The sequence below is a fragment of the Amblyraja radiata genome, chromosome 2, assembly GCF_010909765.2.
Source record: "Amblyraja radiata isolate CabotCenter1 chromosome 2, sAmbRad1.1.pri, whole genome shotgun sequence".
Lineage (NCBI taxonomy): Eukaryota > Metazoa > Chordata > Chondrichthyes > Rajiformes > Rajidae > Amblyraja > Amblyraja radiata.
The window spans coordinates 140,683,429-140,755,517 of NC_045957.1; the positions used below are offsets into that span (position 1 = coordinate 140,683,429).

The 72,089-nt window shown below is 45.2% G+C and overlaps 1 long non-coding RNA gene and 1 pseudogene across 1 annotated transcript; both read right to left on the reverse strand.

Annotated features, from left to right (window-relative positions):
- Nucleotides 1-20,756: 20,756 nt before the first annotated feature.
- LOC116984746 lies at nt 20,757-29,443 on the reverse strand. The gene is made up of 3 exons (XR_004415115.1): nt 29,433-29,443; nt 25,563-25,571; nt 20,757-20,850 (listed from the first exon to the last, which is right to left on the reverse strand). It is a non-coding gene; the product is annotated as an uncharacterized LOC116984746 (long non-coding RNA).
- A 21,636-nt stretch (nt 29,444-51,079) lies between these two features.
- Nucleotides 51,080-51,242, reverse strand: LOC116970548 (annotated as a pseudogene).
- Between the last annotated feature and the right edge of the window lie 20,847 nt (nt 51,243-72,089).

The window sequence follows — 72,089 nt, forward strand, 5'->3', positions numbered from 1 at the left end:
GTAGGTAGGCCGCTGGTGGGGGGGGGGGGGGGCGAGGACGCGACTCAAATAATAGTCGCGTCTTCACCAGGAAGCGGCTGAAGGACGGTATCCCCCGCACCGTACCCTCTTCCCCCACATCAAAACACAAAAAAACACCAAAAAACACACTTTTACATAACTAAATGAACAAAAAAACAAAAAGATACCGGGCTGTAGGTGGAGGCTGCTGGCAACGTTGCTCCGAACTGACCACAATACCCTAAATGTCCTCCCGACCTCTATACTCAATTGATTCCAATTCGGCCCACTGACCCCAGACCAAACCTGCTGTCTGCAAACGCTGACTAAATAAAAATCTGAAATGGAGGATTATTCATTGTACTATAGGTTATGGATGGCACAGTAGCGCAGCGATAGAGTTGCTGCCTTACAGCCCTTGCAGCGCCGGAGACTCGGGTTCGATCCCGACAGCCGGTGCTGTCTGTACGGAGTTTGTACATTCTCCTCGTGACCTGCGTGGGTTTTGTCCGAGATCTTCGGTTTCCTCCCACACTCCAAAGACGTATAAGTTTGTAAGTTAATTGGCATGGTATAAGTGTAAATTGTCCCGAGATGTGTGTAGGATAGCGTTAATGTACGGGGATCACTGGTTGATGCGGTCCCGATGGGAAGAATGGCCTGTTCTCGCGCTGTATCTATAAACTAAACTAAATTAGAATCGGCAAGGTTGGAACATTAGAGGAGCTGCTCTAAAGGCAAGATGAGGTTTCATCAATGATGAGCAAGGCACATCAATCTTCCATTTATATTAGCTGTACGCTAGCTCACCTTTTGTGTCCATTCGCAACCATACCTGAGGCAATATATAAAAGTCAATTAACCTACAAACCCATTGAATCACCATTGTCCCATAAACCCAAGATTTGTACTTTATGCAATGAAATAAAAAATTGGAGCGAAATTCACAGATAGACAAAATAATTGAACATGTTACGTCTTCTGAAATGACAGCACCATTTGTGCCAGCATAAAAGCATAATAAATCCATCAGGATCTGTGTAGATTACAAGATGACTGTTAATTTTACTTCGGAGTCACGTGAGTGACTACGTGAAGACCCCGCCAGCACGCGTGCGCGACATAGCGTCTCACGCAGTGCAACAGCAACGGGTGGGGATGGAGCGTTCCCGCGGGAAAAATTTAAACGGTCCTACACAGATAAGAAAAAATTGAAGTTGTATTTCTTCCACTTGCTGTGCCTTATATTACAGCACGTTGGACAAGGGGAAGAAAAAACGAACCTGGATCGCAGGCTGCCACGGGGAACCAGACAGGTCCTGGCAGCCGGCAGCCAGGGGCTATCAGCGGTTCCAGGACCGCAGGCTGCGGGGAACCAGGCAGGTCCCGGCAGCCAACAAATACGGACGTCCAGCGGCTCCAGGACCGCAGGCTGCGGGGAACAAGGTAGGCCCTGATAGCCGACACCACGGACATCCAGCGGCTCACGGACGCCCAGCGGTTCCAGGACTGCAGTCTGCGGGTAACCAGGCAGGTCCCGGCAGCCAACAACCACGAACGCCCAGCGGTTCCAGGACCGCAAGCTGCGGGGAACCAGGCAGGTCCCGGCAGCCAACAAATACGGACGTCCAGCGGCTCCAGGACCGCAGACTGCGGGGAACAAGGTAGGCCCTGATAGCCGACACCACGGACGTCCAGCGGCTCACAGACGCCCAGCGGTTCCAGGACCGCAGGCTGCGGGGAACCAGGAAGGTTCCGGCAGGCAACAAGCCATGGCCAACCAGCGGTTCCAGGACCGCAGGCTGTGACGAACTAGGAAGGTTCCGACAGCCGACAAGCCATGGCCAACCAGCGGTTCCAGGACCGCTGGCTGTGAGGAACTAGGAAGGTTCCGGCAGCCGACAGCCGGGTACGACCGGCGCAGGCTGAGCCCAGCACCGCAAGCTGGAAACAACACAGCGGGCTGCAGGCAGGCAGGAGTCGGTACGGCCGATAGACTCAGGGAGTCCGGCCAGGAGGGCACACTGCCCAAGGGCAGTGAAAGTGACCGTTGGCGTGGTTCCGGCAGGCAACAAGCCATGGCCAACCAGCGGTTCCAGGACCGCAGGCTGTGACGAACTAGGAAGGTTCCGACAGCCGACAAGCCATGGCCAACCAGCGGTTCCAGGAAAGGTCCACTTACCGATTCCAAGCTGAATCCAGCGCCATGAGTCGTACAGCTCAAAGCAGCGCAGCAGGCTGGAGGCAAAGCCCAGCAGGATTCAGCCTGGCCGATCAAACTCATCTGAGTCCGGCCGAAGGGACGCGCTGCCCGAGTGCAGCAGACGTCCGCCCGTAACTTGCTCCGGGAGATGGAGCAAGCTCACCATGGGAGTCTTCGCACTACCACAACAACACCTTATCGAGGGCTGTAAAACAATGCATCTCCCTTGATAGAGGAATGCATTGTGGACCAGGGCTGGGCTGGTCCAAAAGAAGGGGACGTGGCTGAAGAAAACGGCAGTGTGCATGCGGTGCAGAATCCTAAGGAGCTACTGGGAGTGATCAGCCAAATTACGGATCAACAAAAAGTACCATTACAGACCAATCTGGCGGCCAGCATCGACTACCTGTACTTCCATCTTCTGCAGAAACAGGCAACGAAATTACGCAGAAGCATAGGCCTCCTGTGAACTTTACTTCGTTAAAAATGCCTGCAGCAAACAATGCGATCTGGGGGTACAGTGGGACTGGCAAAAAACCCAGGAGGTCAAACTACAGAAGTTTTCAAAACTTCCGACAGCGGGCATATCATTGGTTGCTCGCCCAGACGATGGTACAGAGATGACAAGCGTCATCAGCAACGACAGCACCCCTATGCATCCACCAGCAGGTCAATACCAGGATGCTGGTGAAAGCTCGAGGGTCGGGCAGCACCACGAAGGTCCTTTTTAGGCAAAGACCCAGAGCGATCGTCATGAAAAACGTGCCAACCCCGCACTCCGGCGCCTCTTTCGCAGAAGAGGCAGAAATTGAAGAAAGGGACGTACCACTGGCAACCAGGTAAGTAGGTGGATCTGGTTCCTTCCAGAACACAAAAGTGTACGACCTGTACTAACAGGGGGAATATTACACTTGTTTTGGGAGACATGGAGGGATCATTGTCGATACCTAAAAATTAACTGGATGGGGCAAGAATGGCAGGGTATAGCGTTGCCTAATGCGATAACTTCAGCCCCAAGACTTTTCACCAAGATATTGAAACGGGCCTTGGCAATATTAGAAACATAAACATATCGTCATGGCATATCTTGATGATATATCAATTGTGGGGAAAAAACCCTGGATATAGCTAAATTTGCAGTTTTAGCTACCAAACATGGGGTGAAACTCTGGGGTCATCTCCATCCAGATAAATCTAAGTCTATGGCATCCACAACTGGACTTTCTGGGATTTACAATTAACGTTATCCATATGTCTGTAACATTGCCTAAGAGTAAAGCAGACTTGGTGGAAGGCTACAACAAAATTAATTACTAAAAACACTGGTGTTAGGTGCGTTTTATGGGCTAAAAGCCTACTGCTAACAATGCACCATCTGCATGTCTGCCTACGAATTGATAATATCACAGTGGTGGTATATGTTAATCATATGGGAGAAAAGATCGATATCATGTGTCAATCTGGCCAATATATTTGGCTATGGTGAGTTAACATACATATTTGGCTATCAACAAACTTACCTACCAGGTAAGCTCAATACTGAGGCACACACCAGGTCATGAAAATTCAATGACTGTTGGACCACAAAAAAGTTGCTGATATTACCAAAAGAGGGATACCAGATATCGATCCATTTGCATCTAGACCCAATCACCAGTTACCAACATATGCCGCTTGTGAACCACACTTGGGGCAGCAGCAATGGGCGTTACTAACTGAATGGGGAATAAATGGTTTACAATGTTTTTCCCTCCTGCCTCATCAGTTGGATCATAAGCGAAAACACATATGGACTCAACATCAAGTGTCTTGAAAGTTCCTGATTGGCCATGAATCCATACACAGCCATGGATCCCTGTGGTCTTTGACATAGTCTCTGAACCATAGTCCACCATGCTAGATCCGGGCTGGCGGACAGGACCATGAGCATGATCACGGCGGCCTATCAAAAATCAAAAAGGACTGGTGTAGCGTATAATACAGCTACAACCACCAACGTCCTGACTATTCATATCCAGCCTTCATGTAGATGAAGGACTGAGCTGCAGTACTGTAATTATGCAGGAGTGCCCTGTCAGCTTGCTGGTGGCAGGCGCCATGACAACTCTCCATGGGATCTCACCCTCTGGAGGACGGATCTGACTGGTTGGCATTTTTAATTTTGTTGTACGTTTACATGTTATAATGACAATAAAGAACCTATCTATCTAAGATCAAACTTCAAACTGGTAAGTTCTCGTTTAATCTTACTATTATGTCATCCTTGTAAAATAGTTTTAGAGTTTTAGATATACAGCATGGAAGCAGACCCTTCATCCCACCTAGTCCATGCCAACCATCAATCACCCATTCATGCTAGTTCTGTGGTATCCCACTTTCTCATCCACTCCCTGCACACCAGGAGCAATTTACAGAGGCCAGTTAACCAACAAATCCACATGGCTTTGGGATGCGGGAGGAACAGGAGTACTTGGAGGAAACCTATGCTGTCCCAGTGAGAACGTGCCAATTCCACGCAGACAGCACCCGAGGTCAGGATCAAACCTAGGTCTCTAACGCTGTGAGGCTGTGGCTCTATAAGCTTCTCCACTATGCCCTACATACTGCAGGTTAGTGAGTAACGTGTATCTGAGTAGCTGGTATTGTGAGAGTGTTTCCACCCTGTGAGATGTGGATGTGAGGCCTGAATTGTATTTTTCATACTTCACATTTGTTTCTTATAATGTAGATGGAGGTGACGGCACATTGCGTCTAGGCTGGTCCTCTGAGCTTTACCATCAATCCTATTTCCCCACTTAGCTCTTTGTAACTTATTTCTTCTCAGGTGCCCATTAACCACCCCTACCCCCAAATTCACCTGCCAGTCTCTTGCACTAAAGGTGACATCCAGTGGCGAAGTCACGAAGGGAGTTTGTAGTGAAGTATTTGGATATTTGGTGATCGCCTTACTTGACAGGTATTGTTGGTGGGTGAGTGGTAGTGATGTATCATGTTGAGTAATGTGTGAGTCTGGTGGAGCAGATTTGGGGAGATTTGGTTTGATGATCTTCACAGATGTTGACCAGGATCATGATGCCATTAAACGTCACGCTGAACTGGACCAGTAACCTTTGGTTTGACTCCGCTGTTCAGCTCAATTACTGTCTATCCCTACTGTTGCATCAATACATCTCGGAAAGACTTCCTATTCCCCTGTGGGTAAAGAACTTCTCCTTTACCTTTACGCGGCCTTTCCCGGAGACGCGCCCGGGGCTTCAGCGGCGGGCGCAGTGTGGACTCTCGGCGTGGAGCGGGTGAGCCCTCGCTGGAGGGGAGCGCTCCATTTCGCTGGCCCGGGGCAGCCGGCAGCCTGAAGTCGCAGCCTGAAGCCGCGGTCTGCAGAGCTCCAGCTGGTGCGGCGTCTACAGCCTGGGACCCCTCGTGGGGGACCCGGGGGAAGAAGAAGCCATCACTGCCGGCCCGCGGCCAACTTCTACCGCGGGCCTGGCGTGGACTTACCATCACCCCTGGAGGGGAGCTTCGACCGCCGGCCCTGCAGTCTACGGTGCTTCTGGCTGCGGCGGAGACTTTAAATCTCGACCGCCGGCCTGCGGCCTACAACAACTTAAAGCCGCGGTCTCCGGTGAGGAAGAGCCGATCCTGGACTGACTCTGGACTCTGGTCCTGTCCACGGGGGGGAAATGGAGGAGGACTGGCCAAATTTTTGTGCCTTCCACCACAGTGATGAATGCTGTGGTGGATGTTTGTGTTACATTTTTATTGTGTGTTCTTTATTATTGTATCGCTGCCGACAACCCAAATTTCCACCGACCGTAGTTGTGTGGCAATAAATTATATCTATCTATCTATCTATCTATCTATCTACCGACCAGCTTGTCAACCTGGCCTCAAGTATCATGTTGGAAGATCTGCGTTCCTGCTTTTTTAGTTGAGTTTAGTTGAGAGATAGTGCGGCATGGTGGCACAGCAGTAGAGTTGCTGCCTTACAGTGCCAGAGACCTGGGTTTGATCCTGACTGCAGTTTTTGTTTGTACGGAGTTCGTACGTTCTCCCTGAGAGACCGTGTGGATTTTCTCCGGGTGCTCCAGTATCCTCCCCTATTCCAAATGGTTGTAGGTTAATTGGCTTTGGCAACATTGTAAATTGTCCCTAATGTGTAGGCAGTGTGATCGATGGTTGGCGTGGACTCTGTGGGCCAAAGGGCAGGTTTCCACACTGTATCTCGAAAGCAAAGTAAGTCTAAAGATCCAGCATGGAAACAGGCCCTTCAGCCCACTGGCTCCTGGCTGACCATTGCTCACCCATTCACACTAGTTATCCCATTTTCTCATCCACATCTTACACACTAGGAGCAATATACAGTGGCCAATTCACCCACAAATCTGCATGTCGTTGGGATGTGGGAGGGAACCGGAGCACCCGGAGACGACCCACGCAGCCACACAGGGAAATCGTGCAAACTCCACACAAACAGCACCTGAGGTCAGGATTGAACCTGAGTCTTTGACACTGTGAAGCAGCAGGTCTACCAGCTACATCACTGCCCCGTCTTCTAGCAATCTGCTGCCACATTTCGGACCATTTACGCACCAGCTGCAGCCATGAGGAGCTCCCACTTTATAAGGTTCAGACTGGCTTTATCACTGTCTAGCCTCATCTAGTGCTCACTAGTCCTGAAATTAGGACCAGAGCATATGGTTCATGACAATAATCAGAACGTTTAACAGTGGTGAGGCCCTGAGTCATGATAATTAAGTCACAGTGCAAATTTTCTATGTGTCCTGCCTCAGGTTAAATGCATGGGTCAGGGGCTTATCATATTATAAAGGCCTGTTTTCTTGTGCGGTCCACATTAGTCTCCAGAGTCCTTTCAAGAAAAAAATATTCACCGTTTTACAATAAAAAAAGAGTTGATGACATTGAGTAAGGTAAAAAATGGATTAGGTTTCATTCGTGACAGCACCACTGCTGTATTAGGATAAATTCAGCACAGTTTCTTTATTTTATTATATAGGATTTTGCCAATTTCACTTGTCATCTGAGGATCTGTTTCCACGGATCTTTCTGTGTTTTTAATTGGGGCCACTGATTTATGTGACAATGGCATAATTCCATTTTTATTACACTAGAATTTTAATGGTATTTGGGGGATCAAATCTGAGAATGTGCAAATCACATAAATATTCCTGTGAGCATCAAAAGCCAGCAGTCTTACCTATTGGCCATTTGCTGAGGTTATGATGAAAAATTGTTATAAATAAAATGAATCGAGTTTTGGGATACCTTCTGATATTATTACCATCCTCCAATTCTGCAAGTCTTCTTTGTAAACAGTCAGGCATCTGCATTTGAAGAAGATTCCTAATTCCTTTGTAAGGCTTGGAATTTTCTTCTTTTCATGCACACTGAAACCAGCATGGAATGTAATTTTGGCTGGAGAATAGAATTTGTTTATGCAATTTATAACCATTTTCTTTCTCAGACGTTCAGTGTTCTGTGGAATTCTCTGCCACAATTCACTGGATATTATCAAGAGAGAGTTAGATTTAGCTCTTAGGCCTGATGGAATCAAGGGATATGGGGAAAAAGCAGGAACGGGTTACTGATTTTGGATGATCAGCCATGATCATATTGAATGCGGTGCTGGCTCAAAGGGCCGAATATCCTACTCCAGCACCTATTTTTATGTTTCTATATTTCTATGTTCATTGCATTCCAGGTGTTCTCGGCTGGACGATTTTAATATTTTGCCTGAGACAAACTCACTCGGCAACTGAATGGCACAGTGGCGAGGCTGGTAGATCTGCTGCCTCGCATAGAAACATAGAAACATAGAAAATAGGTGCAGGAGTAGGCCATTCGGCCCTTCGAGCCTGCACCGCCATTCAATATGATCATGGCTGATCATCCAACTCAGTATCCTGTACCTGCCTTCTCTCCATACCCCCTGATCCCTTTAGCCACAAGGGCCACATCTAACTCCCTCTTAAATATAGCCAATGAACTGGCCTCAACTACCTTCTGCGGGAGAGAATTCGAGAGATTCACCACTCTCTGTGTGAAAAAAGTTTTCCTCATCTCGGTCCTAAATGATTTCCCCTTTATCCTTAAACTGTGACCCCTTGTTCTGGACTTCCCCAACATCGGGAACAATCTTCCTGCATCTAGCCTGTCCAACCCCTTAAGAATTTTATAAGTTTCTATAAGATCCCCCCTCAATCTTCTAAATTCTAGCGAGTACAAACCGAGTCTATCCAGTCTTTCTTCATATGAAAGTCCTGACATCCCAGGAATCAGTCTGGTGAACCTTCTCTGTACTCCCTCTATGGCAAGAATGTATTTCCTCAGATTAGGAGACCAAAACTGTACGCAATACTCCAGGTGTGGTCTCACCAAGACCCTGTACAACTGCAGTAGAATCTCCCTGCTCCTATACTCAAATCCTTTTGCTATGAATGCTAACATACCACTTGCCTTCTTCACTGCCTGCTGCACCTGCATGCCTACTTTTAATGACTGGTGTACCATGTCACCCAGATCTCGTTGCATCTCCCCCTTTCCTAATCGGCCACCATTCAGATAATAATCTACTTTCCTGTTTTTGCCACCAAAGTGGATAACCTCACATTTATCCACATTATACTGCATCTGCCATGCATTTGCCCACTCACCCAGCCTATCCAAGTCACCTTGCAGCCTCCTAGCATCCTCCTCACAGCTAACACTGCCCCCCAGCTTCGTGTCATCCGCAAATTTGGAGATGTTGCATTCAATTCCCAAATACCGTGTGCTTTAAGTTTGTATACTAATCTCTTATGTGGGACCTTGTCGAAAGCGTTCTGAAAGTCCAGATATAACACATCCACTGGTTCTCACTTATCCACTCTACTAGTTACATCCTCGAAAAATTCTATAAGATTCGTCAGACATGATTTACCCTTCATAAATCCATGCTGACTGTCCAATGATTTCACCACTTTCTAAATGTGCTGCTATCCCATCTTTAATAACTGATTCTAGCAGTTTCCCCACTACCGACGTTAGACTAACTGGTCTGTAATTCCCCGTTTTCTCTCTCCCTCCCTTTTTAAAAAGTGGTGTTACATTAGCTACCCTCCAATCCTCAGGAACTACTCCAGAATCTAAAGAGTTTTGAAAAATTATCACTAACGCATCCACTATTTCTGGCGCTACTTCCTTAAGTACTCTGGGATGCAGCCTATCTGGCCCTGGGGATTTATCGGCCTTTAATCCATTCAATTTACATAACACCACTTCCCGGCTAACCTGGATTTCACTCAGTTCCTCCATCTCATTTGACCCCCGGTCCCCTGCTATTTCCGGCTGATTGTTTATGTCTTCCTTAGTGAAGACAGAACCAAAGTAGTTATTCAATTGGTCTGCCATGTCCTTGTTCCCCATGATCAATTCACCCGTTTCTGACTGCAAAGGACCTACATTTGTTTTAACTGATCTTTTTCTCTTTACATATCTATAAAAGCTTTTGCAGTCAGTTTTTATGTTCCCTGCCAGTTTTCTTTTATAATCTATTTTCCCTTTCCTAATTAAGCCCTTTGTCCTCCTCTGCTGAATTTCTCCCAGTCCTCTGGTAGGCTGCTTTTTCTGGCTAATTTGTACGCTTCATGTTTTGTTTTGATACTCTCCCTGATGTCCCTTGTTATCCACGGATGCACTACCTTCCCTGATTTATTTTTTTGCCAAACTGGGATGAACAATTGTTGAAGTTCATCCATGCAGTCTTTAAATGCCTTCCATTGCATATCCACCGTCAACCCATTAAGAATCAATCGCCAGTCTATCTTGGCCAATTCACGTCTCATACCCTCAAAGTTACCTTTCTTTAAGTTCAGGACCTTTGTTTCTGAATTAACGATGTCACTCTCCATCCTAATGAAGAACTCAACCATATTATGGTCACTCTTGCCCAAGGGGCCACACACAACAAGACTGCTAAATAACCCTTCCTCTTTACTCAATATCCAGTCTAGAATTGCCTGCTCTCGCGTTGGTTCCTCTACATGTTAGTTTAGAAAACTATCCCGCATACATTCCAAGAAATCCTCTTCCTCAGCACCCTTGCCAATTTGATTCACCCAATCTATATGTAGATTGAAGTCACCCATTATAACTGTTTTACCTTTGTTGCACGCATTTCTAATTTCCTGTTTGATGCCATCCCCAACTCCACTACTACTGTTAGGTGGTCTGTACACAACTCCTACTAGCGTTTTCTGCCCCTTAGTGTTTTGCAGCTCTACCCATATCGATTCCACATCCTCAAAGCTAATGTCCTTCCTTTCTATTGCGTTAATCTGCTCTCTAACCAGCAACGCTACCGCACCTCCTTTCCCTTTCTGTCTATCCCTCCTGAATATTGAATATCCCTGGATGTTCAGCTCCCAGCCTTGGTCACCCTGGAGCCATGTCTCCGTGATCCCAACTATATCATAGTCATTAATAGCTATCTGCACATTCAACTCATCCACCTTATTACGAATGCTCCTTGCATTGAGACACAAAGCCTTCAGGCTTGTTTTTACAACACTCTTACCCCTTATACTATTATGCTGAAAAGTGGCCCTTTTTGATTTTTGCCCTGGATTTGCCGGCCTGCCACTTTTACTTTTCACCTTGCTACCTATTGCTTCTACCCTCATTTTACACCCCTCTGTCTCTACGCTCACACATTTAAGAAACCCTTTCCCTTTAACTCCATTCTCCACTATCCCATTCGACACCCCACCAGAGACCCTGGTTCGATCCTTACCTTGGGTGCTATCTGTGTGGAGTTCACACGCGCTCCCTGTGACCACGTGGGTTTCTTCCGGGAGTTCAGGTTTCCTTCCACATCACAAAGATGTGCAGGTATGTAGGTTAATTGGCCTCTGTAAATTATGCCTTGTGTGTAAGGAGAGGATAAGAAAGTGTGATAACATAGAAATGGTGAAAAGTGGTCAGCGTGGATTTGGTGGGTTGAAGGACCCATTTCCATGCTGCATCTTTCAATGAATCAATCAATGAATCAATCAATCAATCAATCAATCAATCAATCAATCTAAAGTATGGTAACCTTGTTACTAAATGATTAAAAGCTCAATTTAAAATGTTATTTAAAATAATATAGCTAAAATTAATAATTCAATGTATTACACATCTACCAAGCTTCCTTTTTGCATTTCACTCCTGTTGCCTCTGTTCTCTTACATTTAATTTCAATTCCAATTAATCTAATTTAAATGTCTGGCATACTGACGACACATGGCTGATACGTTAATTCTGCCTCTATCTTCACAGCTCTTGCCTGACAGTCTGAGAACTTTTTACATTTTCTATTTCATTGCCAATTTCCTGCATCCACAGTACTTTGCCTTTGCAAAAAGTTTCTGATATTATTAGATTTTTTTCATTTTATTTTAACTTAACATTTATTTTATTTAACATTTCAGAGGTAGGACCAACCAACACCTCAAATTCCTCTGGAGAATTAGGCCATTTGGAAGGTCTACAATGACTCTTACAATTTCTCTACATGCACCACAGAAAGTCAACTATCAAGTTACAATGGGTTTATATAACAGCTCTGCCCAAGACCGCAATAAATTGCAGATTAGTAGATGTAGCTCAGTCCATCACAAAGACCAGGCTTCCTAACATTGCTTCCATCTACACTTCACTGTGCCTCGGAAAAGCAGCCAATATAATCAAAGACTTGTCCCACATAGAAACATAGAAACATAAAAAATAGGTGCAGTTGGAGGCCATTCGGCTCTTTGGGCCAGCACCGCCATTCATTGTGATCATGGCTCATCGTCCCCAATCAATAACCCATACCTTTATTCTCCCCATATCCCTTGACTCCACTAGCCCCTAGAGCTCTATCTAACTCTCTCTTAAATCCATCCATTGACTTGGCCTCCATTGCCCTCTGTGGCAGGGAATTCCACAAATTCACAACTCTCTGGGTGAAAATGTTTTTTCTCACCTCAGTCTAAAAAAGGCTTCCCCTTTATTCTAATACTGTGGCCCCGGGTTCTGGACTCGCCCAACATTGCGAACATTTTTCCTACATCTAGCTTGTCCAGTCCTTTTATAATTTTATATGTTTCTATAAGATCCCCCCTTCTAAACTGGACATTCCTTCTTTTCCCTGCTCCTGTCAGGCAGAAGGTACATAGCTTGAAAATACATAGCGCGTACCACCAGACCCAGGAACAGCTTCTTTCCTCTGAGTTCTGGAGGATGAGGGGTGATCTTATAGAGGTGTATAAAATCATGATAGGAATAGATCGGGTAGGTGCAGAGTGCTTTACCTAGAGTAAGATAATCGAGAACCAAAGGATATAGGTTTAATGTGAGGGAGGATAGATTTAATAGGAACCTGAGAGGCAACATTTTTATGCAAAGGGTGATAGGTATATTGAATGAGCTGCCGGAGGAGGTAGTTGAGGCAGGTACTATCACAATGCTTAAGAAACATTGACAGGTACATGGATAGGATAGGTTTGGATTGATATGGACCAAACCCAGACAACAGAGACTAGTTTAGATGGGGTATATTGGTCGGCTTGAGCAAATTGGGGCGAAGGATCTGTTTAGAAACATAGAAACATAGAAATTAGGTGCAGGAGTAGGCCATTCGGCCCTTCAAGCCTGCACCGCCATTCAATATGATCATGGCTGATCATCCAACTCAGCATCCCGTACCTGCCTTCTCTCCATACCCTCTGATCCCCTTAGCCACAAGGGCCACATCTAACTCCCTCTTAAATATAGCCAATGAACTGGCCTCGACTACCCTCTGTGGCTGAGAGTTCCAGAGATTCACCACTCTCTGTGTGAAAAAAGTTCTTCTCATCTCGGTTTTAAAGTATTTCCCCCTTATCCTTAAGCTGTGACCCCTTGTCCTGGTCTTCCCCAACATCGGGAGCAATCTTCCTGCATCTAGCCTGTCCAACCCCTTAAGAATTTTATAAGTTTCTATAAGATCCCTTCTCAATCTCCTAAATTCTAGAGAGTATAAACCAAGTCTATCCAGTCTTTCTTCATAAGACAGTCCTGACATCCCAGGAATCAGTCTGGTGAACCTTCTCTGTACTCCCTCTATGGCAATATTGTCCTTCCTCAGATTTGGAGACCAAAACTGTACGCAATACTCCAGGTGTGGTCTCACCAAGACCCTGTACAACTGCAGTAGAACCTCCCTGCTCCTATACTCAAATCCTTTTGCTATGAATGCTAACATACCATTCGCCTTCTTCACTGCCTGCTGCACCTGCATGCCTACTTTTAATGACTGGTGTACCATGACACCCAGGTCTCGCTGCATCTCCCCTTTTCCTAGTCGGCCACCATTTAGATAATATGTTTCCACACTCTATGACTATAACTCTATGACTCTGTTATCAAGCTATTGATCAGTCGTTCCAAATGCTACGGTGTTGTCCAATTCACTGCTACAACTACTGCAGACATTGGACTTTGTCCGTGGAAATGATGCACCACAATGCTGAGAACGACGTTCTGCACTTTGTATCTTTCCCTTTGTGCTACCTATTGTACTTGAGTTTAATTTGGTTGTATTTGTATACAGTATCTGATCTGATTAGATAGCATGCAAAAGAAATGTGGCCACCCATACCTGAATTTCACTGTATTGTTTCAAGTCATACAGAAACATAGAAAACATAGAAAAGTAGGTGCAGTTGGCCATTTGGCCCTTCGGGCCAGAACCGCCATTTAATATGATCATGGCTGATCATCTAGATTCAGTATCCCGTTCCTGCTCTTTCCCCATATCCCTTGGTTCCTTTAACCCTAAGAGCTAAATCTAACTCTCTCTTGAAAACAACCAATTAATTGGCCTCCACTGCCTTCTGTGGCAGAGAATTGCACAGATTCACATTTCTCTGGGTGAAAAAAATCAGTCCTAAATGGCCTACCCCTTTTTCTTAAACTGTGACCCCTGGTTCTGGACTCCTCCAACATCGGGAACATTTTTCCTGCATCTAGCCTGTCTAATCCTTTAAGAATTTTATATGTTTCCATAAGATAGCCTCTCATCCTAAATTCCAGTAAATACAAGCCCAGTCAACCCATTCTTTCATCATATGTCAGTTCCGACATCCCGAGAATTAACCTGGCAACCCTATGCTGCATTCCCTCAATAGCAATAATGTCCTTCCTCAAATTACGAGACCAAAATGGCACACAGTACTCCAGGTGTGGTCTCACCAGGGCCCTGTACAACTGCAGTAAGACCTCCTTGCTCCAAAATCCTCTCGCAATGAAGGCCAACATGCCATTAACTTTCTTCACTGCCTGCTGTACCAGCATGCTTACTTTTAGTGACGTCATTGGGTGGCGCCGCGTGCGGCAGCTTCGCCAGCAGTCTGTCCGTCCTTTCATCATTTTTGTTATTTTTAGACTGTCTAAAAGTATGTCCCTGGAGGTTTCTTAGTCTTTTTATGTGGGGGTGGAGGAGGGGAAGAGGGGAAACAGTTTCTCAGTCACTACCCTGTCGAGGATGCGTCTTTTCTCCGAGTCGCAACTTCGGCCCCCCCTCCCCCCCCCCCCTACATGGCCTACCCACTGGAATGGTGCGGCCTTTCCTGCCGGAGACCGGCCAGAGCTTCAGAGCTTCATTCGGCCCTTCGAGCCAGCACCACCATTCAATATGATCATAGCTGATCATCCACAAACAATACCCCGTTCTTGCCTTCTCACAATAATAATAATAATAATAATAATAATAATAATAATAATAATAATAATAATAATAATAATAATAATAATAATAATAATAATAATAATAATAATAATAATATCTTTTATTGTCTTTGCACATCAGTGCAATGAGATTTGGTATGCAGCTTCTAACCAATGTCAAAAAAATAAAAAATAAATAAACTGTGTGACGTGACCATCTGAGGGAGACAGTCCAGGTGGGATGGAGGGCACTCAGCAGGGCCTGACAGTTTTAAAACTGAAAGGCCAAGATTATATGTCCTTACAACATTTTTTTATATTGAAAGCGTTTCTACTTCTTTCAGAAACTATGAGTCATCCTTTCTCGTACTCTTTAAATGTCTTCCGACATACCCGAGTCTCTGACTACACAAATGAACTTGACAGACAGTAATACGCTACCTAAATCTTTATTAGTGAATAAGTCTTGAAACTTTCAGTTTATTTTTTTCCACGCTAATAACTGGAATAAGCACCATTGAATCAGGATTTGCGAATCTTAGTGTCAATCATCTAGTCCTCAAATGCATGACAATTAAAACACAAAGGTCATTATGTAATTATGAAAACATGAAAGGTGCCTGTCATTTTGAAAACATGTGGATGAGATGCACAAAATTGCATCTGTGATATATCATAAATCACATGTTACACTTCATTTTTTCTTGAATAATAGGGTCCCATCTTTGCACCCGTGAGAGCTATTTATGGAGAGGAGACATTAGATAGATTTGTCTGTGTAGCATGGAGACAACAAAAAAAAAAATTTAGAAATCACACAAAATAATTCCTATGAAAGGATCAGCCGCCACCGAAAGTGAACAGAACAGAGTTTGATAAAATCAAGGATTCATGATTCGTCTCCAAGAAAAAGATCCAATTCAAGTCTCTCCAGGGTTTCCGATTTCTCTCCTAGCGAAAGATGGAATGAACGATCCACATTGCCAACCACTTCTTTTTATACACAACACATTACAGAGATAATTTACTTCAATTTATTTTTATTTTTAGACATATCTTCTCAGAAATCGACTGAATGCCATGGCTCTTCATGCCATCAGTCACATAAATGTTGCAATATGCTTTTCATTCCCCATTTGAAAACAGCGGGTATCTCAGAGGCCAAGGCATGCAGTGCAAGATATGGTTTCCTTGGTTTCTGGGATCCCCATTGTGTTCAATGGGGAAGGCACAGTTGGATATGGCACAAAATGGATGGGTTTCCACTGCACTGTCTGGTGCATCTGAGAATACCTCAAGTGCAGAGTGTCAAGTTTAAGAAGCATTGGAGGTCACCGCCTGTTCGTTGGAAACAGCTGGCAAAAAATAGATACTTTGGAACTAAAACGCATTCCTATCATCTGACCATGATGATTCCTTAACAAATAGAAAACAAACCTGTGGGGCGCATCTGAATCTTCTGCTGATTGAGACCATGCAGATTCAAAGATCTGAAGCAAAATAGTAGAAACATAGAAACATAGAAAATAGGTGCAGGAGTAGGCCATTCGGCACTTCGAGCCTGCACCGCCATTCAATATGATCATGGCTGATCATCCAACAGTATCCTGTACCTGCCTTCTCTCCATACCCCCTGATCCCTTTAGCCACAAGGGTTACATCTAAGTCCCTCTTAATTATAGCCAATGTACTGGCCTCAACTACCTTCTGTGGCAGAGAGTTCCAGAGATTCACCACTCTCTGTGTGAAAAATGTTTTTCTCATCTCGGTCCTAAAGGATTTCCCCTTTATCCTTAAACTGTGACCCCTTGTTCTGGACTTCCCCAACATCGTGTTGGAATGGATCTCATAGACTCACTCTATACTCATGACTGTGTAGCCGGACACAGTGCGAAGTCCATCCTCAAGTTCGCCGACAACACCGCCGTTGTTGGACGAATTACAGATGGTGATGAGTCAGCGTATAGTAGTGAGATCGACCGATTGACCAAATGGTGCCAACACAACAACCTAGCTCTCAATATCAGTAAAACCAATGAACTGATTGTGGACTTTGGAGGAGGAAGGATGAGGACCCACAATCCTGTTTATATCAATGGGACGATGGTGAAGAGAGTCAATAACTTCAAATTCCAGGGCGTGCAAATTTTACAAAGATCCTTCCTGGACCCAGCACACTGATGCAATTATAAAGAAAGCGCATCAACGCCTCTACTTCCTGAGGAGATTACAGAAATTCGGTATGTCAGAGAGGATTCTGTTGAACTGAAAGCTGTAACATCCAAGTTAAGGAACAGCTTCTTCCCTACAGCCCTCACGCTATTAAAAAGCACAACCTCAAATAAGCTCTGAACTACAATAGACTATTATTATTATTGCACTACAATTGTTTGTTTTTTGTGTGTACTTATGTGTACGTGTATGCCTCTGCATATATATATATATATATATATATATATATGTGTGTGTGTGTGTGTGTGTGTGTATTTGTGAGTATGTGTATATGTACACACTGGACTTTATTTTCTCTCATTCAATATCAATTCAAGTCAGGTTTATTTGTCACATACACATACGAGATGTGCAGTGAAATGAAAGTGGCAATGCTCGCGGACTTTTGTGCAAAAAGACAAACAACCAAACAAACTATAAACACAATCATAACACACATATACCTTTACATAATAAATAATGGAAGGAAAAACGTTCAGTAGAGTTAGTCCCTGGTGAGATAGGCGTTTACAGTCCGAATGGCCTCTGGGAAGAAACTCCTTCTCAACCTCTCTGTTCTCACCGTATGGCAACGGAGGCGTTTGCCTGACCGTAGCAGCTGGAACAGTCCGTTGCAGGGGTGGAAGGGGTCTCTCATGCTATTGTTGGCTCTGGAGTTGCACCTCCTGATGTATAGTTCCTGCAAGGGGGCAAGTGAAGTTCCCATAGTGCGTTCGGCCGAACGCACTACTCTCTGCAGAGCCTTCTTGTCCTTGGCAGAGCAATTCCCAAACCAGATGGTAATGTTCCCGGACAAGATGCTTTCCACCGCCGCTGCGTAGAAGCACTGGAGGATCCTCGGAGACACTCTGAATTTCCTCAATTGCCTGAGGTGGTAAAGGCGCTGCCTTGCCTTACTCACGAGTGCTGAGGCGTGTGATGCCCATGTCATATCCTCGGAGATGTGGACTCCCAGATATTTGAAACAGTTCACCTTATCCACAGGATCCCCATTTATCCTCAATGGAGTGTACGTGTACGTCCTCGGATGATGTGCCCTCCTAAAGTCCATGATCAGCTCCTTCGTTTTTTTGCTGTTATCCTGGCACCAGAGTGCTAGATCAGCCACCTCCTCCCGGTAGGCCTTCTCATCGTTGTCTGAGATCAGGCCCACCACCACAGTGTCATCAGCAAACTTAATTATTGAGTTGGAGCTACACCTAGCCACACAGTCATGTGTGTACAGGGAGTACAATAGGCGGCTGAGGACGCAACCCTGGGGCGATCCTGTGCTCAGGGTGAGGGACTTTGATGTATTCCCTCCCATCTTGATTACCTGGTGCCTGGTGGTGAGAATGTCCAGGACCCAGGCACACAGGGAGGTGTTGAGCCCCAATTCCATTAGCTTCCCGGCCAGTCTGGTGGGGACTATCGTGTTGAAGGCTGAACTGTAGTCTATGAACAGCATCCTCACATAGCCCCCCTTCTGGCTGTCCAGATGGGAGAGAGCGGTGTGCAAAGCAGCGTAATATATTGTTTACAATGTACTATGTTTACATATTCTGTTGTGCTGCAGCAAGTAAGAATTTCATTGTTCTATCTGGGACATATGACAACAAAACACTCTTGACTCTTGACATAAAAATACACCCTACATCCCAATTAAAGAAAGGAAGAGGGATCTAGCTTTAGGGGTAGAGAGTTCATTAATCTGAACATTTGAAAATAAAATCAAACCTTCTCAGCAGCTGCATTCTATGTGATGGCGTAGGGCGATGACATCTGGCCCACCAGACACAAGGGTGCCTCTTCCTAGGGTCACTGTTTCAGAAGTTAAATCGGCCTTCCTGAGCGTGAACCCACGGAGAGCAAATGGCCCGGACGGAGTCTCTGGCCACATCCTTAGGAACTAGCAGGAGTGTTCACGTCCATCTTTAATCTCTCCCTTCTCCTTTTTGAAGTACCCACAGGCTTCAAGAAGACCACTATCATCCCGGTGCCGAAGAAAAGCAAGATCTCATGCCTAGGTGATTACCTACCGGTGGCCTTGACATCTGGTTATGGAACGCAATAAATCCAGCCTACCAAACAGCCTTGACCCACAAAGGTTCTCCTACCGCATCAACAGGTCCATTGCTGTTGTCCTCTCCTTGGCCCTACACTCATCCCTGGAACACCTGGATAAGAGAGACACCTACCTCAGACTCCTATCAATAGACTACTGCTCTGCTTTTAACACAAGAATCCCATCCAAGCACATCTCCAAAATCGTGGAACTTCAAGTCAGTGCCCATCGCTACAACTAGATCCTCAACTTCCTGACCAACAGACCACAAACAGTGAGGATAGGTGACAAATCATCCTCTACCGTAATCCTCAATGTTAGTGCACAGCAAGGATGTGTTTTCAGTCCCCTTCTTTACTCCTATACACCCACGACTGTGCAGCCAAATACAAATCCAATTCAATTTACAAGTTGATAGACACAAAATGCTGGAGTAACTCAGCATGATAGGCAGGATCTCTGGATAAAAGGAATGGGTGACGTTTCGGGTCGAGACCCATCTACAGACTGAGTGTCAGGGGAAAGGGAGTTACAGAGATAAGGAAGTGTAAGAGGTCAAGAGAGATGCAGATCAAGGAAAATGTAGAATAGACATTGTTAGCTTGGAACAAAGCAGAAATATGATGTAATCATAGGGACACTCAGACTGATAGGAGAACTGGGATGGGGGAGGGATGGAGAGAGAGGGAAAGCCAGGGTTACTTGAAATCAGAGAAGTCAATGTTCATACCATTGGGATCTAAGCTGCCCAAGTGAAATGTGAGGTGTTGTTCCTCCAATTTGCACTGGGCCCCACTCTGACAATGGAGGAGGCCCAGAACAGAAAGGTCAATGTGGGAATGGGACGGGGAGATCAGGTAGGTATACGCGGACTGAGTGGAGGTGTTTAGTGAAACGATCGCCGACCCTGCGCTTGGTCTTGCCGACATATCTAGGATTCCACACCTGGAACAGCGGATACAGTAGATGAGGTTGGAAGAGGTGCAATAAAACCACTGCTTCACCTGAAACGACTGTCTGGGTCCTAGGACTGAGTCAAGGAAGGAGGTATAGGGATAGCTGTTGCATCACCTGCAGTTTCAGGGGAAAGTACCTGAGGAGGGGGTTGTTTGGGTGGGAAGGGACAAGTTAACTAAGGAGTTGAGGAGGGAACGGTCTCTGCGGAAAGCGGAAGTTTACAAGTTTGCAGATGACACCACCCTAATGGGCCGGATATCAAGCAATTATGAAGTTGGAGTACAGGATGGAGATTGTGAACCTTGTAACCTGGTGATAAGACAACAACCATTCCTTCAGTCAGCAAGAAAAAGGAGATTGTGATCGACTTCTGGAAGCAAAGCAGTACACTTGCTAGAAATGCAGTTAGAAATTTGAAATATAAATGCAAAAATGCTTGATAACACTCAGCAGTGATGATGCCTGACACATTGAGTTTCTTAGTGAAGACAGAACCAACGTACTCATTTAACTGTTCTGCCATTTCCTTGTTTCTCATTACAAATTCACATTTTCCTGATTGTAAGGAACCTACACTTGTCTTCATTAATCTTTTCCTTTTTATTTATCTAAAGAAGCTTTTAGAGTCAGTTTATATATTCCCCGCAAGCATTCTTTCATGCTCTTTTTCCCCCTTCTTAATTAACCCCTCTGTTAAGTTCTAAACTTCTCCGAGTTTTTGGGTTTGCTGCTTCCTCTGGCCAATTTATATGCCTCTTCCTTGGATTTAATACTATACTTGATTTCCCTCGTTAGCCACGGTTGAACTGCCTTCCCGGTTTTATTTTTCCGCCACACAGGGATGAACAATTTCAGGAGTTAGAGTCATAGAGTAATAGAGTAAAATAAGTAAGTAAGTAAGTAAGTAAGTAAGTAAGTAAGTAAGTAAGTAAGTAAGTAAGTAAGTAAGTAAGTTTATTGGCCAGGTATTCACATACAAGGAATTTGCCTTGGTGCTCCACCCACAAGTAACAACATGACATACAGTGACAGTTATGAATGACTCAGAAAACACTTAACATTAATAATAATAAAACACCATTGATCAAGCATGTGAACCAACAAAAAAACAGATCAAAGGGAGGCTACAGATTTTTGGTTGTTGAGTAGAGCAACTACTCGTGGATAAAAACTGTTTTTATGTCTGGCTGTGGTAGCTTTGACAATCTGGAGTCACCTTCCAAAGGGAAGTGATTCAAAGAGTTTATGGCCAGGGTGAGAGTGGTCAGAGATTATCTTGCCTGCTCGCTTCCTGACCCTTGCAGTGTACAGTTCATCAATGGAGGGAAGGTTGCAGCCAATACCCTTCTCTGCTGATCGAACGATTCGCTGCAGCCTCCAGGTGTCGTGCTTGGTGGCTGAGCCAAACCAGACCATGATAGAGAAGGTGAGAACAGACTCTACGATAGCCTTGTAGAATTGGACCATCATTGCCTGTGGCAGATTGTGCTTCCTCAGCTGCCGTAGGAAGTAATACAGTGGAAACGGGCCTTTTGGCCCAACTCACCCACATCGGCTAACAATGTCCCAGCTACCCTAGTCACATTTGCGTGCGCTTGGTCCATATCCCTCCAAACCTGTCCTATCCCGTGTGCGGACAGGACGCCGAAGGACGAGAAGCCGAAGCCAAGAAGCCTAAGCTAAGATGCTGAACGTACATCATCCCGAAAGCCAAGATACCGGTTGGACACGACGCCGAAAGATTCCAAGCCGAATGCACACCATGCCCAAAGGATAAGAACCCGAATGGACACCACCCTGAAAGGACAAGGCGCAGAATGGACATGATGTCGAAAAGCTGCCGAACGGACATGACGTCTCCGGGGACGGGATTTGTCCGAGACCTTATCAGCCATTGGTCTAGAGCCCTGCGTCCATCACATTACTGTCTGGGGGAAGACGGGAGGGTGGGGGGGAGCTTGAGCTTGCGCTTGTAAAATAGTGGCAGTGACTCCAAGCTGCTGCGATTGCCACAGAGGCTTTTCGACGAAACGTTCGTTCCCCGTCAGATTTTAAACCGAAAAATAATCTGACGCCGAACGGGCATGTTCGGATTCATGTGCATTTGGCGTCAGATTGTTTTTCGGCTTAAAATCTAGCGGGGAACGAACATGATGTCGAAAAGCCTCTGTGGCAATCCCAGCTGCTTGGAGTCATTGCCACCATTTTACAAACACAAGCTCAAGCTCCCCCCTCACCCTCCCGTCTCCCCCCAGTCAGTGATTCACATCACTGGCTCTGTGGCATTTGCAGCAGCTTGGAGTCACTGCCACCATTTTACAAACGCAAGCTCAAACTCCCCACCCTCCCATCTCTCCCCCCCCCCCCCCCCCCCCCCCTCCCGTCTGCCCCCGGCTAGTGATGTGATGGATGTGGAGGTCTGAACCAATTGCTGACAAGGTCTCGGACAAGTCCCGTCCCCAGAGACATCATGTCCATTCGGCGGCTTTTCTGCGTCGTGTTCATTCTGTATCTTGGCTTTTCGGCGTCGTGTCCGTTCTGTTTCTTGGCTTCCACTTCTTGGCTTCGGCTTCTTGTCCTTCGAAGTCCTGTCCAGGTACTGTCTAACTGTACCTGTCTAACTGTATCTTAAACAATGTTATAGCCCCAGCCTCAACTACCTCCTCTGGCAGTTTGTCCCATTCACCCACCACCCTTTGTGTGAAAATGTTATCCCTCAGATTCCTATTAAATCTTTTCCCCTCACCTTGAATCTATGTCCTCTGGTCTTCGATGCAAAGAAACTCTGTGCATCTACCCGATCTATTCCTCTCATAATTCTGTGTACCTTTATAAGATCTCTCCTCATCCTCCTGTGCTCCATGGAATAGAGACCCAGCCTACTCAACCTCTCCCAATAGCTCACACCCTATCGTTCATCCATTTAAATCTTTGCCATTGCATCTCCACCATCAACCCTTTAAGTATAAACTGATAGTCTATCCCACCCAATTCCCTTCTCATACCTTCAAAGTCCATTTTCTTTAAGTTCAGGACCCTAGTCTCTGTATTAACCATGTCACTCTCCATCCTAATGTAGAATTCCACCATATTACGGTCACTGTTGCCCAAGGAGCCCTGCACACAAGATCGCTAACTAATCCTTCCCCATTACACAATACCCATTCTAGGGTGGCCTGTCTCTAGTCGGTTCTTCCACATATTGGTTTAAAAAACCATCCTGTATACATTCCAGTAACATAGAAACATAGAAACATAGAAAATAGGTGCAGGAGTAGGCCATTCGGCCCTTCGAGCCTGCACCGCCATTCAATATGATCATGGCTGATCATCCAACTCAGTATCCTGTACCTGCCTTCTCTCCATACCCCCTGATCCCTTTAGAAACAAGGGCCACATCTAACTCCCTCTTAAATATAGCCAATGCACTGGCCTCAACTACCTTCTGCGGGAGAGAATTCCAGAGATTCACCACTCTCGGTGTGAAAAAAGTTTTCCTAGTCTCGGTCCTAAAAGATTTCCCCTTTATCCTTAAACTGTGACCCCTTGTTCTGGACTTCCCCAACATCGGGAACAATCTTCCTGCATCTAGCCTGTCCAACCCCTTAAGAATTTTATAAGTTTCTATAAGATCCCCCCTCAATCTTCTAAATTCTAGCGAGTACAAGCCTAGTCTATCCAGTCTTTCTTCATATGAAAGTCCTGACATTGCAGGAATCAGTCTGTTGAACATTCTCTGTACTCCATCTATGGCAAGAATGTCTTTCCTCAGATTAGGAGACCAAAACTGTACGCAATACTCCAGGTGTGGTCTCACCAAGACCCTGTACAACTGCAGTAGAACCTCCCTGTTCCTATACTCAAATCCTTTTGCTATGAATGCTAACATACCATTCGCCTTCTTCACTGCCTGCTGCACCTGCATGCCTACTTTTAATGACTGGTGTACCATGACACCCAGGTCTCGTTGCATCTCCCCCTTTCCTAATCGGCCACCATTCAGATAATAGTCTACTTTCCTGTTTTTGCCACCAAAGTGGATAACCTCACATTTATCCACATTATACTGCATTTGCCATGCATTTGCCCACTCACTCAGCCTATCCAAGTGAAAAGGACCCGTTTACTCAATGGCAGGCAGTGACTAGTGGGGTACCGCAAGGCTCAGTACTGGGACCCCAGCTATTTACGATATATATTAATGATTTGGATGAGGGATTGAATGCAACATCTCCAAGTTTGTGGATCTTCCTCCTCAGCACTGCTACCAATTTGTCACTCCATCATTTTGTGTCTACCTTTGAGAGAAAATACTGTTAAGTTTGTGGAGTTTATTTGCCTGCAACAGCCACTTCAGAGCAGATGCTCATCATCGGTGAAAACTGTTTGACAAGACCAGCCAAAGCAGCAGATGCATATATTATCTTGTGTACAGCAGAAGTTGCCAACATCCCTTCAGTGTGAGAGCAAGCAACCTGTCCCTCAAGAAACAAATGCCCACAATGATATAAATCAACTACCTATCATGACATTACCAGTCACAGGACACAGTGTGTTTTAATTCAATGGGGCAATCTGTCTTTGCCCTTCTGCCTGCCGGGTCAAGGTGCAAGCCATTGGTGATTGTAAAAATAAATGACACATGGAACTGCAGGAGAATTTTCAGCAAAGCAAATCGGACATTGTTCAAAGGTTGGTTCAAAGGTTGTATTTATTGTCACATACACCTAGGTGTAGTGAAATTCTTTTTGCCAATGCAGCACATAAAAAAGAATACAAACATAGCAATAATAAATAGTTTCAACATAAAAACATAAAAACATCCCCCTACAATGGTTCCCATTATGGGGGAAGGCACAAAGTCCAGTCCCATCCCCAATGTCCACCCATAGTCGGGCCTATTGAGGCCTCCACAGTTGCCTTCACGGAGGCCCGATGTTCCAGGCCGTTCTCGCCGGGTGACGGTGTTCCGGCGTCGGGAGAGTCCTCTCAGCGGCTTGGGAACCCTGGAACGGCCGCCTCCCTACTCGAGACCGTGGCTTCCGGAGCCGACAATTGTCAGCCCAGTTCCTCCGAAGGAAGCTGATAGTTGGTTTGCATTATTTTCTCTCAGTTATAGTCATAGAGTTATCGAATGATACAGTGTGGAAACAGGCCCTTCGGCCCAACTTGTCCACACTGGCCAACATGTCCAGCTACAATTGTCCCACCAGCCTGTGCTTGGTCCAAATCACTCCAAACCTGTCCTATCCATGTACCTGTCTTATTTTTGTATTAAACGTTGGGATAGTCCATGCCTCAACTACCTCCTCTGGCAGCTTGTTCCATACACCCACCATCCTTTGCATGAAAATGTTACCCCTTCAATTCCTATTAAATCTTTCCCCCTTCACCTTGAACCTATGTCCTCTGGTCCTCCATTTCCCTACTCTGTGTATCTACCTGATCTATTCCTCTCATGATTGTATACACCGTTGGAATTTAATCTATTACGCTAAGTGCCAGGAAGAAATACATTTCAAATTTTTACCACCAGGTCTCTAATTGACAGCTTTAATTGAAACATAGTGTGTTTTTATGAGTATATCATCTATTGGATCTAGTTACACTACATTAATGGTCTTTTTTTTTTTCTTCCAATACAAACAAATCACAAGCACTGTTGATTATTTTGGTGCATCTCTCCATTGATGACTGTAACTTTGTGTAAAATCAACAAGAACTCTTCTGAACCCAATGCATCTGCCAATCTTTTGTTCGATGTTGATATGGGTGATGCTTACAAGGAAATGTCAAGCAATGAAGTACTGACTGACATTATCACTTTTCCCCTTATAGTCCCCAGGTTACACAACCCGGTCACTCCCTCTTCTCCCCTCTCCCATCGGGCAATACGTACAGAAGTGTGAAAACGCACACCTTCAGATTCAATATGTTTCTTCCCAGCTGTTATCAGGCCACTGAACCATCCTATCAACAACTAGAGAACTGTCCTGAGCTACTATCTAGTTCATTGGAGACCCACATACTATATTTGATCAGACTTTATTGGACTTTACCTTGCACTAAATATTATTCACATTATTCTCTTTATCATGTGTCTGTACACTGTGGATGGCTCGATTGTAATCAGTCTTTCTACTGACTGGTTAGCACGCAACAAAAGCTTTTCGCTCTACATCAGTACATGTGTCAATCAACTAAACTCACTTCACCCTATGAACAACCCAGCATACTAATGAGCTGCCATAATATTGTGACATTCAATTGTCCAAAATAAGTTAATGCATTCATTCATATGAATGAACATTGGTACATATTAGTCCAACAGCCAAACAGATGTAGTGAGTCCGTTGGCCACTGTTCAGAGGTGAATGAGTCCACGGGGCAGTGCACAAATGTGATTGAATCCCAAGAACTAATTTCCTCTCTATCTCCCTCCACTTTTAGACTTTAGATACAGCGCGGAAACAGGCTCTTCGGCCCATCGAGTCCGTGCCAGCCAGCGATCCCCATGCATTATCTAACACACTAGGGACAATTTACAATTTTACCTAATCCAAATAACCTATTTATAACCAGATCTGTCTGAAGAAGGGTCTCATAGAAACATAGAAACATAGAAAATAGGTGCAGGAGTAGGCCATTCAGCCCTTCGAGCCTGCACCGCCATTCAATATGATCATGGCTGATCACCCAACTCAGTATCCTGTACCTGCCTTCTCTCCATACCCCCTGATCCCTTTAGCCACAAGGACCACATCTAACTCCCTCTTAAATATAGCCAATGAACTGGTCTCAACTACCTTCTGTGGCAGAGAATTCCAGAGATTCACCACTCTCTGTGTGAAAAATGTTTTTCTCATCTCAGTCCTAAAGGATTTCCCCTTTATCCTTAAACTGTGACCCCTTGTTCTGGACTTCCCCAACATTGGGAACAATCTTCCTGCATCTAGCCTGTCCAACCCCTTAAGAATTTTGTAAGTTTCTATAAGAACCCCCCTCAATCTTCTAAAATCTAGCGAGTACAAGCCGAGTCTATCCAGTATTTCTTCATATGAAAGTCCTGACATTGCAGGAATCAGTCTGTTGAACCTTCTCTGTACTCCATCTGTGGCAAGAATGTTTTTCCGCAGATTAGGAGACCAAAACTATACACAATACTCCAGGTGTGGTCTCACCAAGACCTTGTACAACTGCAGTCGAACCTCCCTGCTCCTATACTCAAATCCTTAATGAATCCTATACTCAAGTCTCGACTTTCTCACCCATTCCTTCTCTCCAGAAATGCTGCCTGTCCCGCAAATGCCTCCAGCATTTTGTGCCTACCTTCGATTGATACCAGCATCTGCAGTTCGTTCCTACACAACCTATAAACCTGTATGTCTTTGGGATGTGGAAGGAACTGGAGCAACCGGAGAAATCCCACGCGGTCACAGGGAGAACCTACAAACTCCGTACAGACACCACCCCAATAGTCAGGAATGAACCTGGGTCTCCGGCGCTGTAAGGCAGCAACTCTACCGCTGTGCCACCTGTATTTTAGTCATTCCTATTTATCAGTCATGTCCTTGTGAATACCCTATTATGGAAGTATGTTTAACATATTGAGTAATTTTGGTACATGTGACAATAAATCACATCAGGGAGAAGACTGTGGAATGAGAGTGTGTGGGTACACAAAAATGTTGGAGAAACTCAGCGGGTGCAGCAGCATCTATGGAGCGAAGGAAATGGGCAACGCTTCGGGACAAAACCCTTCTTCAGGGATAGATGCTCTGGGTGAGGAAAAGGTTGGGTGAGAAGGTACAGGGTGTCTGTAGGAGGAGAAGGCAGGGTACTTGAAATGAGATAATTCAGTGGTCATGCAATTAGTTTGTAGACTACACAGGCTATACATGAGGTGCTATTCCTCTGGTTTGCATTTGGCCTCATCCTGGAGGTGGAAGAGTCTGATGACAGACAAATCAGTGATGGAATGGGGAGGGGGGTTTCAAATGGCTAGTGACCGGGAGCCCTAAATAGCCTACGCAGACAGCGCACAGATGTCCAGCAAAACCATTGCATAGCCCGTGCTTGATCAGGTGCAGGCAGGCCCATAGTTTAATCGGATTGATGTTATCTCCAACAATGAAATCATCTTAAGAAGACTGGAACATCCATTCGGTGCAGACAAGCACTCTCAAGAAGGAACTGTAAAAACTCAGCGAAGGGTCCCTCACGTTACCTACTACCTTTCTCCATAGATGCTACCTCACGCGCAGAGTTTCTCCAGCAATTTTTGTCTACTTGAGATTGTTCAGATCTATTTAAAAAGTACTTCGATACATTTGGGCTTTTCAGCTTTAATGTATAAAAAGAATGTTGTAGGTGGAGCAACAGGCAGCCTAGAATACAAAATTAAACTGTGAGGAAAAACAAATCTACACAGTTTTAAAATGGGGACTCAAGAGGGTGCAGATGTTGGAATCTTGAGCAAAAATACTAAGTGCTGGAGGAGTTCAACAGGTCAGTCAGCAACTGGAGGGAAATGGATAAACAATGTGTTAGGTCAGGACCCTAATTCAGACTGATGCTGGTGGATGAGACAGGAAAAGAGAGGTGGGTGAAGGACAAAGCCTGGCAAGTGATAGGTGGATACACGTGAGAATAGATGATTGTCAGATGGGTGGAGTTAGTAAGAAAGGTGAAAAGGTGAACAAGAGTTTCAGATAAGGAAAGAAGTGAAGTGAAATGTAAAGCTGGAGAGGGGAAAGAGGGAGGATGAGAGGGAAATGCGGGACTCGGAGTAGGAAAGGGTGAGAGCTGTGTAAGGAGGAAGGGAAAGGATCAGGATACAGAGGGGCGGGGGAATTGGTGGGGGAAATGTGTGCGCACCTGGGAGAGGGGAGCAAGAGGAAGATATTACTTGAAATTAGACATTAAGGTTGGTATTGGGAATGGAAAGGGAAGTTGAAATAGCTTGCAACTAGTAGCACTTCTTTGCATTCCCATATTGACCTTTCAGGTCCTAAGTCCCCTCCACTGCCAGATTAAGGCCACGGAAAAAACAAAAGAATAGCTCCTCGTATTCCACTTGGGAAGCCTGCAACCCAATGATATGAACATTGAATGCCCCCTTATCTCTGCACCCAGATCCACCTTTCACTTGCAAGTGTTTCCCCACCCCTACCTCTCTTTTCCATCTTTCTCCCCCTCTACTCATCAATGTAAAGAAGCTCCAGACCTGAAACGTCACCTGTCCATATCCCTCCATGGACGCTGCCCGACCTGTTGAGTTCCTCCTGCTAAAATGAAAATGGGACAAGCATGGTGTGTTAGAAGTCTCTCGATAGGTGAATTAAGGATGAAGGCCAGCATTTAATGGCCAGCTCAAAATCCCGTCTGAATTTAGGACGCAAACTAGGATTTTTTTGCAAGGATTGGAAGGTTTCTGGATACCCGATCTCAGACTTATTAAATTCCTTGATTTTAAATTCTCAGCTGTGATGATGGCAGAGATATTTGTGCACACGTCTCTTGATCAATTGCCTGGGACTCTGGGACTAGCCTGAGAATGATTCCACCGTAACCTCTGGATCTTGATAATAAGCTCACTTCCCAAATGTGTGAAAGCTAATTAAAGATAGTGTTGAATGATAATGAAGCAGTGCTTATGATGTTACATAAAAAGGATATAAGAATACATGAAAACTGGACAAGGTGTAAACAACCAGGGCCCTCAGGATTGCCCTGGCATTCAATATGAAAAAGGTTGACCTGTGCTGGCCTCAACCCCTCAACTGTAGTTCCATGTAACCCTCAATTTCTCAATCTTTCAAATATTTATCTATTCCCAATATTGTCGATATATGTAATGATCTGGCTTCCACCACTCTTGGTGACAGGGATTTTCCAGAGCTTCAAAACTTTCTGAGAGAAACAAAATAATGTCTGTGCATCTCAGTTTTAAATGATTGGATGCTTCTTTTGTAGCTAACCCTCAAGACTCGACCACCAGAGAAAATATCCGCTCATGTTCTGTGTATTAGAAACATAGAAAATAGGTGCAGGAGTAGGCCATTCGGCCCTTCGAGCCTGCACCGCCATTCAATATGATCATGGCTGATCATCCAACTCAGTATCCTGTACCTGCCTTCTCTCCATACCCCCTGATCCCTTTAGCCACAGGGGCCACATCTAACTCCCTCTTAAATATAGCCAATGAACTGGCCTCAACTACCTTCTGTGGCAGAGAATATTGAATAATGTCACCCTACATTCTTCTAACCTACAAAAGAGAGGCCTCTGCTGATTGAGTCATGTTGGGGCAGCCTTAGCAAAGTAGATATGTAGGTAGATCACCCTAACGTGGAATTGGGAATGGGAGCATTTCTCATATCCCTCTTCACACAAAGGAAATGTGGGTGTAAGGAACGAGCTGCCTGAGGAGGTAGTTGTGGCAGGTACTATTCAACATTTAAGAAACGTTTAGACAAGTGAATGGATATGAAAGGTTTAGAGGCGTATGGGCCAATCGCAGGCAGATGGGAATAGTGTAGATGGGACATGTTGGCCCGTGGGGAAAATTTCAGCCAAAGGGCCTGTTTCCACACTGTAACACTCAATGACTCTTGACTATGACATTAAATACCATTTCTTATCCATTCCGTTCCTCCCCATTTGCATCTTCCCATCCATTTCCATCTGCATGTTATGAGTATTTTGCCATGTCCAATCACCATCTCTGAATCAAAAGTTTATATCAGTTTAGTTTGTGGTTACATGTGCCGAGGTACAGTGAATAGCTTTTATAGCATGTCAACCTGAGGTTGTCGAGGCATGTCGAGGTACAGTGAATAGCTTGTATAGCATGTTAACCTGAGGTTGTCGAGGCATGTCGAGGTACAGTGAATAGCTTTTATAGCATGTCAACCAGTCTGCAGAAAGTCTGAAGAAGGGTTTCGGCCCGAAATCAACCTTTACATTCTAAGACATCCGATTTAAGATTTCTCCCCATTCCATTCACTAAGAAAAACTCCACTAAAGTTTCCATCCCTTAATTTCCTTGCCGAAGTTAACCACTATTTGAGATTGTCTTTTCTGGAACTGTCAGATTTTCTCATCAGTGGGTGAGAAAAGCCTTTGTTATTCACGAGTCTCCTTGAATAATATTAGCAGGATCTGTCTATTGGAAGTACAACATATTCATAGAAGTCCCTCATTATTCCAACATCCTAATATATAATGATGCTGGAAGATATAATGAAACCATCTGCAGTGACTCACCCATGCTAAATGACTGCCAGTTAAAAGGCAATTCATTTGTGTGGGACTTTCCTGGCAGAATTGCCTTCTCAATCCATTGTACCATCATCATCAAACCCTTTATCTTACTAACAAAGTTAATCTATACCTAATATTTAAAAACACATCCTGCTTTCTTATCCAGTACTCCCACACTCTAAGGCAGGGGGTGGCATGGTGGAACAGCAGTAGAACTGTTGCTTTACAGCAACAGAGACCCAGGTTCAATCTTGACTAATGGGTCATGTTGGAATGCAGTTTGTACATTCTTCATGTTACTGCGTGGGTTTTCTTCGGGTGCTCCTGTTTCCTCCCAAAGACCAATTTGGTTAATTGTTTTTTTGTAGATTGTAAATTGTACCTGGCTTGTGAGTTACTCCAGTATTTTGTGTCTGTCATTGATAATTGGTCTATTGGAAAGAAATAAAATAGAAAATAGTGGCAATACATTGATCCCCGTGAAGTTGATAGATGGTGACTAATGGGGCACCATAAATTATGGCGCGAGCCCCAGATAATAATAATAATAATAATAATAATAATAATAATAATAATAATAATAATAATAATAATAATAATAATAATAATAATAATAATAATAATAATAATAATAATAATAAACTTTATTATGAACTCGAGGTCCAGACAAGGGGCAACATTACATAAAAATGCATTGCATATTAAAACATATCATAAAGTACATATAAAATCTTAGTATATCACTTATAAAAGCATCATGAATTGTATATTTAAAAAAACCCACAACAATGAATTAAAAATCCAGATTAAAAGAATGATCAATGTCCTACAACGAGACAATGATACCAGTGTCTCCACAACTGGGATTCGTTGCGTGTAGTGCTAAACCTTATGTTTGACAACGCCACAATAATTACATTTTTAGAGTCATTTATCCTGCAAATTAATTTATACAAATGATTTCTTAGGATAGCTTCTAAAGTACTCTCCTGCAGCCACAAACGTGTTACTAGCACTACACCATCTAGGTTTCCTTAGCAGTGTTCTCATGGCATCATTATATGCCACCTTTAGTCTCTGCAAACTTGTCTTTCTATCGTTCGACCACAGGTGCACAGTGTAGAGTGGTGTGCAGTATGCTCTAAATAGCGACATCTTCACCACATCTGCACACGCACCAAATTTACGCAAGAGAATATTCGCCTGTACATACAGCATGCGTCGTTGCCTATAAATATCCTCATCATCTGTCATTTGTTCTGTAATAAAATGCCCTAGATATTTTACCTTATTACAGACACTGAGATTATTCTCAGAATTTAAAATCAGGAAATTTTAGACATTTACCCTCTTTGGTTCTACAGATCAAAACAGCACTCTTACTGGCATTATATTTAATGTCTAAAATAATCTGGCATTATATTTAATGTCTACAAAATAATATTCACACTCCATAACAAACTTTTGCCTAAGGGGAGAAAATGGTTCATTACCACATGTATTGATGGTACTCAATTGGGTGAGATTGTCAGTACAGATGATGATTGCAAAACGGTTTTGAATGGATGTGGACAGGCAAAATTAGTCTGTCGATCAATCGATCAACATGATCTCCTCTGACTTCCTCTTTCTGAATCAGAAGAAGTGTTGTTTTTTAATTTGTTCTTGATTTCATTGTGAATATTTATTTCTGATATCCCACTTTTATCACACATCATACACATTGCAGCGGCGTTAAACATACGAATAAATCAACCTCCAGTTATAATGTTTACTTTTATTTTCAATCAAGGCATTGCGAATGTAAACGTATAAATTATTAAATGAGAGTAAAACTCACAGTGCTGGAGCAACTCAGTGGGTCAGGCAACATCTGGGGAGGGAATGAATAGGTGACAATTTGGGTTGGGACCTTTCTTCAGACTGATTGTGGAGAAGGGGAGTTTGGATAGGAAAGGTGGGGCGGGACAATGCCAGGATAGGTAAGGAGTTTTGATTTGCAAATAGATGGAGCAAATGACAAAGGTTAGAGTTTAAAAGGAGATGAAAGGATTTCAGACGAGGAAATTAAAAGAGAAATGAAATGAAAAGCCAGAGGGAGGGAGGGATGTGGTAAGGGGATGGTGGAGGGGAAGGGAAAGCGGGGAGGATGGAAGGGTAAAAATGGGGGTAAGAAGTTGTGTGAGTAGGGTGAATGATGGGAGGGGGAAGTTGTGGGTTATAGAAGGAGAAACGGGAGCACAATGGTTGGGAATGGGAGGCACAGGAAAGAAAGAATGGGTGGGGGGGAGATATTTCTTGAAGTTGGAGAATTCAATGTTTTTTACCATTGAGCTGTAATTATTAAATAAAATAAGAGTTGGCTCAGTGATGAAGTATATATTAGAAAGCCCCATTGTGCTGACATACTATCAATAACAGTATTTGTGCAAAACTACTTGTAAATGAATTTGGAACAAAGCTTCAGAATTGTTCATATATTTGCACATATAATTAATTTTGAAGTTTGATATTATGATTGTTCAGACTCAGTGAAGCGACAAGTTGTGCTATCTGCAATAGATTTTGAATTTCATAACTGGACATAAATGTTGCAATGTTGATTATACATTCTTTATCGAACTCACTGTATTAATATTCTGTGGGCTTGTTGCCTAGGTGGAGAGTGAAAATAAACCTCTACAGTTCTCTTGAAGTGAAGGAATGTATCTCTATTTGGTTTGGGCATGTATGGAGTAGTGCATGCAGTTCTGCAAAGACGTGGAGGGTTTGGAGAAGGTGCAGAGGAAGTTTACCAGAATGCTGCCTGGATTTGAGATTCTTAGCTGTAGGGAGAGGTTGGATAGACTTGGATTGTTTTCCCTGGAATGTCGGTGGTTGAGGGGAGACCTGATATAAAATTATGAGGGGGTATGAGGTAGACAGTTTGAACCTTTTTCCCAGGGTGGAAATGTCCAACAGTAGAGGGCATAGCTACAAGATGAGAGGGAGAAAGTTGAAAGGAGATGTGCGGGACAACAGTGTTGGGGGCCTGGAACTCATTGCCAGGGGTGGTGGTGGAAACACATACGGTCGTAGTGTTCAAAAGGCTTTTGGATGGCCACATGGAAGCGCAGATAATAGAACAATATGGATCATGTACAGGCAGATGAGATTAATTTAACAAGGCATCATGTGTGGCACAATCATTGTGAGCCGAAGGGCCCGTTCCTGTGCTGTATTGTTCTATTGTTCTATGTTCTATCTCAGAAAACCTGACAAACAGACGGACATGGGTGTTCATGCAGGCTGGGAAATGTCCAAATGATGGATCAACGTAAAGGATTATCCAACAAATTTTAAGAAAGAAAAGAAGGAGAGAAGCAGAGCAAAGAAGCAAAATTATTGAGGGGATAGATAGGGTAGACAGTCAGAACCTTTTATAGTATCGGGGGGGGGGGGGGGGAATCCACATTTTACAATGGTAGGGTGAGAATAAACATGCAGTGATTTGAACATGACCTGACATTCAACCTTGCGGAGACTGAGTACATCCGTCAAAAAGGAAAAGGGTGTTGCAAAGGGACTACTTGGGTGAAATAAGCAGAGTGATGATACATTGTTGGGGAAATTGTGAAGATGTGGTTAGGAGAGAGATAGAACAGATTACCAGAGCTCTCTGTGTGAGTTACTTATGTAGCCGCTTGAAGGCCGTTCAACAGAACTAGCTGAACAATTGAATAGAGTTAATGGAGGGGTCCAATGAAAGAAAATAAAACTGAGAAATCAGTGGGAGACTCTAGTGGCCTTGTCAGAAATTATTAGATGCGTTCTGAAGCCAGTATCCATGGTGTATACATGCTGAATAATGTGAACTGACAATGGAACTTTGAAAGAAATAAAATAAAAAGAAAGACCCAAAGTTTATATTTTGCTGTAGCAGTTCTAATAATTCAAACATTTAAGAACTTGCTGGAAAAGTGACCGAGAAAAAGGGCAAACTTTTTCATAGTTATTTCATAGATGAAAAATGACAATATAAGTAGATTATTTGTATTATTCACACGAGACTCATGTTTTGAATTGAATGTATTGAAAGAGACAGCGTGGAAACAGGTCCTTCGGCCCACACCGATCATCGATTATCCATTCACACCGGTTCTATGTTATCCCACTTTTGCATCCACTCCCTACACACTAGGGGCAATTAAAAAAAAGGCCAATGAACCAACAAACCCACATGGCTCTGGGATGAGGGAGGAAACTGGTGCACCTGGAGGAAACCCACATGGTCACAGGGAGAACATGTCAATTCCACACTTCAGTTTAGTATCGTACCTGTGTCTCTGGTTCTGCGGGGTGTTTGATGTTGTTAATTGTGCACTAAGCTGTGAAACATGATCTGCTCAATATAAGTAACGATTAGGAAGAAGGAAGTTGTATTTGTATTTCATCTTTCTCATCCTCTTAACATTCCAAAATGGCTAAAGTTTAATGAATTACATCAAAGTCTAAAATGTGGTCACTCCTCAGAAAATCAGAAAATTATGCAACCCAGAGGAGGACATTTGGCCTATTCCCTCACTGCTGGTTATCTCTGCTCTGTATTACTTTCTTTTTGGCTACTGTAGTGAAATGTACTCTCAGGGAATTTGAGGCAAAGAATAATTTTAAAGAGATCTTATTTCCTCTTGGAATATTTGTGAATATATTTAACTGCAGCGTTGAACATGACCCCCCCCCCCCACACACACACACACACACACACACAGATCCATGCTGCAGATCCAATATTTCTCATATCTCCTTTTGATATAGTATGACATTCAGCTCATTGACTCTTTCGCAGCCGAAAATGTGTCAATTCCAATGTCCCTCTGATTTCTCTTTGGCCCATTCTCTCTCAAAGGCCCATTTATCCCGGCCTGATTCTTAAAACAACACAATTAAATTTACACTATTATACATGGTTATTTACAGTAAATTATGAATCTACTAATCTGCATGTTAAAGGAGTGAAAGCAAATTATAGCAGTTAAATTCATGGAGCCTTACAGTGTGAAAATAGACCCTTTGGCCCAACTTGCCCACACTGACCAACATGCCCCATCTACACTAGTCCATTTGGCCCAAATCCCTCTAAAATTGTCCTATCCAAGTACCTGTCCAAATGTTTCATAAACATCTCGATAGTGCCTGCCTCAACTACCTCTTCCGGCAGCTTGTTCCATACACCCACCACTCTTTGTAGCAATGTTACAAAATTTTGAGATTTAAAAAATCAAGTCTGTAATTTATCCCATCAGATAAAGCATAAAAATAAGTTTAATTCACCTAATTCACTGCATAAAAATAAGATTAATCACCTAATTCACTTTCACATCTGCAGTATTAAAAAAGTTATGGCCATTTTCATACTCGGAAATTAGCATCTTGTTCCCTATTGCTTTTCCATTGATTTAACACAAAAGCTGTGATCGAGAACTGTCAAATGGCCATAGCTTTCTTAAAAATTAAGAGAACTAAAATAAATTTTCAGTTATTATAGATTGAAGCATTCTGAAACAAATATGAAACAATAGTAAGATTAAACGAGAATTTACCAGTTTGAAGTTTGATCTTGATTTTATGAGGAGTTACGATGAGCGATTACGTGAAGAAGGGCCGTCCGGCTGCGTGCGCGTCAAACTTCAAAGCAGCGGTGTTAAATCACAGATAAAAAGAAAACCTGAGAATAGTAAGATTGAAGAAACTAGAACTTCCATGTGACCTTGATAATATGAGGGTGGGAGCGGTGGGCACGTAATCGCTCATCGTAACTCCTCATAAAATCAAGATCAAACTTCAAACTGGTAAGTTCTCGTTTAATCTTACTATTTTACTTCGGAGTCACGTGAGTGACTACGTGAAGATTTCAAAGCTCTGTGATTTTACGCCGGTTACGAATCCAGGCGTCACACACTGAATGGATTGACCATGGATGCGTGTAATCATTAAAGCATTCAGACATTACGCAGTTAAGTAAAGATACTGATGCTTTAAATGAAAGAAAAGTTTTTAAAAACTTGTTTCCCCTTCCAACCTTGGGGGGGAAACTAAGGGACAGAACTTAAAAGGGTAGGTGCAAACACCCCCAGTCCGGTTATAGGTTTGTTATAAAACCGGTGGACCGTTATTTCATTCGTCCATCCTGCAGCCACTAGGATGTCGTCAAGAGGCACGTCCATAGCTCTTGCTGCCGACGTAGATGCAGCCCTGGTGGAGTGAGGTTTAACCATATAAATGTTCACTCTGTTACCGCCATTACCCCCTTGACCATCTGGAGATGGTTTGAGTTGACACCTTCTGGTGTGGTTTTTTTATGGCTGCTGTGGACCGATTGTTCTGAGCCTCTGAGGTTCTCCGTAACTCTCAGATAGTGGTGTTAGTATGTTACCACACACACAACCGTAGGTCCTCTGGATATGCCAAGAACTGGATCTTCATCCCTGGCATTCCTGGCCTGCTATGTTTTATCAGGTTCCGGATTACGAATGTTATGTTGTTCATATTGGTGGTCATGTAGTCCAACCGTAGCTTTTGCAGTGTCTGGACTCTTTGTCAGCATACCACCTTTAGGGTTAGTTATAGGCAGTCAAAGTAGGGTTAGTACCACGCTCACATCCCATGTGTCCGTGTAGCTTGGCCTTAGTGGTATTAAATTGTAAATTCCCTTCATGAATTTTGTTGTAAAGGGGTGCGTTCCTATCGACCCGTGCCCTGCTTCCAGCATCAGATAGGAGGAGAGTGCGCCTCTGGCACTATAGATTACACTATAACTTTGTTTATAGTTATGGTACCGAGTTGATAGAAAATCCAAGACATCTGTTATCCGAACTGTGTTGTATTTGTTCGGACAGTCCTGTGTCTTGAAATGGCCTCCTCAGAATCTGCAGACCAACAAGTTAATACGTTCAAGTAGTGGATGATTACTCCCTGTAACTGGGTTCACTAGGAGGTCCCTGCTCTTGGGCACAGCCATAACTGGCTGGAGTATAGTTCCCAAAAATTTTGGGAACCAGGCTTGAGTAGGCCAATCTGGCACTACCAATATGCCTGTGGCTTATTCTTGCTTGATTTTGGTCAAGCATCGGTTTGTGAGACAAGTTTGCGGAAAGTATACATAAAAAATCCTCCCCAATTCATGCCATCCAGTTAAACTTCAAATATCTCCTGTTCTTAGTGAATAGACACCTGGAAGCTCCTATAAAACAGTTGTTAGACCATAACAAAAATTGCTGTTCTGTAAGTCTATACTGCACATATGAGTTAAACCTGGATGAAGTGACATCCTCCATCTGTCACATGTCCTGAATGGCAATGCTGCCCAAAATACTGGGCCTGCCTCGAAGACCACTCCAGTCCAAGTTCCAAGTCTGCTTGGAACCTATGTATGTTGTGAAGTAAAAAATAATCACATGTTATTATCTGTTTTTTATAACCAGTTCTGAAAATTCATGTTATTGTCATTTTGAACAAAAACACAAGAGTAAATTACCAACATGTAACTGGTCCACAATCCCTTGTTTCAGTAAACCCAGACCTACCTACCTCCATGGCTACCAGTGGTCTTGTGGTAAGCCCAAAAGCCCCTGATGCAGGTCCTTTTCTCTCCTTGATTGGGAGTAGGACTGGTAAGGAGTGTGGATTCCATGTTTCTCCTGACCTCTGCTTGGGTCTGGTCTGAAAACCTCATCATACTGAGCCTGCCTTGTAGGAAAATTCTGGCCATAATTCTGAGTCTGCCTTGAAAGACGACTCTGATCATATTTCCGTGCCCAGCTTTCAAGCTACCACCGGATTCAGTGAACCGCTTACCCCCTATGGAGGTGTGGGGTGTGTTGTCACCTATTGATGAAGTTTTGCTTGTCGTTGATACCTAGATTGGTCCGACAGCTTTTGCTTCCTTCTTCTGGTCTTACCTGAAGAGAGGATTCGGCGGCTTGCTTCAGTATGTTCATACTTTAAATTCGAGATCATTTACCTACTGATCACTCACACTCCCCTCCACTGAGAGTGAGATTCGTGGGCAACCCTGAAAACAGGTGCTGCCGCAGGCCCCTGAGGATACCTGTGCTGACATGGCCATTCCAGTGGACCTAAATGAGGTTCTAGCTTTGGGTCAGACTGAAACGGACCATGAATGCTCCTCTCCTAAGAGCAGGAGACATTTGTGCAGCCCTGAAACAGGTGCTGCTGCCTGCGGGTTCTCCATAATACCCGGGCTGTCAATTAGCTAGATCTCCATCCAGGGAAGCACCCAGTGGAACCTGGATGATTGCAGAAGTACTTATTTTCTGTTGTTTGTATGGAAGCTTATTATTCCTTTTATGTAAAGCATTTTGGTGTCAATGCGAGTTGACCCGAACAGTGCAATATAAGTAAAACTTACTTACTTACTTCCTTTCTTCTGCTTGTCCCTGCTTCTTCCATATGGGGAAGACATTGGGCTGCCCCATGTGCGAGGCTCCCGGCACCGACACTGCTGTAGGCCGTGCTGATACTGCTCCCTCCTTCGGAGCAGATCATTGTTGGAGCAACTTCTCCATAAGTTGCTCCATGTGGGAGAGTCGTCCTCAGACGCTCTCCGTCGAGGGAGGGTATCCCTCTTCCCCGGACTCATCTGAGTCAACGGGTTTGTTAGACTTGCGGGTGGTATTACGTCCCGCAGGACAACCATGGAGCTCCTGCTCCCGCACAAAGTCTCCAGCCGATTCTGCTGTCGGTGCTATTGTCGGGAACAAGATCGTCGCCCGCTACTTGGAATGCTGCGGTCTTCGGCAGCCGACATCCCCGCGGGCCGTCTCCTCGACATCTGGGCTCTGAAACTACAAAAAAGCTTCAAGCCCGAAAGAACGCAGGTAAGTAGTTCAACTTTCCTTACCTGCTCATCCCGACAGCTGGGAGGACACAGTGCCTGCCAGTCCGTCGTGCGCATGCGTTCAGACGTAATGACGCGCACGCAGACGGATGGCCCTTCTTCACGTAGTCACTCACGTGACTCCGAAGTAAAATCTTACTTAGATGACTTGAAATTAAAGCATATAATTAGTTAGTTACCTAATTGTAGCTAATTACAAAATTCAATTACTAAATCTAAACATCTATCAATTTCTTAAGAATAGTTTAACATTTTTAAATAGCCTGTGTCCAAATAACATTCACACAAGAACTCACAATATAACATAATTTTAAAATCTCATTGTCATGGATTTATGCCAAATGGAAGGAATTTAATGTTTAATACCTGTAAATTAATAGCCATTTAAATCAACTTGCGAGTGGGTTTTTCTGGAACGCGACCATTTGGAACGTTGCTGTTTGCCGTGATTTAGCTCCCCATATCGGCATGGAAAACACTGCCGGTTGGTATGGGGACTAAATCACCGTTTCGCAACTTAAAATGTGAACTAAATGCATCTTAAGGGCCACTTTTATACATAAAAATAAACAGCTTTCTTTTACCTGTCCCCTACATGAAATCCGTCCCCATTGTCGCCCGTGACAGCTTTAGAAGCTGATTTTAAAATGACTCCAGCGCTGAACGAGTCGGGCGATTAAAAAAAAAGAAAAATACACAGAATGCCCTTCGGAACGATTCTTCAGCAAAAGCTTGCACTCCAACCAAATATAATTCAGGACCAGGTAGGAAAAAAAAACGTTTTAACCCCGCCTCCCCCTCAAATGCGCCAAAATCGCGCACACGGCCAGTGGCAGAATTGCAGCGCCGCTGAAGGTAAGTATTGTAACATTCCTACTCTTTGTGTGAAAAGTTACCCCTCAGATTCCTATTTCCTACTTGGGTAAACACATACCGTCACGGGAACAAACACAACACGACACGACCGGAACCTAGGATCGAATCCAAGAAGCTGGAACTATGACATGTTCAGTTCAACAGACCATTTGCTCGAATCAGTCGGCCACTAGGGGCGCCACGTGATGGCAGCCTCTGCCTACAGTCTGTCTGTTTTTCCATCTTTTTTTTATTTTTAGTTCTGATTAAAAAGTATGTGTTGGAGTTTCCTAGTATTTTTATGTGGGGGGAGGTGGGTAGGGTAAGGGGGAAACTGTTTCCCAGTCTCTTCCTGGTGAGGATGCGACTATTCTCCGAGTCGCATCCTCGCCCCCCCCCCCCCCCCCCCTTCACTGCCCACCAACTGGATTGGCACTGCCTTTCCTGGCGGAGACCGGACCAAAGCTTCAGCAGCGGCGCAGCACTGGATACACCGCGGAGCGGGCAATGCCTTACCTGAATTGCCGTTTGAAGCTCCGGAGTGTTGTGCCTGCTGCTTCAACATCGTGGAGATGTGGTTTGCCGAGCTCCCAGCTGCGGACGGTGCTGACTTCAACATCACGGAGTCCTGGAATCCCTTGCAGAGGGCCGCTAGCATAAATCTCCACCCAGTTCGGCCAGTGGACTTCGGGAGCCGTGGTCTCCGGTAAGATGTGGTTGATTCGGAAGTCCACGCTGCTGAGGGTGTTCTTCCATTCCGACGTCGGAGTTCTATCATCCCAGCGAGATGGCCTGAGCATTGGGCCACCGTTGCGGTGACTGCGGGGGGCTTCGGGAGGCCCCGATCACAGGTGAACATCAAAGAACATCAAAGAGGAGGATGACTGAACTTTGTTGCCTTCCCTCACAGTGGGAAACTTTGATTCCGCTGTGTGGGGATGTTTATGTTAAAGACTATCGTGTTCTGCATTCTTTTGTATTCGTATGGCTGTATGGTGACCCCAAATTTCACTGTACCAATTGGTGCATGTGACAATAAATGTCTCTTGTCTTGTCTTATCTTGTCAGTTTCACAAAAAGCAAAGATAAATGGATTTCAGAAACATTGGATGAGGAATACATATTTGCCAGACCACAAGGCAAAATCTTTATAGCATTGGGATTTATGGGCATCCGAGAAGAACTATAGTGGCTCCATTTAATGTCTCTTCTGAGTGGCATCCATTTTAATATGGAAAGTACAAACGAAAGTTAGTGTGCGATTCATCACCCATCCATGATCATCCATATCTGATATTCTTATGTCTGCTCCCAAATTACGATGCATCCAGCTGGGTTAATTAAAACGCAAACATCTTTTGTAAATATAACAGCACCACATGCAATGAAAACAGAACATGATAGGAAATCTCAACAGATGAAGCAGCACCTGTGGAACAAGAAAAAGTGAACGGTTCAGATTAGTGACCTGTTGTCAACACAAATTCTTAGTTCTTAGTTCATAGGCAGTAGTTTAATGTTCTTACAGATGGGGGGAAAGGGTGTTTTACAGGGAATGAAGAATAAATTCCAGATGGAGAAACTGACTGTGGGCTCTGATGGATATGGTTTGATGGTGTAAAAAGGCTCTTTGCAGTGTTGTATGATGAGTACCCACAATCTTGTTTACATCATTGGGGCAATGGTGGAGAGGGGCAACATTTTCAAATTCCTGGGTGTGCATATTTCCGAAGATCTTTCCAGGACCCAGCACACCGATGCAATTATAAAGAAAGCACGTTAGCGACTCTACTTCCTGAGAAGTTTACGGAGATTCGGTATGTCAAAGAGGATTCTCCTGAACGTGTACAGGTGCACAGTAGAGAGCACACTGACTGCTTGCATCATGGCCTTTTTCGGCAACTTGAATATCCAGGAGTGGAAAAGATTGCAAAAAGTTGTGACCACTGGCCAGTCCATCATGGGCTTGGACCTCCCCACCATCGAAGGGATCTATCGAAGTCTCTGCCTCAAAAGGGCAGCCAACATCATCATAGACCCACACCATCCTGGCCACACACTCATTTCACCATTAACATTGGGATGAAGGTACAGGAGAACAGCTTCTTCCCTACAGCCATCAGGCTATTAAACACAACAACAAATAAGCTCTGTACTGCAACAGACTATTATTATTATTATAGCACTATATTTGTTATTTATTGAGTATGTGTGCATGTGTATACACAGACTGATTTATTTTCTTCTCCCGTTATGTACTGTGTTTACATATTCTGTTGTGCTGCAGCAAGTAAGAATTTCATTGTTCTATCTTTGACATATGACAATAAAACACTCTTGACTCTTGACTCTTGATGAATGGTTTAAGAAATACTTGCATAGGTTGAGTTTCTCTCTGCAGAAGTGAGTGGGTCCATGGAACTACAGGTTTATATACAGATCAGGGTTGTTACCTGACATTGGTTATTTATGTATTGGTATCAAAGTTGAATCAATATCATTTTATTTGTATAATTAATAATTTACAGTTCAGAATTTCCATAACTTATTCATCTAGTTTGAATAGTGTTCAATGACCATTGCAGTTTTTTTTAGTGTTGTTTATTATTATTATCATGTGTAATGAAGTACAGTGAAAAGCTCGTGTTCTATTCAGGCAAAGAAAAGACTGTACATGATTACAAGCAAGCCGTCCGTAATGTACAAGGATGAACGGTACAACATTTATTACATGATAAAGTCCAATTCAAGGTAGTTCAGGGATTTCAATGAGCAAGATGGGATATCACGACTACACTCCAGCTGGTAAGAGGACAGTTCATTTGCCTGATAACAGCTGGGAAGAAACTGTAGATGGACACAAAGTGTAGGAGCCATTTATGCTTAAGTTAGTCAAAAATGCTGGAGAAACTCAGCGGGTGCAGCAGCATCTACGGAGCGAAGGAAATTGGCCTTCGGAAGGGTTTCGGCCCGAAACGTTGCCTATTTCCTTCGCTCCATAGATGCTGCTGCACCCGCTGAGTTTCTCCAGCATTTTTGTCTACCTTCGATTTTCCAGCATCTGCGGATTCTTCTTGAACACGCTTAAGTTAGTTATTGTTAGTATATTATAGTATTTTGTATAGAGACTTCTAGCTGTATCTTTTTTGTATGCTTGTGGGTGGGATTTGATACGTAGATGGGTGTATCTACATCTGAGGAGGCTAGCATAGCCACCGAGAGTAGGCTGGTCAGTTTAGCCTCAGGGATGGAAGAGACAACAGTTTTTACCACACAACGCCACACCACACCACACCACACCACACAGATGAAACAGTTAGTAAGAACAAAGTTACAATTTGTATTGGAATAAGGAGTACCTGATGTGAATCATTTTTGTTTTGTACTATTATAAAGGATCAAGTAATCAAGAAATAACAACTGGAAGATTTGTTTTTACTATCAGCTATACCACTTCCACATCTTCAAATAATAATGGCATTTAAAAGTTGGACATTGGAAAGTTAAGAAATTGCTGTTACACAAAGTGATGGAAAAACTCAGTGGAACCGCTTTTGGTCGCCTCCTCAGCGGTGAGGCGACTTTTTCCATGTCGCCTCCCTCACGGCCTAACAGCATGGATTGGAGCTGCCTTTCCCAGAGTCGGGCCCAGGAATTTCAGCAGTGGGCGCAGGGTGGACTTTTCCATCGTGGAACGGGGCGAATCCTTGCCGGGGATCGCCAGAGAGAAGTGCTCCGATTGTTAGCCTGGTGGCTTTGGTCTGCGGAGTTTCTAGCCGCGGGCGTGCATGGACTTACCATCCGTAGTCTGGGATCCCTTGCTGGGGATCGCCAGAGAAGAGTTTGACCACTGGCCTGCGGCCTATAACATCCTGAACCCGCGGTCTCCGGTACGAAAGTGCCGATTCGGGACCTCCAAGCCGTGGAATGTGTTGGACTGTCCCGACATCGGAGTTTTGATCATCCCGACGAGAGGGCCTGTACATCGGGCTGTCAATTGTGGCGACTAGGGAGGGTGTATGGCACCGACCACGGGTGAACTAAGGAGGAGGACTGACTGAACTTTGTGCATTCCACCACAGTGAAGATGATTTTTTTTTTTTTTTAATTTCAAAATAGACTTTATTCAATTGATAAATATATACAATTCATGAACCATTCGAACAAACAAAATTCATCCGACATTTTCGGAGACAATACAAATTTTTTTCAGTACAATTTTTTACATTTGTCAAATTTCACCAAACAGTCCCACACCCGTGCCACTCTGTGGCCCCTGTCCAAGTAATAAATATATACAATGAGTACACAGTGCGAAAATTCCATCCAACATTTTCGTCGGCTATACAGATTGTTCAATACCGTTTATAAGTCTTTTAAATTCCACAAAAAAGTCCCCCACCCGTGCCACTCATGTGGCCCCCTGGCGTGGGATACCTTCCCTTAATTTAATTTGAGGGGCCTCTCCACCATACCGTGCCCCCCATGTCCAGCAGCGGAAGGACCCTAGACTGTGGACCTCCCCCACCGAGCCTTGGCGTTGGCTGCACCAAGCTTCAGCGAGTCCCTTAGCACGTACTCCTGCAGTCTGCAGTGGGCCAGTCGGCAACATTCCCTGACGGACATCTCGCTCTGCTGGGTGGAGAGCAACGCTCGGGCAGACCAAAGAGCGTCTTTCACCGAGTTGATGACCCTCCAGCAGCACTCGATGTCAGTCTCTGAATGTGTCCCTGGGAACAGTCCGTAAATCACAGAGTCCTCTGTGACGGAGCTGTTCGGGATAAATCGTTCCAGGGACCCTTTCATACCTTTCCAGACTCGTTTTGCAAATCCACACTCTGCAAAGAGGTGGGCAACCGTCTCCTCTCCATAGCAACCGTCCCGGAGGCAGCGTGCGCTGGTAGTGAGGTTCCGACGGTGCAAGAAGGATCTAACTGAGAGGGCTCCCCTCACCGCCAGCCAAGCCAGATCTTGGTGCTTGTTGGTCAGTTCTGGCGATGAGGCATTTTGCCAGACAAGCTGGGCAGTCTGCTCTGGGAACCACGCCACCGGATCCATCGAGTCCTTTCCCTGCAGTGCCTGCAGGACATTCCGTGCTGACCACTGCCCGATGGACTTGTGGTCAAAGGTGTTGGTCCGGAAGAACCTTTCAACAGACGTCAGATGGGGCGGCAATGTCCAGCTGACTGGTACATTACGTGGCATCTGCGCCAGGCCCATCCTTCGCAACACCGGGGACAGGTAGAACCTCAGCAGGTAGTGGCACTTAGTGCCCACGTGCCTTGGCTCTACACTCCGCCTGATGCAGCCACACACAAAGGTGGCCATCAGGATGAGGGTGACGTTGGGCACGCTTTTACCCCCGTTGTCTGCCGACTTGTACATGGTGACCCGTCGCACCCGGTCCATCCTCGACCCCCAGATGAACTGGAAGACGGCCCGGGTGATCCCCGTGGCGTAGGAGGGAGGGACAGGCCACACTTTTGCCAAGTACAGCAGACCAGAGAGCACCTCACACCTGATGACCAAATTTTTTCCGGTTATGGAGAGGGAGCGTTGCCTCCACAGCTCCAGCTTCCTCCCCACCTTGGCTATCCGCTCCAGCCAATTGTTGTTACTCGACTCAGACCCCCCGAACCAGATCCCCAGCACCTTCAAGAAGTCAGGCTTGATGGTGAAGGGGATGGAAGATCGGTCGGGCCAGTTGCCAAAGAGCATGGCCTCGCTCTTCCTGCGGTTCACCCTGGCTCCCGTGGCCGACTCAAACTGGTCACAGATGCTGATCAATCTGCGGACCGACCTTGGATCCGAGCAGAAGACGGCGACATCGTCCATGTACAGGGAGGTCTTGACCTGAATGCCCCCACTGCCTGGCAATGTCATTCCTCTTATGCTCGCATCCTTCCTGATGGACTCGGCAAAAGGTTCAATACAGCAGACAAACAAGACAGGAGAGAGAGGGCAACCCTGCCTGACTCCAGACCTTACAGGGAAACTGTCTGATTCCCACCCATTGATTTGGACTGCACTACGGATGTTGGTGTAGAGCAGTTTGATCCAATTTTGGATTCCCTCCCCAAAACCCATTTTGGAGAGCACGTCCCTCATGTACGTGTGCGATATCCTGTCGAAGGCCTTCTCCTGGTCCAAGCTGACTAGGCAGGCATCCACCCGTCTGTCCTGCATGTAGGCGATGGTATCTCTCAGCAGCGCTAGGCTGTCTGAGATTTTCCTGCCAGGTACAGCACAGGTTTGGTCCTGGTGGATCACCCGTCCCAGAGCAGACTTGACCCGGTTGGCGATGGCCTTAGACAGGATCTTGTAGTCTACATTCAACAATGTTATGGGTCTCCAATTCTTTATATCCTTCATCTCCCCCTTCTGCTTGTAGATTAGGGTGATGCTGCCCTTCCTCATGGAGTCTGACATGCTGCCGGCTAGAAGCATGTCGTTGTACACTTCCAGCAGGTCCGGGCTCACCCAGTCCCACAGAGCCGAATACAACTCGGCCGGTAAGCCATCGCTTCCGGGAGTTTTACTCGAGTCAAAGGAGCGGATGGAGCCAGTCAGCTCCTCTAGGGTCAGTGGTTGGTCCAGACTCTCCTGCTTGCTGTCCTCCAAGACCTCCGTGATAGAGGACAGGAAGTTCTGGGAGGCGGTGCTGTTTGTGGCCTTTCTGTCATACAATTCTGTGTAAAAGGATTTGCAGACCCTCAGCATGTCTGTCTGCGAGGATGCTACCGAGCCGTCCTCCTCCCTAAGGCTGTTGATCACAGAGCTCCCCCTGTGAACCTTATGGAAGAAGAAACGTGAGCACGTCTCATCCTGCTCCACATGGCGGACCCTGGATCGGAAGATGATCTTGGAGGATTCAGAGGTAAAGAGCCGAGCTTGCTGGTCCTTCACCTCTCTAAGTTCCTCCCTCACATCCACCCCCCTCGACTGCAGAAGGAGCAGTTGTTGCAATTCTGTCTGGAGTTGGCACAATTCCCTCTGACTCTGTCTTGCTCTCTGAACCCCTTTGGCTATGAAGAACCTCTTAATGTTCTCCTTGGTTGCTTCCCACCAGTGTCGGGGAGTCAAAGAGGGGCCTCACCGTTCTCCAACATGCGTAGTCCCTCTTTAGCTCCTCAACGTTCTCTGGGGTCAACAGCTTCACATTTAACTTCCACGTCCCTCTGCCTGCCTTCCGGTCCTCCTGTAGGTGACAGGAAGCCTGAAGGAGGCAGTGGTCAGAGAAGAACGTGAGTTCGGTGTGTCTCACCGTGACGGCCTTCGTGGTGAAGACGAAGTCTATCCGGGATCGGGCTGAACCGTCCGATCTCGACCAGGTGAACCGCGGCTGGGACCCGCCTGCAGGGTCACTGAAGGCGTCGTGCAGCTTTGCGTCTTTTATCGTTTTCATCAGGAACTTGGACGTGCTGTCCAGTCTGTTGTCGGCACTGCCAGATCGTCCAGCCGCATCAATGATGCAGTTGAAGTCACCGGCCAGAACGAGCTGCCGGGACGTGGCCAACAGCACTGGGAGCTGCTGGAGAACGGCCTGCCGCTTGCTCCGCACGGGTGGGGCATACACATTAATCAGCCGGAGCGGAGAACCACGGTACATAACATCCACCACGAGGAGACGCCCCGCAACCACCTCCCTGACCTCAGTGATGGCGAAGTTCCCTCCCCGCAGCAAGATCCCCAGGCCGGAAGCACGACAATCATTGCCCCCCGACCACACCGACAGTCCGTGGGGCCACCATCGCGACCACCTCCGATAGCAGCGGAGGTGTGGCAACCCGCACTCCTGTAGAAAAGTCACATCTGCCTTGACCTTGGCCAGGTACTGTAAGGCATTTACACATCGTGCAGTGCTCTTCACACTGCGCACGTTTAAAGATGCCAGTTTGAGCTCCATTGTCCTTTAGAGTCACTGGCCATTTTCCTGTTCCCTCATGCCCACCGCTTCGGTGAATTGCCTCACCTTTCCTGGGCTCAGGTACCCGGCCTCCTCAACGGGTTGGGTTTCCCGTGTCGTAACCCGAGGTGTCGTTGGGGGGGGGCTGCTCGTTTTACCCCCTTCTGGGTGCGCCGCTTCCCCCGTCTCTCGTGGCTGGGGCATGGTGACAGGCTTACTGTTCCCGGAAACTCGGAGCTGAGGCCCATCGGCCGCTACGATACTCCCGGTTGCCCAGAGCTGGGGCCCCTCGACCGCTGCACTGCTCCCGATGCCCTGGGGCTGGAGCCCCTCGACCGCTGCACTGCTCCCGTTGTCCTGGGGCTGGAGCCTCTCGACCGCTGCTCTGCTCCCGGTTGCCCGGAGCTGGGGCCCATCGGCCGCTACAATGCTCCCGGTTGCCCGGAGCTGGGGCCCATCGGCCGCTACGATGCTCCCGGTTGCCCGGAGCTGGGGCCCAACTGCCACTGCACTGCTCCCGTTGTCCTGGGGCTGGAGCCCCTCGACCGCTGCTCTGCTCCCGATGTCCTGGGGCTGGAGCCCCTCGACCGCTGTTCTGCTCCCGATGCCCTGGGGCTGGAGCCCCTCGACCGCTGCTCTGCTCCCGATGCCCTGGGGCTGGAGCCCCTCGACCACTGCTCTGCTCCCGATGTCCTGGGGCTGGGGCCCCTCGACCGCTGCTCTGCTCCCGATGTCCTGGGGCTGGAGCCCTTCGACCACTGCTCTGCTCCCGATGCCCTGGGGCTGGAGCCCCTCGACCGCTGCTCTGCTCTCGGTCTCCTGGTGCTGGTGGACAATCGGCCTGGTCCTTCTCCTTTCCTCCCCGGTTTTCTTCCTGTGTGGTTTCCCGTTCGCCTCATCCTCCGACGAGGAGAGGTTGCTGCCTTCTGTCAGGGAGAGAGACCGTTTTTTGGGGGGTTTTTTGGGCTTGCCATCCCCTTCTGGCCTCTGCTCCGTGTGCTGACCCTTCTGGTGTTTTTTGTACTTCACCGTCGTCCAAATCTGCTCTCCCCCCTCCTCCATCGACTCTCCCTCCTGGGCTTGGTGCTGGAGTTCTCCTGGCACTTGGGGGCTCGAGGTGGTTGAGGTGGTTGGGCTGTCCTCATCCCTGTTTCCCCTTTCTGCTGGGGACTTGGCAGTGGTAGTGGGTGTCTCGCCTACCCTGGGGGTGCTGGAAGCCGCCCCTCTTGTTGCCTGTGCATATGTACAGGCTCTTTTTGGGCAGGCCCTGTAAAGGTGGCCTCCCTCCCCACACAGGTTGCAGTTCTTGCTGGCTTGACAGTCTTTTGTCTCGTGGCCCTCCGTTTTGCAGTTTTTGCAGACCACTGCAGTGCATTGGGCCACCACATGCCCAGGCTTGTTACATCTTCTGAATAGTCTGGGCTGCCCCACGTAATTTAAATAGCCTCGGTTTCCTCCAATTGCGAACACCGAGGGAGGGTGGAGGAGAGTTCCTTCCTTGTCCATCGTCAGTTTTACCTTGACCTGCCGCTTGCTCGTCCAAATCCCATGCAGGTCCTTCACGTCCACGAAGTTCCCTGCTCCGTCAACGTAGCGAGCAAGGAAGGTGAGGACATCCACTACGGGCACATGTGGGTTGAACATATGCACCGTGATCGTCCTTTCTTTTTGGTTTGGGAGGGTGAAGAGTGGCTGCACCTTCAGCAACGACAGCGGAGCTTCATTCCCCTTCTCCTGGAAATCCTTTATCAGCTTTTGCCATCCTGTCGGAAGCACAAAGGTAACGTCGAAGTATCCGTTACCCGGGAAGTCCTGGAGGCAGTAGATATCCCTGGGCTCAAACTTGCAGGTCTCCAGCAAGACCTTCTTTACAAAGGTATCTCGACTGAAGGGCATCCCCTCGCTGAGGTCCTTCACACTAATCCTGAGGGTATTGCGGATACCCTGTTTTCTAGCTCCCATTGCAGCTGCAATTGTTACGATTTTTAAATCGCAATCTGCAGCTCCTGTCCTTAATGGACCGCCAGGACTGTTCTAACAAGAACAGATCCCTTTCCCTGTTCTAACAAGAACAGACGCTCTCTTTTAGCACTCTTTTACTGACTGATAAGAACAGATACTACACTTGATCTTAGCCAAAAGGCCGAGAAGAATGCTGTGGTGGATGTTTGTGTTAAATCTTATTGTGCATTGTGTGTTTTTTTGTGTAATCGCTGCTGGCATATTCATTTCACTGCACCTTTGGGTGCATGTGACAAATAAAATTGACTTTGACTTTGAACAACGGTGGTGTTGTCGGCAAACTTGAAGATGGTGTTCGCACTGCGTCTGGCTACACAGTGAAGAGTTTAGAGTGAGTAGAGCAGGGAGCTGAGCACACATGCTTGATGTGCTTCCATGCTAATTATTATTGAGTAAGAAGGGCGTTTGCCAATTTAAACAGACTGTGCTCTTTTGGTGAGGAAGCTGAGGATACAGTTGCAGAGAAGTGTGCAGAGACCCAGTTCCGTGAGCTTGGCAACCAGTGTTTGTTTGTTTGTTTGTTTCTTTTGTTTTTTTTTGTTGTGTTTCATTAATCAAAAATACTTATTCAAATATTAAAATAATATGTACAGTTAAAAAACAAAACAGAACCCCACCACCATAATACATGGCAACCGATAAACTATTATACAACTATCCGACACTCCTTGTCACGGATGCATTCAACCCCCCGCGGTCCCGGAAATCCCCCAGGGCACTCGTGGACAGCGCGTAGTCCCACTCTCACAACACCCTAGCACGGACATAACCCCGGAAAAGGGGCGGGCAGCCGGCTCAAGCAGAGCCCACATCCGCCTGACGCCATGACTAGCTGATGACCAGCTTGACCAGGCCCAGGAGCAACCCAACCAGGACATCTTCCACCTTACCCTCTCCCTGACGCACAGAATGTCCAAAGATGAGGATGGTGGGTGAGAAATGCAGCCCGAAGGTAAGGAGCAGCTCCATTAGATAATGGAACAGGGGCTGCAGCCTCACACACTCCACATACACGTGGTACACAGACTCTTCCAGCCCATAAAAGTGGTAGGCGGCTGGCGAATCTGTGAACTGCGAGAGAAACAGTTTGCAGGGAACACCCCGGTGCAATACCCACCACCCCAGGTTCCCGATGCAGAGGGGGAGAATCCCTGTGTAGATGGACCCCCACCGGGGCCCCCTCGCGACTGAAGGGCAACACCGACCGCCACTTGGTGCCCGGACGGTGGACCAAGGTGAGGATGTGCAGGGTGTGGAGGAGGAGCCCGTACAGGACACACCTCCCTACATCTCGGAAGGAGATGAAGGGTGTCGAGGAATGGCGGCTCAAGTTGTGTGGGTCCGGGTCCCGGGAAGGATTTCGGTGCCTAGGTCCGACAAGTACTTCCGGCTGAGCAGGGATTTGCTCAGCCGCAAGTACTCCACAGGTTTGAGCCCCCACGACACCCGGTGGGGCAGGACAAGGGCTGGCTGCCTTCACGCCCGAGCCGTCAACCTTCAAATTTTGTATCAAAAACAACAAAAGGGATTTGCCTGCAGTCCTTGTAGCTGGAAGCCTCCTATCTCTGCCAGTCTTGCTGAGAGAAAGAAGGCTTCGTCAGCTCCAGGTACCAAGGCCGCAGAAGGAGTTCGAGACAGTGCAGAAAACCTCCCACACCGCACAAAAGCCAGATCGGCCTGGTCAGCACCGATGAGGCAGTAAGGGGGGGGGGGGTTGTTCGGGACGCAGAACGTTTTTGTCCCCATTTTGTTGTGCCACAGTTTGCCAGCCACAGTGTGGGAGCTACTCAATTAGTTGATTAGACTGCTCACAGTCCCAAAGCACCCAGAAACATTTTAAACAAGTCTCTACAGCATTGCAGCGATACACAGAGATGTTTAATGTACTGCTGTACCTTCGATTTCAAAACAGATGCTAAAACGCACTTGTTTTAGTGTTTGGACATTCCGCAACACCACACCTCCTCGCGTAACCAGCTTTTTTTTTTTTTTTTTTTTTTTAATTTTTTTTTTTTTTAAATATAAATTTATTCAATTATTAAAAAATAATATTACACTCCAATAAAATACAATACAAGCCAGAACCCACCACCATAATACAATACAAACATGTAATAAACTACTATACAACTATGATACAATCCTTATTGAGGATACATTCAACACCCTGCGGAGCCCAGCGGTCCTGGAACTCCCTCAGGGTGCCCGCAGACAGGGCGTATTCCCTTTCTAATCCCACCCGGGCACGGACGTAACCCCGGAAAAGGGGCAGGCAGCTGGCTCGGGCCTAACCAGCTTGGAGTGGCTGATGGTATTGAATGCCGAGCTGTAGTCTATAACCATCAGCCTGACATATGTGTTTTTATTGTCCAAGTGGTCCAGTGCAAAGTGGAGAGCTAGATAGATTGCATCCTCCATTGACCTGTTGTGGCGGTAAGCAAACTCTAATGGGTCGAGGTTGTTGTTGAGGTCGGAGTTTATCTATACACCAATTTATAGTGGCAATGAACTTACCGACCACAGTGTTTTGTAATATGGTAGAAAATTGGAGCAACTAGTTGAACCCATGCCATCACAACGAGAACATGCAAACGACAGAAGACGGATAAGTGGCTTTTCAATAGTAATTGTATTTCTACAATATTATGACTTCTACAACTTTTACTGCTCCCACAATGACAACAATGTTCCCACTGCCTGGTGTTCACACATTGTTCTCTTCACAGCTGGAGATAAATAAGCATTGTGGGGACTGAATAGGATGACAAGTGAATTGTACTCTTTCTTATTGAGTTTCCAATTTCTGTAAGAGCCACGTTTGTCATGGTTTTTTAGTTGATATACATAGATGATAAATTTATGAATGATGCAGGTTGAAACGTGAGTCTTGTTTATTACGACCATTATGTTTGGACTGTAAATAAGTCATTAAAACGACTCAATGATGGCATATTATAAATATATTTGTTTTTGAAGTCTGAAATTCGTCTGTGCAGTGTATTAGCACAAGTGGCACTCACATATTATAGACTTGTAGCTTTGTGCATGGTATTAAAGGATTTTTGCTTTGAATCATCGAATAAAAAGAGAAAATTATGCGAGTTTTGGAGGCACAAGAGCCTGCACATACTTAAAACCTGGCGTAAAAAGATTTTGAGTGAAAGTGTTTATTAGATTAGGCCACTTTGGGGTGAGTATGCAGCAAAACATCAGACATTAAAAGGGTGTTAACTGCTTCAATTTGCCAAATGTCACAAGGCTCACGAGTTCCTGGGAAGACAGGCGGAGAGCACTGTCTTGGCAACGCCACCAGCATAATTAAGGACCAGTTTCACCCTGATCTCTCCTTCTTCTCCCCTCTCCCATCAGATAAGAGGTACAGAAGTATGAAAACCCAGACCTCCAGATTCAGGGACAGTTTCTTCCCAGCTGTTGTTAGGCAATTGAACCATCCTCACACCAGCTAGAGTGCTGTCCTGACCTCCCCTCTACCCCAATGGAGACATTTGAATTATCTTTAATCAGACTTTACCTAGTATCAACATTTGTGCCCGTTATCATTTGTCTGTACACTGGGGACGGCTTGATTGTAGTCATGTATAGTCTATTCTTTGACTGGATGGCACGCAATAAAATGCCTTTCACTGTACCTCAGTACACATAACAATAGTCAACTAAACTAAACTAGAACAAACAGATTATATAGAACATTTCACATCAGTACTGCCTGTGAATGGGTCCTTTGGCACGCAATGTCCATGTCAAACATGATGACATGTAACACTAATGCCCCTGTCCCACTTAGGAAACCTGAACGGAAACCTCTGGAGACTTTGCGCCCCACCCAAGGTTTCTGTGCGGTTCCCGGAGGTTTTTGTCAGTCTCCCTAACGGTCGAAAGTGGTTTCCGCTTCTTCTATGTTCCGACGATTATTTCAAAAAATTCAAAACCGGCTGCGACTAAAAATAGGTTGCCGTTTTAAAAATCTGTAATTTTTTAGTTGAAGCCGGTTGCGATGCTAGTTGAAGGTGGTTGCCGGAGGTTGCAGGTAGTGGAAGGTAAGACCTTTTTTTAACTCAGTTTTATTCCACCAGGGAGATCTTACCTTCCACTACCTACAACCTTCGGGAACCGCACAGAAACCTTGGGTGGGGCGCAAAGTCTCCAGAGGTTTCCGTTCAGGTTTCCTAAGTGGGACAGGGGCATAACTCCTCTGCCTTCACACAGTCCATATTCCTGCATTCTCTACATAGCCACAAGCCGATTTAAAAGTCTCATAAACGCTTCTATAATAAGTTCATGTTCATACGTTCTAGGAGCAGAATAAGGCCATTTGGCCCATCAAGTCTACTCCGCCATTCAATCATAGCTCATTTATCTACCTTTCTCAACCCCATTCTCTTGCCTTCGACCCATAACCCATGACACCTGTAATAATCAAAAATCTGTTGATCTCCACAGCTGTCTGTGGCATCATACTATTGTATCTGCTTCCAACACCACCCTGAAAATGTGTTTCTGGTACCCATTACACGCTGTGTAAAAGAACTTACCCCATAAATCTCATTTAAACCTCTCCCCCGCCCTGACCTTAAAGTTATGCTCTGCTCCCCCGGATTAAACTGTTAGCGGAATGTCAGGAAAAAAACTTAAATTAACCCAGTCTCACCTAAAGAGCTGCTGAGGAATTATACCATCTGGTGGAATCAGCTTTGTAAGTACCAAAATAAATTAGTGGTAATTGTGACAAAGCCACTCAACTCAATTTTTGAGTGAGGGGGGAAGCAGTTTGCGTGTGATGAGTTAGAACAAGTCCACAAAGAAACTATCAAGGTAATGCCAGGCTAACATTTGACACCTAGCAAAAAAAAAATCTCCAGCTTTGTAGACTCACAGCTGGAGGAACTCTGACTAATTGTAATCACCTATTCATATGACATATCGCTTATTCATAAACAGATAATAATTATTTTTTAACAAATAAACAAATAACTACATTTTAAATCAACTTCCTGATATATTACCTAAAATACATTGGAAACGATCAGCCGCGATCACAATGAATGGCGGTGCTGGCTCGAATGGCTGAATGGCCTCCTCCTGCACCTATATTCTATGTTTCTATGTTTTTGATTCTGTGACAATTAAATCCACCCCAGACTTGAATATAGCTTTGGTCCAAACATAGATGTGTGCTTAATTTCAAAGGTCAAGTCAGAGTGACTGCCCTTGACATTGAAACAGTCTTTGGCTAAGTATGGCATTAAGAATCTCAACTAAAACTGGAGTAAATAAAAATCGAGAAATATCTTCAATATCTGAAGTCAAATGCTGCACAATGAAAGATAATTGGAATTGCTGGATGCCAATCATCTTAACTCTAGGACATCACTGCAAGTGTTCTTTGGGTTGGTTTACATTGCCTGCCTTTCAGCTGCTTCAGCAATCTTTCATCTTACACACTGTAAAAGAAGAGGATGTTCAATTCTACTGGCAAATATCAGTTAATGAAGATAATGAAGAAAATACATAGAAAATAGGCTTGGATTAGTAGGTGGACAATAATATTTGCAACATGCCGCTTCAAACAAGAGAGTTTCATCTGAAATTCAGAAATAAGGAACTGCAAATGCTGCTTTCCAGAAAAAGACACAAAATGCCTGAGTAATTTATCGGCTCAGGCACCTGTAGAGATTCAAGAGGAGTATTCATTGACATATCGAATCTCCTCTATCATCTAAGGAAGTAAAGGCATTGATAAGCTTTCTTTATAATTGCATCAATTTGCTGTGCCTAAGGCAGGTTTTCAGAGATATGCGTGGCCAGAAACTTGGTTGTCGACTCTTTCCACCACAAACCCGTTGATGAAGACAGTTTTATGGATCCCCATCTTTCATCTTCTAACGTCAACAATCAGTTTCTTGGTTTGACTGATGTTGAGAGCAAGGTTATTGTTCTGGCACCATAGTGCATGGATGAATAATTCTGCCTTAAAAGTAAACCTAAATTAATATTCATTGATTTAAAAAATTTTTTTTGAAATTGTGTCCTTGCATCAGAAGCATTCAGAAACTCTTTGTAAATGAAGAAACCAGGGCACCACCTAATCTCCCCCCAACAAATCTGCCCCCCACAACTTCCTCCCCATATCCTACCCAGATCAGGTATCTCAGGCACGTCTATGATCAAAGTCTGTAGTCTCCCAATAGCAACTTTGGTCACTTCAGAACCCATTCAATCAAAGCTGAAACAATTGGCCTCCATTGTGAGAAACTGTGTCAGGAGAAGTTCAAGAGAAAAGGAATGATTGATGATCATAAACCAAGATAATAGAAGCTGTTGAGCAAACAAATTCTCATTCGTTCGCCAATATGATAAAACTAAATATTAGAACATAACATGTCTCTCTGGCTAGTCACAAACAATCTGTGGAGACAGAGAATTTGAAAAGTGACATTCCAATAACCGTAACCAAATTTAGGGGACGATAACTCAATATATTTTTTTCATTTGTACTCAGGATGGTAGTTAGCAAGGCTCATTTATTGCTAACCCCCTAACTGGGGAAAATTAGTGTCTCAATTAGATTTTTGTGAAAATTAGTCAGCATTTGTAGAATTATCCCTGGAGTTAACATGCTATCACCAGAGCTAAGCTGAGCTACCACACAAGTAATTGATCAGATCAAGGTTCTGCAGTCTAGCATTGGTAATGGCAATGCTAAAATACTTGCAAAGATTTCCAGCCAATATTGCCAAATGAATAATCTATCTTGACTGTCTATTAAGGTTTTCAATATTACAGATGGCACTATGCACTTCTGCATTGTTTGATTCACTTCTCCACTGTATTCAAGAGAGTTAGATACAGCTCTGAGAGTAATGAAATCAAGGGATATGGGGAGAATGCAGGAATGGGGTACTGATTTTGGATGATCAGCCGTGATCATATTGAAAGACTCGAAGGGCCAAATGGCCCATGCTGCACCTGTTTTCTATGTTTCTATGTTTCTATGTAACAAAGTGCTGTGAGATTGGATTTGCTGCCTCCACTCTGCTTGAATTGCTGTGACATTGGATTTGTTGCCTGCACTCTGCTTGAAGTGCTGTGACATTGGATTTACTGTCTGCACTGAATGATGACTTTTGAGGTAAATTCTCAGATTTTCTTTCTTAAAATTTGACCGCGCAATCTCTCTATATTAAAATTGTACCTTTTTTTATGAACAGCAAAGAAACATCAATAGGCAGTGAACAGCAAAACACAAGAGACACAACAAGAAAGAGCTGAACTTAATAAATCATCTTTAACTTTAAATTGTTGTTATATTTTAAGAATAATTCACATTTTAGACTTTAATAAATCCTTTTTCCACTTGCCATGCCTGTGTGTTCTTCATCACAATGGGTACCTAATAGGCAGGAATGGCTGCTCGTTCGGAGAGCCACTAATAGTCCGTGAGGGGGAGGTTGAGGGGAGATGGACTGAATGCGTGGGGGGGGGGGAATGGAAAGGAACAGTGGGGGGGGGGGGGGGTGAAGGGAGGAGGGGTGACTGAGTGAACTGCCATCACACCAGCCATGAGTGACTGGACTGCCAGCCCACCAGCCATGAGTGAGTGAACTGCCAGTGCACCAGCTGTAAGTGACTGAAGTGCCAGCCCATCAGCTATGACTTAATGAACTGCCAGCTCACCAGGCATGACTCACTGAACGGCAAGTCCAAGAATCCATTCAGTCCATGATGTCCATACTAGCCCTCTAGAAACCAATCCCTTTAGCCCACAACACCCATACTAGCGCTCCAGAGATCCACGCAAGGATAGACTTTCCTCCTTCATTGTTGTGATCTAAAAAAATATGAAAATTGATTGTCCACCCTCTGCACCTTCTCTCTCAGCCTGTCACCTGTTTTTGGCAGAATTTCTGATAGTTTCTGAGCTGCCAGCGTGCCAGGCCTGAATTACTGAGCTGCCATCCTACCAGGCCTGAATGACTGAGCTGACTGGCCTCAGTGACTGAGCTGCCAGCCCAAGATTCCATTCGGCCCACAATGTCCATACTAACCCTCTGGGAACAAGTCCCTTTGGCCCTCAACACCCATGCTAGTGCTCCAGAAAGCCCCCCCCCCCTCCTCCCTAATATTGGAATTGGTGGAGAGCAATATTGGAATTGGTGGAGAGGTGGAATATTGCGTTGGGAGACCAGCCCTCCCATGTGAAGTTGGGGCCCAACGGGTCCCACTTAGTCTAGTCTTGCACTAAACATTATTCACGTTATTCCCTTAATCATGTATAAAGGTGCATAAAATCATGAGAGGATTAGGTCGGGCCGATGCACAGAGACTCTTCCCCAGAGTAGGTGAATCAAGGACCAGAGGACATAGCTTTAAGGTGAAGGGGAAAAGATTTAATAGGAATCTGAGGGGTATCTTTTTCACACTAAGGGTGATGGGTGTATGGAACATGCTGCCAGAGGAGGTAGTTGAGGCTGGGACAGTTAGACAGGTAAATGGATAGGATAGGCTTGGAGGGATATGGACCAAACACAGGCAGGTGGGACTAATGTAGCTGGGAAATGTTAGCCGCTGTGGGCAAGTTGGACCAAAGGGCCTGTTTCCATGCTGTATCACTCTATGACTATATTACTATACTCTATGTAGCTGTACACTGTGGTTGGCATGATTGTAATCATGTATTGTCTTTCCGCTGTCTGGTTAGTACAAAACAAAAGCTTTTCACTGTACCTCGGTACACGTGACAATACATTAAACTCAAACACAAACTCAATATATACAGATTGCAGTCTTGTCATGGTGGGTAGCATATTTGCAACTTCCTCAATGTTTTTTTTGCTTTTCCTGCATGATGAGGAATATGATGAAAACATTCTCCACTTTTCCAGGCATGAATGCAGCTCAAACACTCATGACCTTGGACAAAACAGCCACTTTCAATGGTTCCCAAGGAGCAGAATAAACTTTAAACGTTTAATGTTTCTAAGTTTAGTTTAGAGGAACAGCATAGAAACAGGCTCTTCGGCCCACAGAGTCCATGCCGACCAGCAAGCACCTGTACACTAGTTCTATCCTACACACTAGGGATAATTTACAGAAGCCAATTAACCTACAAACCTTTACCTCTTTGGTAATGTGGGAGGAAACCGGAGGACCTGGAGAAAACCCATGCGTTCACTGAGAGAATGTACACACTCTGTACAGATAGCATCCATGGTCAGGATCGAACCTAGGTCTCTGGCGCTGTAAGGCAGCAACTCTACCGCTGCGCCATCGTTGTGCCCTTCTTTGAATAGTTCAAAATATTTCCTAATTTCAGAGATATTTGGAAATAAGATATTTGCTTGAGAATTGTGACAGCTGCCTAATTCTGTCATGAATAAGGAATATTTACATCTGACATAGTGGGTCCATGCCAAACTGTTAGTGTTGGATGCTGAAGAATGTCAAAGCTGCATACAAATGATTATCTCTAACTGAATGAGTTGATTTGGCAGTGGATCAAATTGTTTAATGAATTCTTATATTACTGGTACAACAAAAAAGTCCGTAGAAAGTTTCCAACTCGAAATATTGCCTATCCATGTTCCCCAGCGATGCTACCTGACCCGCTGAGTTATTCCAGCACTTTGTGTCTTTTTTTTAGTAAACCAGCATTTGCAGTTCCTTGTGTCATTATTTTTTCATCATTACCCTTGAGAAGGTAGCAGCAAGCATTTTTGGCTGTGTGGTAAGGAATTCCATGATTTATTTCCATATGGAGTAGCAGAGATGATGAGAGAAGGCCAATATATACCCAAGGCAGAATGGTGTGTGCCTTGGAGTGGAACACACCAGTGAGTGTGTTATATTGTAATTGTATTGTAATTAAATTATTAGCCAAGTATGTAAACTACTACCATCTTGGTGAACGGCTGCTAGCAGCAGCCGTCCGTCTTAAATTCGTTTTTTTTCTAGTTTTTAGTGAGTCCTGTTTTTCTGTTTGTAGGGGATATGGTCTTTTAATGTGGGGGGGTAGGTGTTACTTTATTTATAGGTCCCTACCTGGTCGGTGTGGCAGCCTTTTTTCCGGGCTGCCCGTCGACCCGTCGTCGTGGCCTACCAGCGGGCTTGGAGCGCCGTTTCTTGGCGGGAACCACCCAGCACCTCGGCCTGCGTGGCGGCACTGCATTGGAGCGCTGGAGCGCTGGAGCGGAGCGGAGCGGGCGATGCCTTGCCTGGGTCGCCGCGCTGGAGCTCTGGCGAGCTGGACCGCCGTAAGCAACATCTCCGGGCTGCGGGTTTGCGGAGCGGAGAGGCGGCGTGCGTAGAGGCGGCAAGGCTGCAGTGAGGAGAGCGGGGCGCCGACTTTAACATCTGGAGCCTGGGAGCTCCAAACCGGCGCGGCCTTGTCGGCTTCGGCAGCCGCGGGCTCCAACCAAGAAGCGGCCGTTCCAAGTGGCCCAGCCGACGAAAGGACTCTCCCGACGCCGGGGCAAGACCACCCGGTGAGAACGGCCAGGGACATCGGGCCTCCGTAGAGGCAACTGCGGTGGCCCCAATAGGCCTGACTTTGGGGTGAACATGGGGTGGGGACTGGACATTGTGCCTTCCTCCACAGTGCTATCCACTGTGGGGGGATGATTTTTTTTTGTCTAACTGTAGTCCTGTAAGTCTGTGTCCAAGATGGCTGCCGTGAAGGGAGAGTGGACGCTGGCACGAATTGGTTGCCGCTGCTCTCTCTTCACACTGTGTTTTTGATTTTCTGTTTTTGGATTGAATTCTGTTTTTAATTTGTGTCATTGTGATGTCTTTAATTACTTGTTTTACTCCGATTATATGTTTTAATTTCGATTACTATGTAAGGTGTCCTTGAGATTTTGTATGAAAGGCGCCCATTAAATATAAAATTTATTATTATTATTATACAAGGAATTTGATTTGCCATACAGTCATACCAATAAAGGCAACAAGATACCCAACTACATACAATGATACAATACAATGATACAATTTATTTGTTGTCATTTGAATCTCATTGAGGTTCAAACAAAATTTGGCTTCTGCAGTCATACACACAAGAAAAAGAACCAAGACACAACACAATTTACACAAACATCCATCACAGTGAATCTCCTCCTCACTGTGATGGAAGGCAAAGTCTTATCTCTCCCCAGCACTCCTCATTCTCCTCCCGATGTCAGAGTCAAATCCCCCGGCGGGCGATGGTAAGTAAGTCCCGCGGCCATTAAAGCCACGCCGGGCGATGCAAGGCCCTGCTCCAGGTAATTTTCAACCCCGCAACTCAGGCGGGAAAAGTCGCCGTTGCGGAAGTCCCGAAAAGTGGTCTCCCACCAGGGACCCGCGCGCTCCCGGTGTCACTGTCCACCAGACCAGCGGCTGGAGCCTCCGAATCTCCGGGGTCGGGCCGCAGCAGCGCGCCACCACAGCTCTCCACGCTCCGAACTCGGCCAGCTCCGCGATGGTGGGTAAGTCCGCAGCTCCGCGACTGGAGCCCCAGGTCGCTCCGGTTGGAGGCCGTTGCACGGTGCTAGGCTCCACCGACAATGCAGACCCGACAGAGAAAAGGTCGGGTTCTCTGTACAGCGAAAATATTTTAAAAGTTTCCCCACCCCCCCCCCCCCCCCCCCCCCCACCCCCACACATACATACCTAGTTTAAAAAAAAAACACTATAAACTACATTCAAATGAGATGAAAAATAAAAAAAGACAGACGGACTGCAGAGGCCGCTGCGACGTGAGTCGCGCCGCCCACCCAGCATAAAAGTTAACATAAACATCCACCACAGTGGCTCCCCTACATTCCTCACTGTGATGGATGGCAATGAAGTCTATCTTCTTTCCTCCTTATTCTCCCGCGGACGGGGCAGTCGAACCATCTGCAGTCGGGGCGATTGAAGCTCCCGTGATCGGGGCAATCGGAGCTCCCGTGATCGGGGCAATCGGTGCTCCCGTGATCGGGGCAATCGGAGCTCCCGTGATCGGGGCAATCGGAGCTCCCGCAGTCGGGGCGATCAAAGCTCCCGTGATCGGGGCAATCGGTGCTCCCGTGATCGGGGCAATCGGAGCTCCCGTGATCGGGGCAATCGGAGCTCCCACGTCGGTGTGGTCGAAGCTCCTGTGATTGGACCTCCCAAAGTCGGTCCCTGACAAAGAGATTGCTAGCTCCACGATGTTAAGTCCGCATGCTCCCACGGTTGGAGCTCCCGATGTCGATCCCCAGCAAGAGGCCGCCAGCTCCACGATGTTAGGCCACAGCACGGACAGAGATACGATACGGAGAAAGTTGCATCTCCATCGAGGAAAGAGGTAAAACAAAGTTTCCCCCCCCACAACCCCCCACATAATACAAAACAAAAGATACATTAAAACATACATTTAACAACAGATTAAAAACAACAAAAGAAGGAAAAAGACGAGACAGAATGTTGGCGAGGCTGCCATCATATGGCGCCAAATCAGGTCACAGGGTACAGATAGCTCACATTAGACAGAGAACTCTGTACAGATAGCACACGTTAGTCAGGATCGAACCAGGGTCTCGGACGCTGTAATGCAGCAACTCTACCGCTGCGGCTCCTCTTTTTTTGCTCTATTCATTAAAAAATGGTTCAAGCATTGTAGTTCTGATGAGAGTTTCTTGGACGGTCCACCAGCTACATGTAACCAGCTCGGTGGAAAATCTATCACAGTACAAACTTGCACATTCCAGGTGTGTGTATATAAGTTTGCAATTCAAGCACAATATTGCAATACAAGGCTCTGTGAGTTAATACATACTGTACATGTAAAGCATACTGTACATGGAACATAATGTTTGAGTATACTTGTATGATTTGAAGAATATATATTACTACTGCAATTTAACATTGCATACATTATACGATGCACCACCTTTAAAATAGTAATGCTATAACGTGAACCTCATGAATATGTCACAGCCTTATATTTTAAAAATCCTTCCTGTCTAAGTACACTCACTGTGCACCTAGAATGATTAGGCGATAGGCGATTCTGTGGACGCAGACAGGAGACCCGGATGGTAGTTTGCCTCCCTGGTGCCAGGGTCAGGGATGTGTCTGAATGTGTCCAAGAAATCCTGAAATGGGAGGGAGAGGAGCCTGAGGTTGTGGTACATATAGGTACCAACGACATAAGTAAAAAAAGAGAAGAGGTCCTGGAAGAAGAATTTAGGGAGTTAGGTAGAGAGTTAAGGAGAAGGACTGCAAAGGTAACAATCTCAGGATTACTGCCTGTGCCACGCGACAGTGAGAGTAGGAATGGAGCGAGGTGGAGGATAAATGAGTGGATGAGGGACTGGTGCAGTGGGTATGGATTCAAGTTTCTGGATCATTGGGACCTCTTTTGGGGAAGGTGCGACCTGTACAGAAAGGACGGGTTGCACTTGAACTCGAGGGGGACCAATATCCTGGCGGGGAGATTTGCAAAGGCTACTGGGGAGACTTTAAACTAGTATGGTTGGGGGGAGGGACTCAAATTGGGAAAGCTAGCAGTCAGTGTGTGAAGCAGGAGGCAGAGAATGGTAGCACTCTGACCCAAAATGTAGGGGAGAGAGAAGAAAAAGACAATAAACAGAGAATAAGAGAGGGTGGGTTTCTTAAATGTGTATATTTTAATGTTAGGAGCATTGTAAGAAAGGTGGATGAACTTAGAGCCTGGATTGACACCTGGAAGTATGATGTTGTGGCGATCAGTGAAACATGGTTGCAGGAGGGCTGTGATTGGAAACTAAATATTCCAGGATTTCGTTGCATCAGGTTTGATAGAATTGGAGGGGCAAGAGGTGGAGGTGTTGCATTGCTTATCAGGGAAGATATTACAGCAGTGCTTTGGCAGGATAGATTAGAGTGCTCGTCTAGGGAGGCTATTTGGGTGGAACTGAGAAATGGGAAAGGGGTAGCAACACTTATAGGGGTGTATTATAGACCGCCAAATGGGGAGCGAGAATTGGAAGAGCAAATATGTAAGGAGATTGCAGATATTAGTAGTAAGCACAAGGTAGTGATTGTGGGAGATTTCAATTTTCCACACATAGACTGGGAAACACATTCTGTAAATGGGCTGGATGGGTTGGAGTTTGTAAAATATGTGCAGGATAGTTTTTTGCAGCAATACATAGAAGTACCTACTAGAGAAGGGGCGGTGCTGGACCTCCTGTTAGGAAATAAGACGTGTCAGGTGGCAGAGGTATGCGTTGGGGAACAGTTCGGGACCAGTGATCACAATACCATTAGTTTCAATATAATTATGGAGAGGGTCAGAACTGGACCTAGGGTTGATTTTTTGATTGGAGAAAGGCTAACTTTGAGGAGATGCGAAAGGATTTAAAAGAAGTAAATTGGGACATTTTGTTTTATGGGAAAGATGTGGAAGAGAAATGGAAGACATTTAAAGGTGAAATTTTAAGAGTACAGAATCTTTATGTCCCTGTTCGGTTGAAAGGAAATAGTAAAAATTGGAAAGAACCATGGTTTTCAAGGGAAATTGGACACTTGGTTTGGAAAAAGAGAGAGCTCTACAATAATTATAGGCAGCATGGAGTAAATGAGGTGCTTGAGGAGTATAAAGAATGTAAAAAGAATCTTAAGAAAGAAATTAGAAAAGCTAAAAGAAGATATGAGGTTGCTTTGGCAAGTAAGGTGAAAGTAAATCCAAAGGGTTTCTACAGCTATATTAATAGCAAAAGGATAACGAAGGATAAAATTGGTCCATTAGAGAGTCAGAATGGACAGCTATCTGCAGAGCCAAAAGAGATGGGGGAGATATTGAACAATTTATTTTCTTCGGTATTCACCAAGGAGAAGGATATTGAATTATGTGAGGTAAGGGAAACAAGTAGAGTAGCTAGGGAAACTATGAGATTCAAAGAAGAGGAAGTACTGACACTTTTGAGAAATATAAAATTGGATAATCTCCAGGTCCGGACAGGACATTGAGGGAAGTTAGTGTAGAAATAGCAGGGGCTATGACAGAAATATTTCAAATGTCATTAGAAACGGGAATAGTACCGGAGGATTGGCGTACTGCGCATATTGTTCCATTGTTTAAAAAGGGGTCTAAGAGTAAACCTAACAATTATAGACCTGTTAGTTTGACGTCAGTGGTAGGCAAATTAATGGAAAGGATACTTAGAGATAATATATATAAGCATCTGGATAAACAGGGTCTGATTAGGAACAGTCAACATGGATGTGTGCCTGGAAGGTCATGTTTGACTAATCTTCTTGAATTTTTTGAAGAGGTTACTCGGGAAATTGATGAGGGTAAAGCAGTGGATGTTGTATATATGGACCTCTGTAAGGCCTTTGACAAGGTTCCTCACGGAAGGTTGGTTAAGAAGGTTCAATGGTTGGGTATTAATGGTGGAGTAGCAAGATGGATTCAACAGTGGCTGAATGGGAGATGCCAGAGAGTAATGGTGGATGGGAGTTTGTCAGGTTGGAGGCCAGTGACTAGTGGGTTGCCACAGGGATCTGTGTTGGGTCCACTGTTGTTTGTCATGTACATCAATGATCTGGATGATGGTGTGGTAAATTGGATTAGTAAGTATGCAGATGATACTAAGATAGGTGGTGTTGTGGATAATGAAGTAGATTTTCAAAGTCTACAGAGAAATTTATGCCAGTTGGAAGAGTGGGCTGAAAGATGGCAGATGCAGTTTAATGCTGATAAGTGTGAGGTGCTACATCTTGGCAGGACAAATCAAAATAGGACGTACATGGTAAATGGTAGGGAATTGAAGAATGCAGGTGAACAGAGGGATCTTGGAATAACTGTGCACAGTTCCCTGAAAGTGGAATCTCATGTAGATAGGGTGGTAAAGAAAGCTTTTGGTGTGCAAAAGGGATGTAATGTTAAAATTGTACAAGGCATTGGTGAGGCCAATTCTGGAGTATGGTGTATAATTTTGGTCGCCTAATTATAGGAAGGATGTCAACAAAATATAGAGAGTACAGAGGAGATTTACTAGAATGTTGCCTGGGTTTCAGCAACTAAGTTACAGAGAAAGGTTGAACAAGTTAGGGCTTTATTCTTTGGAGCACAGAAGGTTAAGGGGGGGACTTGATAGAGGTCTTTAAAATGATGAGAGGGATAGACAGAGTTGACGTGGATAAGCTTTTCCCACTGAGAGTAGGGAAGCTTCAAACAAGGGGACATGACTTGAGAATTAAGGGACAGAAGTTTAGGGGTAACATGAGGGGAAACTTCTTTACTCAGAGAGTGGTGGCTGTGTGGAATGAGCTTCCAGTGAAGGTGGTGGAGGCAGGTTCGTTTATATAATTTAAAAATAAATTGGATAGTTATATGGACGGGAAAGGAATGGAGGGTTATGGTCTGAGCGCAGGTATATGGGACTAGGGGAGAATACGTGTTCAGCACGGTTTAGAAGGGTCGAGATGGCCTGTTTCCGTGCTGTAATTGTTATATGGTTATATGGTTATTAATACTTGATTGGACTTTGCATTGTCTTTAATAGTTTTGGGTCTATCACCTGATATGTAAAATTCACCCACATTAGAATGTGATCTGTGCATGCACTCTTATGTAAAAATCACAAAGGCAATAGCTCCAGCTGTTAATCTACAAGAGCACTTTCCCTATTCTGTGGCATGATAATATGAATAAGTTACCTGCTATTATTTGTGACACTGCATCTTCATTGCTTGCTAAACTTTCCTGTCAGTAATGATTTTATCAGTGGTGATATATGCAAGTGGTACAGTATAAACAATATTATAACAATTTTGTGGATGCTGAAGTAAAAAATATCCTGTGGTATACTCATGAAACCAAACAGTACAAAACAAGAACAGGTCATTCAGCCCACAATGTCTGTGCTGAACATAATGCCAAGACCACCACTTCTTCTACTTCTTCTTGCGTATGGCGAGCACAGCCTAAAGTTGAAGGATAACTTGTTCTATTTGATCTTATTTGATTGTGCACACCAGGTTGACTGCATTCGTTGAAACAGGGCGGACCACATGAAGGTTGCAATCTCCCACCCCAAAGACCACCACTTATCTACCTGCACATAACCCATATCTCTCCACTCCCTGCATATTCATATGCCTATCTGAAAATCTTTTGAATGCAACTAATATATCTGCTTCAGCCACCAAACACCTTTTACATCGCTCCACACATCTCCACTAAACATTCCCCCTCTCACCATAGAACTATTCAGCAGTAATGAATAGGCATTTGGGCCATAATTCCTATTCCAGGGCAGAAATCGTATATAAGGAATAAAAATCTACATGGGCAAATCCATGTTACACTGCAGCTATTAACCAAAGCTCCCAAAGTCTCCGAATGACTGTTCTTATCATAACTGTACAAAGCTATGCCTTTACCCCACTTTACTCTAAAATTTCACTCTGCAATAACCAAAGGAGGTGGAAAATATTGTCTCCAATTCAGTTCTCATTATTGCTGTCTATATTCGTTGCTGGCAGTTTCTATGAAAACGGTTCCTGGTCTGTTACCATGGAGAATGCTGCAGAGTTGGTATTCAGCACCAGCCTGCCCTCTTTAGCTGTTTCAGCAGTTCAGACATCCTGTCTGTGTTAGCATTTCAAACCTGGCCTCACCATTAGCCTTTATCCCCAGTAAGTCTCCCCAGTGGCTCCGATTTATGGTTACAAGATGTTGCTTTTCCTACATGTTTTTTTGTCTGTGTCCTTACATTGCTTTGTAATTTTGATTTATCAGCAACTTGATTTAATATAACAGCAGTAGCATTGAATTACATTGCAAGGTACATCATGGGATGTGAGGGGGGGGGGGGGGGGGGGGGGGACGGGGTGGGTGGGGGGACACAGAACCAAAGGAGGACACATGACAACAGAAGAGGCATTTAAAAAAGGTGATGAAAGAAGAGAGACAGATGCCTGCGTGGGCCTGAGAGTGTTGTTTAGGAGAATAATTTCAAACTATATGTTTCTGATTATCATTGATGAGCCAAGTAGATGCAGGCTAGATTTTCAAAACTGGAAATTGAGTTTTCTCATAAATTTCTCATAAAAGTTAGCCTGAAAGCCTTGATATTCATATTGTACAGAAATCATAACTACTAAACAGAATTTGCCAACAATTAGATAGAATGTATCATTTTGATGTCAATATTGGATGCATGTTTCCCACTCATTGATTGATGTATTCAGCTTAAAGGACAGGAGGTGACATAACTATTGTAGATGGTAATTGCATTTGTTTCCAACATTTTAGAGTGAATACCATGAGATGTTCTAGTGTACAAAGTGATTGGAATATTTGGTGTTGAGATTGAGAATATGTTCTGCTAGAATTATGACTCCTGATCTCTAAAAACCCATGCAATGTAATCACTTCAGTTAATAGGAAATGCAAATGGGATACATGATGAATCAACAAACAGGCGCTGTCTGTTACAATAATTCTCCTTCAGCGTTATGACGAATGCATAAAAGAATCAAAATTGAAATCATAATAATGCTCATAATGTGTTTAAAAGTGAGTTTGTTTAATTTCTAAAGTTTCTTACCATTGCTGGTGGCTTTAGAAAGGGTTATTCCCATCCAATCCCGTCTTTTTGTCTCTATGTTCATATATGTGCAAAGAAATAGCTTAAACTAAATATTAACTTACATTCTCAAAGTGGGTAATGGATGGCCAAAAGAACTTGAATGTGGAATATTAAGGATGTTCTTTAGTAGCTTGGTAATGTGAAAACTTGGATCATAAAGCTGCACGGAAAATCATGCACTCTGCCACCTTCAGCTTTTAGCACTGCACCATAAATTAACAGAATACTTCTGCTGCACACTGTCACAGCATTATAGTTTTATTATTGCATTCCCCGAGATAGCACTAAAAGTAAAAACAGCTTGGACCGCTTGAGCCTTGAAATCACGTTGAAATGGAAAAGATCATGTTCTTGGCTCTTTGCTTGCTACTGTACATGGGCCTAGAAACATAGACATAGAAACATAGAAAATTGGTGCAGGAGGAGGCCATTCGGCCATTCGGCCCTTCGAGCCAGCACCGCCATTCATTGTGATCATGGCTGATGGTCCCCTATCATTAACCCGTGCCTGCCTTCTCCCCATATCCCTTGACTCCACTAGCCCCTAGGAGTCCACTAGCCCCCTTGACTCCACTAGGCCTATGGAGAATGGCAACAGGACAATGGAAATTGGTCACCCTGTTTCTCATGTTGCTGTTAGGCCAATTACAGGTGATGGTTTCACTGCCTGAGGTAGTTTATGGAGTGGTTGGGTGGCAGAATTGGATCCAGAAAGACCATATAGATTACAAGTGTGTAGGAAGCCACTGCAGATGCTGGTTTATACCAGACAGTCACAAAATGCTACAGTAACTCAGCGGGTCAGGCAGCACCTGTGGAGAAAAGGAATAGGTGACTTTTTGGGTCGGAACATTTCTTCACACTGGATGAAGGGTACCGACCCAAAACATCACCTATCCCTTTTCTCCAGAGATGCTGCCTGACCCGCTGAGTTACTCCAAATAGATTACAATCTGGCTCAGCATTACCGGAGGCAGGCACACAAGATGGATGTGTAGTAAGCAATGGGTGGCACAGCTTGAGCTTCTAACCTGGTGCATTTATAGTAGGCAAGGTTGTTTAAATCAGCTTTTGCTTCATTCATGGCATACAACGATTACTCACTAGAACAAATTGTATTGTATAAATCAGTGGTTCCCAACCTTTTTTAGTTCATGGCCCCCATGGGCTCTTAATTGCAATGGAACTGAGCAGCTGGCTGGGCCACTTGGCAGTTAAGAGGCAATTACATTCTCTTTGAGGTTAAAGTTATAGAACATAAAAGAGTACAGAAACAGGCCATTCAGACAATGATGCCTCCACTCAGCAAGATGCCAAATGAAGCTAATCCCTTCTGCCTGCATGTGATCCATATCCCTCTATTCCCTGCATATTCATGTGCCTATCTAAAAGCCTCTTAAAAGCAACGATTACAACTGTTTCACTAACACCTCTGCATATCCCACTCTCAGTGTAAAAAGTCTTGCCCCACATATTTCCTTCAAACTTTCCCCCTCTCACTTTAAACCCATACCCTCAAGTAATCGCTGGTCGGCACAGACTCGACAGGGCGAAGAACCCGTTTCCACGCTGCATCGCTAAAACTAAAACAAACATTTTCTGTCTTGAGTTCATAAACATATCAATAGTATTTTATCTTTCCACTATAAACCTACTGACTCCCATGGCTGTCTGGACTACACTTCTTCCCACCCTGCTTCCTGTAAGGACTCCATCCCCTACTCCCAATGCCTCCGTCTACGACGCATCTGCTCCCAGGATGAGGCGTTCCACACCAGGGCATCTGAAATGTCCTCATTCTTCAGGGAACGGGGGTTCCCCTCCACCACCATAGACGAGGCTCGCATCAGGGTCTCTTCCATACCCCGCAACACTGCTCTCTCTCCCCATACCCCCACTCGCAACAAGGGCAGAGTCCCCCTAGTCCTCACCTTTTACCCCACTAGCTGTCACATACAACAAGTAATCCTCCGTCAGTTTTGCCACCTCCAACGTGACCCCACCACTCGCCACATCTTCCCATCTCCCCCCATGTCTGCCTTCCACAAATAACGCTCCCTCCGTAACTCCCTTGTCAATTCTTCCCTTCCCTCCCGTACCACCCCCTCCCCGGGCACTTTCCCTTGCAACCGCAAGAGATGCTACAGTTGTCCCTTTACCTCCCCCCTCGACTCCATTCAAGGACCCAAGCAGTCATTCCAGGTGCGACAGAGGTTCACCTGCATCTCCTCCAACCTCATCTATTGCATCCGCTACTCTAGATGTCAGGCTTGGCGATCATTTCGCCAAACAACTCCGCTCGTTCTGCATTAACCAATCTGACCTCCCTGTGGCTCAGCACTTCAACTCCCCCTCCCATTCCGTATCCGACCTCT